The 72,089-nt window shown below is 44.5% G+C and overlaps 3 protein-coding genes and 1 pseudogene across 3 annotated transcripts; all 4 read left to right on the top strand.

The window, feature by feature from the left end:
• Nucleotides 1-10: 10 nt before the first annotated feature.
• On the top strand, nucleotides 11-1,976 carry LOC147958349 (uncharacterized). The gene is made up of 3 exons (XM_087536463.1): nucleotides 11-807; nucleotides 882-1,246; nucleotides 1,326-1,976. The coding sequence occupies exons 1-3, from the start codon at nucleotides 45-47 to the stop codon at nucleotides 1,782-1,784; spliced, it is 1,587 nt and encodes a 528-aa protein (XP_087392589.1). The 5' UTR covers nucleotides 11-44; the 3' UTR covers nucleotides 1,785-1,976.
• A 33,589-nt stretch (nucleotides 1,977-35,565) lies between these two features.
• Nucleotides 35,566-37,957, top strand: LOC125528230 (COBRA-like protein 10). The gene is made up of 2 exons (XM_048692726.2): nucleotides 35,566-36,314; nucleotides 36,421-37,957. The coding sequence occupies exons 1-2, from the start codon at nucleotides 35,720-35,722 to the stop codon at nucleotides 37,848-37,850; spliced, it is 2,025 nt and encodes a 674-aa protein (XP_048548683.2). The 5' UTR covers nucleotides 35,566-35,719; the 3' UTR covers nucleotides 37,851-37,957.
• A 5,526-nt stretch (nucleotides 37,958-43,483) lies between these two features.
• On the top strand, nucleotides 43,484-46,524 carry LOC147958348 (4-hydroxyphenylacetaldehyde oxime monooxygenase-like). Its single transcript, XM_087537225.1, has 3 exons — nucleotides 43,484-43,884; nucleotides 44,033-44,610; nucleotides 44,706-46,524. Exons 1-3 carry the CDS (start codon nucleotides 43,536-43,538, stop codon nucleotides 45,318-45,320), a joined length of 1,542 nt encoding a protein of 513 aa, XP_087393351.1. The 5' UTR covers nucleotides 43,484-43,535; the 3' UTR covers nucleotides 45,321-46,524.
• A 4,301-nt stretch (nucleotides 46,525-50,825) lies between these two features.
• On the top strand, nucleotides 50,826-69,318 carry LOC125528231 (4-hydroxyphenylacetaldehyde oxime monooxygenase-like; annotated as a pseudogene).
• Nucleotides 69,319-72,089: the final 2,771 nt, after the last annotated feature.

Here is a 72,089-nt window from a genome sequence, read left to right as displayed (position 1 = left end):
CGCAAGCAACACCGCTGGAGCCACACAGTAGAGAAACACCCGCCATGGCTTCCTCCTCAACCCCCAGCGACCCCCTCAATGGCGCCGCCGCTGCAGCCTCCGGCCCGAGTCCCGACGATGCCCAGGGCTTCGTCTCGGACCTGCGCGCGAAGGACAAGGTCGACGAGCTTCGAGCCAGGCACGGCGTCCCCAATGAGTACACCGCACTCCTCACCGATGACCTGCGCGCGAATTCGCCGCCGCCGGGAGGGTTCATCTGCGTGTATGAGGACGCGCTGGAGGGCAGGATGCGAATCCCGCTGGACACTTTCTTCTGCCAGGTACTTTCCCATTTCCGCATCGCGCCGTCCCAGCTCACGCCGAACTGCTGGCGCACGATGGCCGGGTTCTTCGCACTCTGCCACGAGGCCGGCGCGGAGCCATCGTTGGCCGTCTTCCTGCACTTCTTCTCCATTGTCGTTCATGGAAATGGATGGTACCTTTTTCGAGCGAAGAAGAACCTGCGCTTCACGGGATTTCCGCATTACATCAAGGATTGGAAGCGTGGCTTCTTTTTTCTCTTCTCGCCAACGTCGTGGCCTTGCCCTGTGGAGTGGGGTGAGCCCCCTCAGACCGCTCTTAAGGAACTAGCCCTCAATCCTGTGGAGAATGAATTGGCGGCGGAGTTGTTGCGTGCTCACAGTGTTACTCCTCTTGATCTCAATATTTATCTTTCTTACAACAAACTTACCACTGTTAAGATATCGAGTGCACCTCTACCATCGGCCATGACCATTCCTTCAGTGCCTACAACCACCCATTCTAAAGGTAAACACCAAAATCTCCTTTTGTTTTCATGGTTTGTTTGTTCAATGAAGAATATTTATCTTATTCTCTATCAGAGATGGATTCCTCCGTTCTCGACTTCATGTACACCATGGTGGCCGACACGGAAGTTGCTCAAGCCTCTGAGCAGGTAGAGAAGGGAAAATGTGTGCCAGCCAAGAAAAGGCGTCTGAACGAAGCCAGCAGCAAGGAGGTCGAGGGTCTGCATCCTACAGTGGTATTGAACACCTCGCATGCTGCCCATGGCTGCTCGTCGCCTGCCGGAATGTGTTCGGCACCGCCACTGCATTTCTCCAACAACAACATCGACTGGAAAGCTGCACAGGAGCTGCTGCAGGGTCTCACGGGGTCCCAAGAGCGCCTGTTCGCAGCCAAGGAGCCTTCAGATGTCGTTGCATCTGGCTTTGTGGCCACGCTCGAGGTACGCTGTGGAATGTTGCAACGAATCGTTCACACATAGGTGCATGTATTAGTAGAATGATCACACTGCTAATGTGCAGGCCTTGAATTACGTAACGTTCTCTTTGGGATATGCTGTGGATGTGGACAAGAAACTGGAGTCCGCGGAGCTTGACAACGCAGCATTGCGGGAACAGCTAGAGAAGACAAAGGCCGAGCTCGTGGAGTCGAAGCGTGAGGCAGAAGCGGACCGGGAGAAGGCAAAGGCCGAGCTCGTGGTGTGGAAACGGGCAGCAGAAGAAGACCGGGAGAAGGCAAAGGTCGAGCTCGCCACGGTCAAACGGTCGGCCGACGAGGAACTGCAGAAGGAGAAGGCACAGCTCGCCGCGGCGCAGGCAGAGCTGGAGAGCAGCAAGGCGGCGGAGCAGCGCCTGCGGTCCGAGGTGCGCATGCTATGGCGTGCAGAGCGCGCGCTGGAGGGTACACCGCAGGGAGGACTACATAGTGCGCGTGGCGCCTCGGAGACCAAGCCGCCCCAGGTCGTGCTGATTGATGATTAGTTCACTGGTTCGATTAATTGGATTTGGATCCGTTCCATCACGCGTTTCAGGTAAATCAGATTATCTTCATGTCCTGATGGCAAACAAAATCGCTTGCTTGCTTCAGAACTCGTAGTATCTTCAGTCTGTCTTCGTATGGGATTCATTTTGCTCCGCGCGAGAAAGGATGCCAAGTTGTAATCAATATTTATTTGCAAGACGAGATGTTTTTATTTTGCACTAGTAAGGAACATCACGCATGCCTATGGTTCAGGTTGATTCCCTCAAAAGTCATAGTACATGGACTAGGAAAGCAAAGACGCTAGCTGTTTACTCGTTTTTTTAGCAAAGACAGTGGGGAAGGCCCCCACTGTAACTCTCATTTTCATTTATAAAAAGGGATAATTACATATGGATGTACATGGTAGATAAAAAGAGGGAAAATAAAGTAGATAGTCTACAAATGATCTAGCCAACTTTGCATGCCATCCTTCAACCTAGATTTTGCTTTCTTTATGATCATGCTGAAGTGTTCCTTGAAAGTAGCTATACAATATGCCATGTTCTTGATTTTGTGGTCAAAGATGATGCTATTTCTGTGCTTCCATAAACTCCAGCATCCAGCAATCAGACACTCTTTAAAACAACCATAAGTATTTTGATTCCTACCCTCCAGGAGCATCTCTATAAGGTTATAATCAGTGTCCCATTGGTACCCAATGTTCATCCAGAAATTTTGGCTGAAATCACAACTAAAAAAGAGGTGCATTAGATGTTCATTAGGTTCATCATCACATAACACACACTTACTTGTCTCAATGTAGAAATTCTTCCTGTTAAGTAGGACTCTGGTGTTTAATCTATCTTGTAACAGAAGCCAGAAGAAGAATTTCTGCTTGGGGAGTGAACATGATTTCCATATCCATTGGTAAGGTTTAGGGGCATCAGCAGGGTTTCCCATAAGTTCAAGATATATTCTCTTATTAGAGCGCTTAGTGCCACCCCAATAAAATTTCCATGAGTCTGGCATTTGATGGTTATCTCTGCTGTTGATCAGCTCTCTGAGATTGTTACTTTGTTGAACTGCAATGGAAGACATAGGTAGGTGAAACAAATCATAAAAGTCATTGTCCTCCATGTTGCTGGTAGATGCAAGGGTGATGTCAACATTTTTTGCATAGGAGTATAGTTGAGGCATTGTTTGGGTAAGTGTATGGGAGCACCATTTATCTAACCATAGCTTAATTGTATTACCATTCCCAGGATAGCATATAGTCATGTCTTTGAAGTCCTGCAAGATAGAACAACAGTCTCTCCACCAAAAGGATCCCACCTTGGTAGGGAAACTAGGTATCTCATCATTGCCATAGTAATTGTTTCAGATAAGGTTAACCCAAGGAATATCATGCTTATTAAAAAACTTGAAAAGGAATTTAGTAAGCAGAGTTTTGTTTTGTGTTCTCAGATCTAGCACTCCTAGGCCCCCTGCTTTTTTGGCAGACATACATTATCCCATTTAACAAGACAATTTCCTTTTTTATTGATATCTTTGCCATACCAAAGAAAATTTCTACCAGATTTTTCAAAGTGGTCCAGTATGGTGAAAGGTATTCGGATGTAGCACATGACAAAGATTGGAAGAGCAGCAACTATGGACTTGAGATGAACAAGTCTCCCAGAGTATGACATCATGGAAGCAATGCCAGATAGCATGTGATCAAGCCTTGATACCATGGGCATCAAATCAGATACTTTAGGCCTAGTTGATCCCATAGGTAAACCAAGATATGTGAAAGGCATGACTTTTTTTTACAGCTAAAGGCATTAGCCAGTTCCTGAGCTTTATCACCAGGGATATTGATTGGCACCATAGAGGATTTCCTGTAGTTTACTACAAGCCCTGTGATTTTGGAAAAATTGTCAAGGATCTCAATAAAATTCCTAATTTGTTCCTCATCAGCAGGCAGGATAACTAAGGTATCATCAGCATACTGTATGATGGGGTAGCATTTAGTATAGTTGGTCTCAATAGGCAAAGACAGTGTTCCATTCCTCCATGCTTCATTAACCATGATTTGCAATAATTCTCCAACCATAACATACAGTAAGGGGGAAAATGGATCTCCTTGCCTGACACCACATTTGCATTGAATGCACTTACCTGGAACTCCATTTAGGATAACAGAGGTAGTGGCAGTAGACAAGATAGATGTGACCCATCTAATCCATTTGTTGCTGAAACCTAGATGCTTCATCATAAATAAGATGCCCTTGTGGTTAACCTTATCAAATGCCTTAACAAAATCAATCTTGAAAATAATGATTTCTTTCTTGGATTTGTGGCACATATGTATGTATTCAAAACTCCATGCAAGACAGTCTTGAATATTCCTTGTCTTAATAAAGCCATAGTGATTTTTGCTAACTCTGGATATGATGATCTGTTGTGCTCTGTTAGCAAGAAGTTTAGTAAGTATTTTGATATGCATACTTAAAAGAGATATGGGCCTATAATCATCAGGAGTTTCAGGGTTATCATTCTTAGGTATCAGAGTTATGTAGGCAGTGTTAATAGGAGCTAGAGAAACAATTTCATTGTGGAAATAATTGATGAACTTGTAGAAATAATGCTTGATGATGTGCCAACATTTCTTCATAAATACGCCATTGAAACCATTAGGTCCAGGTGATTTGTCATTGGGCATTTTATTGATGATATCATCAATCTTCATTGGAGAAAGGCCTGTCTAGATCATATAGATCATCATCCATTGCAAGATGGGATATATCAAAATTTTGTGTGCAGTTTGCTACAGGCCCAATCCTATCCTTGAAAGCTGCCCAGATTAAAGCAGCTTGTGGTCATGATCAAATACTTGTTGTCCATCCATTGTCATAAGATAAGTGATGTAGTTGTGCCTAAATACATAAGTAGCAATGGCATGAAAGAACTTGGTATTTTCATCACCAAGGTTTGCCCATCTGATGTTTGCCCTAATTCTCCAATATATTCTCTTTGCCTCCAGTAATTTGTTTGTATGATTGATAAAACCCTAAAATTCCTTTCCACCCTAGATAGTGGTCTTTGTTCCTCAAGGCCATCAATTAATTTCACATAGAAAGAACAGTTGTCGATGGTTTTGTTGAGTTGGGAGTATTGTTTGCTCCATGTTTTCAGACCTCTTCTAATGGCTTTAAACTTGGAATTTAAATTTTTAGCAGAGACAGAAAAATGAGTTGAATTCAACCAGTGTTTCTCCATAGTATCAATGAATCCACTAAATTCAGTCCAATATTCTTCAAATCTGAATATCTGACTTTTTGGGATGTTGTTGTCAATTTGTATTTTGATAGGAACATGGTCAGATGCAATTTTTGCCAATGGGATAGCCATAGTAGATGGATGAGCAGTAGTCCAATGAGAGCTAGTAAATATCCAATCTGACTTTTCCAATAGTGGCTGGTCTTGTTTATTGCTCCATGTGAAGGATCTTCCTTTGAGTGGGATTTCAACCAGATCCAAATTGACAATGATATTGTTGAAAGTCATCATACTAGCAGGATCACCACCTGGTTTGTTCCTATTGTCAGGGCTTCTTATAAAATTAAATTCACCAAGTATCATCCATAGCTTAGACTGGTTCATATTTAGACTCATAGGCCAGTCAGTGAATTCCAATTTACCTTCAGTGTTGTTAGGCCCATAGACATTAGTGAGATACCAGAAACTATTATCCAAATTAGATGTAAACTCAATGGTGATCTGATAGTAATTTTGAGATATTACTCTGCCCTTCACTATGCTACCATTCCAAATAGTAATCAAACCTCCAGAGCTACCATTTGATGGTGAGTAACAAAATTGATTGAACCTCTAGGGACAAAAATTCTTGATGTATGCATTGTCAAATATTTCTCTCTTGGTTTCTTGAAAAGTCATAATGCAGCATGCACTTTCATCAATTTTTCTTCTAATATCATTCCATCTAGTTGTGGAGTTTATACCTCTTACATTACAATTTAAGATATTCCAACTTCTATTCATGGCAATTATATAGATGGGTGCATTGAGACATATTATGAAGAGCATAATATGTACTGCCAGTGGGTCTGCTATTACTACTGCTACAGCAGGTGCCATAATCATAACAAGTGCCACTGTATAATAAGAGGAGGTACATTGACAGATAAGAGATAACCAAACTGACCAGGCTCATATAGCAGCATAGGGTTCTGATAGGTTGACCATAATAACAGAGGTAGCACAAAGTATAATTATTACACACCATACTGATAACTGATGCACACAGGCATCCACATGACAAAATAAAGCAAGCAAAGTGCAAGGAAAACATAACTAGATGGCCATTAGGGGAGCCATCTAAGCCCACAGGATAGCAGCAGATCCTAATCATCAGAGTTGTCATAGTGCAGGGCACTAGATGACACTTCATGAGGTGCCATCTTACATGGGCCAGTGCCAATGGCCTGCAGGGTCTTCATAGGTATTTCTAGTGGAGGAGGAGCCTACTTATTAATAATCACAGCATCAAACTAAGGCCCCAAATTGGCAGCAACAACTTTCTTCAGTTTCTTTGAACACTGTTGAGTACTGTGGTCAACCCTCACATAATTAGTGTTGGTTGTTATTGCAGCAGCCTGATCCTTGAAGCCCTTGGTGAGCTTAGCAATCCTGTTGCTCCTCCGGCAGAAAGAGTCATCTATGATTTTCTTCTTTTTCTGCCTGTTGGATGGTTTCTGAACTTCAGAGAATTCCTGGCCAGTGATCTCCTCAATGCTGACAGAACTGGCATTTTTAGGTTGCTCATTCTGGACAGTCTGTATCTGCAGATAGCATCTTTTATTAGTACCATTTGAGCCCACAGCATCCACCACATTGCAAGATGCATTGACAATCTTGCTGCCACCAAGTTTGGGAATGATGTCTTGAGCATTTGTCACAAGGTTTCCAATAAGTTCCTGAAGAACATTAATATGCTCTGGTACACCTTCAACCGAAATGTTACATGTTTGCACAGGATGGGTACTGCTAGAAGATGGAATGTCATTGTAATTCATGTTGCAGTTTTTAGGCATAAACTCAAGGCTAGGAGCTTTCTGTGAGCTAGGCTGAGAAGGCGTAGGATTAATTGGGATATAATCAGGCCCAAGTGTCTCATGAGGAGCAACATAGTGTGTGTTAGTGTGTATCTGGATTGGTGCCTGTGTTTCCTCCATGGCAGGTGCCTCCACATCACCAACAACACTAGGTTCAGCAGCAGCAGCCATCTGTTCAGTAGCATGATTCACATTGTCATTATGGACATCATGAACATCTTCATAAGGTGCACCAAGATTGTCATTGTGGGGGTTAATAACAACCTGGTCCATAGGTATATTTCCCAAAACCTCATCATGCCAAAAACCTCCATGGACATGAGGGAGAGGGTGAGGATTTCCACCATCAGATGGCAGTGGATCCTCATCACCCCCTTGCTGACCAATCAGCTCCCGAGACAGAATATAGATTGGGCAGGTCCATGAGTCACCATAGCCCACATCATCATGGTTTCTCAACACAACTAAACTAATGGGTATAGTGTCCACATTCATAACCCTGAGCTTAACAATAACCCTCGACTTGTCCCTTGGATCTTTGTTCTAGATCAGAAAGCGGCCATAAGGAGAAACAACGCGGCTTATAACCCCAACATCCCAACATTCAAGTGGATAGTTCATGAGTAAGATCCAAATATCGTGCGTGAATGTAATGTGCAGTAGTTAATACCTCTGTCATGTCTGCTAATTCTAAGAACAGAGTCCCCAATCTGAAACGGAGTAAGATTGACAACAGTATCACGCGAGCAGGCAGTAGTAAACTGAATTAAAGCAGTGCACATACCACAGCGAGAGGTGTAGTTGATGATCCATCCACGCCCCTCCAAGAAGTTGGTGATCAGAGCAATGGCGCCATGAAACTCCTCAGCAGATACCTCGGGGATGAGCGTGGCGATTGCCCACTCGTCACACACACCATCGGAAGCTCACCTCCAAGAACCACATATCCACGGCGAGCACGAAGGGGGCCAGGAGGGATGATTGCAGTTCCGGGGGGAAGGTGGGGGAGTGGGTTGCAAGGGAAGCAGGCCATCTCGGTGTTTGCAGCAGTAGCAGGTGGAGCAGGGGATGAAAGGCAGGGGAGAAGCCGAGGGGACTAAGCGGGCTTCAGTTATAGCAGGTCGAGCTTTCAGGTTTTGTTTGACCTGATAAGTATTAACTCTGATTTTCTTGTTGTAACAGAATCTAGCGATATGATTATATCTGTAACAAACACGGCATCTGATTTTATTGTTTCATTGAGAACGCGCGTGCCCAATACCAAGGCATTTTTGCAAGTAAAAAATTGGATATTCCAGGGGAAAATAACCCTATCGATACGCCTTCCGTGTTGTTGGGCTGGTCCAAGTACGATGGCCTGTTGGGCCCAACATAGTCCTCCTGGGCCGACTGGTTCAAAACCTTCCCCGGTTCTTGCAACGGCCGATCCGCTATGCATGTGGGTGGTTGTATCCACCGGCATCGTGCGAAGATCACGATCAACTTGACTTGATGGGCCATGCATCATAGATCCCAGGGGTGTTGCACTCGCACCCGAAAGCAGATAATTACCATGAGTAGCATCTTTCGAGCGCATAGGTGGAAGGTGGCCAAGGATTCTACGGTAAACTTGATTGATAGGTATGGGATGTGTGCATTTACCTTTGTGACGTCGAGTGACAATAGCCCATTCAGAATCTTGTTCTTTATACCACTTCTTCTCTTCGTAAATCCAATTTGGGCCTCCACCACTCCATAGATGGAAGTAGCATTTGAATAATTCACAGTTGAAATAACACTTACGTACCAAGAAGAAACCCACGGCCTTGGAACATACTTTGAACATGAAAATATTGCCCTTGATATGAGATACCTCAAATGATTCATAAGATCCTCCCGTGTGTGAAGATAGTGCCAAACTCACATTGAGAGTGTTCAGATGGAAAGCAAATCTTGCAAAAGAGATCACTAGGGAGAATCCATGGGAGGAGGAGATAGGGTTTACCGAAGATTGGAAATACTTACGGATCTCACCTCTAAAGTGATGTCCAAATGAAAAAAATCCAATTGATGAGAGATGGAGTGTGGATCATTGAAAGGATCCATCAGCTTGAAAAAGTATTTTGGTGGAGGAATCAAAACAGATCACGGCCGGCGCCATGGTCGCCTAGGGTGGGGTGGGAGGAGAGGTGAGAGAGTCGCCATCCGGTTAGTCCATAGCTGTTTACTCGTTGATGAATTTCTTTTTTAGAAAAGACACCGAAGAGTATTTATCACAGAAAACTTTACTACTAGCCGGTATAAACTACTGCTAGTAAAAATAAAATTGCACTAAAAATCATATTTGTCATCTTCTTCACCAATAATATGCCGCCCACCGGAGATTGAAAATTACATTGAGTCGACAACAAAGCAAAGAGAAAGAGCACCTGCAAAAAAAGAGAAAAGAAAGGAAAAGGACACCTGCAAATGTTCTCAACCAGGCATTAAAACCTGCAGTAGCCCCTTGCCGCATGAAACGAGATGCATAAATTATCGAATAAACATTAGTTGAAGCATCACACTATGCAATACATGCTTCCAATTGCTCACCACAGATGAAAAGGGTTGGAGAAATTGGACCATGTCAACAAACAAATCGAAAAATGCCCAAATCGCCACAGCAAGAAAAAAATTTAGAACAAAGACGCCAGATGCCTCCGGCTTTAATTTAATAAAGCCCACAAAAGGCAGCGTGCCAATTCTTAAGACTTACAGCACCAAAAGCCATCCAGGCCAAAGAAACGATGGGACGTCCGAGGTTCATAGCCGGAGAGGCCGCGAGAAATTTTACAAGGCCGGAGGCCCTACAGAGCGCGCAGGCTCACGAGAGAAACAAAAGTGACCACTCCACTAGGTCGTGGTCGTCGGCTCCCTACCCATCACGTAAACTTGCAGCAAACGGTCCTGGGCATGCTTCATCAGCTCAGCATCCTTGCACCTCCCCAACAGAATCCACTGATGTAGAAACAAGTTGCATTTGTAAATGATATTATCCAGGTGAGATGGGAAACATCCCTCAATGGTAAGCTTGTTCCTAGTTAACCAAAATGCCCCTAGGAGTGCCCCTGCACAACTCCACATCACATGTTTGCCGCGGCCCTGGACCGAGTCTAGCAAGTTAACAAGTTCATTCAAAGACCTTGGGTCCCACTGCACGCCCGCCGCGGTACGCACCGTGCTCCACGCAAACATCGCGAGTGGGCACCGGAAGAAAATGTGGTTAGCGTCTTCGGGTGCACCACATAACGCACATGGGTCAGTGGCCGGGCCGTTACGTTTGGCTACGTTCAGGGAGGTAGAAAGTTTGTTGCGGAATAATTACCATAAAAAGGTTTGATTTTTAGAGGAAACCACGCTGAAAGTGCAACTATCCCTAGGTGGTTTTGGTAATTCATAACAACATATAGCTCATTGAGCTAATGCTATTCCAAGATGATTATTTCAGGAAAGCTCAATGATTGGCATGGCATGGATGTGAAAGTGGAACCCTCAAAATGCTAAGGACAAAGGATTGGCTCAAGCTCAAAAGCTCAAGACTCTTCATTTTATATTTTAGTGATCCAAGATCACATTGAGTCTTTAGGAAAAGCCAATACTATCAAGGAGGGATGAGGTGTTGCTTAATGAGCCTCTTACTTCATGTGCTTAGTGATATGCTCCAAAAACTCTCAACTACTTTCCCATATCCACATATGACCAAAACCCTAAGCCAAACCCGGTCCTACCGATTCTTCCTATCCGGCGCCACCGAGTTTCACTTGTCATAAGCCACTGCCAAACCCTAGCAATTCGGTTCTACCGATAGGGATCTCGGTCTCATCGAGATGGGATTGCAAACTCTCTGTTTCCCTTCCGTAACTTTTCGGTCTCACCGAAAGAGAGGATCGGTCCCACCGAGATTGCAATGTAAATTCAGTGTTTCCTTTTTGTAACTTTTCGGTCTCACCGAAAGAGCAAATCGGTCCCACCGAGTTTGCCTGACCAACTCTCTGGTTAGCTAATTACCAAATTCGGTCTCACCGAGTTTGTGTAATCGGTCTCACCGAGATTATGTTATGCCCAAACCCTAACCATATCGGTCCTACCGAGTTGCATGTCAGTCCCACCGAAAATCTCTAACGGTCACTAGGTTTACATTTTCGGTCCAACCGAGTTTGTTGATTCGGTCCCACCGAGATTGGAAAACTGTGTGTAACGGTTGGATTTTGTGTGGAGGCTATATATACCCCTCCACCTCCTCTTCATTCATAGAGAGAGCCATCAGAACACATACACAATTCCAACTCATATGTTCTGAGAGAGAACCACCTACTCATGTGTTGAGACCAAGATATTCCATTCCTACCATATGAATCTTGATCTCTAGCCTTCCCAAGTTGCTTTCCACTCAAATCTTCTTTCCACAAGATCCAAATCCTATGAGAGAGAGTTGAGTGTTGGGGAGACTATCATTTGAAGCACAAGAGCAAGGAGTTCATTACCTACACACCATTTGTTACTTCTTGGAGAGTGGTGTCTCCTAGATTGGCTAGGTGTCACTTGGGAGCCTCCGACAAGATTGTGGAGTTGAACCAAGGAGTTTGTAATGGCAAGGAGATCGCCTACTTCGTGAAGATCTACCGCTAGTGAGGCAAGTCCTGTGTGGGCGATGGCCATGGTGGGATAGACAAGGTTGCTTCTTCGTGGACCCTTTGTGGGTGGTTGCTTCTTCGTGGACCCTTCATGGGTGGAGCCCTTTTTGGACTCGCGCAACCGTTACCCTTTGTGGGTGGAGCCCTCCGTGGACTCTCGCAACCGTTACCCTTTGTGGGTTGAAGTCTCCATCAACGTGGATGTAGGATAGCACCACCTATCCGAACCACGGGAAAAACATCCGTGTCTCCAATTGCGTTTGAATTCTCCAAACCCTTCCCTTTACATTCTTGCAAGTTGCATGCTTTACTTTCCGCTGCCAATATACTCTTTGCATGCTTGCTTGAATTGTATGATGATTGCTTGACTTGTCCTACAATAGCTAAAATCTGCCAAGAACTAAAATTGGGAAAAGGTTAAGTTTTTATTTGGTCAAGTAGTCTAATCACCCCCCCTCTAGACATACTTTCGATCCTACAAGTGGTATCAGAGCTTTGGTCTCCATTTGCTTTGATCTCCATAGCTTTTGGTGGTCATAGCCTTGGTTTCACAACCTAGGAGAGTATGGCGTCTAGCGAGGGAAATTATCACCGTAGAGGTCCTTACTTTGATGGTACTAATTTTGCTAGTTGGAAGCATAAAATGAAAATGCATATTCTTGGACATAACCTCGCCGTTTGGGCTATTGTGTGTGTTGGTTTGCAAGGTGACTTCTTTGATGGGAAAGAACCAAACCGTGAAGCTACCGCGGATGAGTTGAAGATGTTGCAATACAATGCTCAAGCTTGTGATATTCTCTTCAACGGATTATGCCCCAAAGAATTCAACAAAATCAGCCGTCTTGAGAATGCAAAGGAAATTTGGGACACTTTGATTGATATGCACGAAGGTACCGACTCCGTCAAGGAATCCAAGTTGGATTTGCTTCAAAGTCAACTTGACAAGTTCAAAATGAAGGATGGTGAAGGTGTCGCTGAAATGTACTCTAGGCTTGCTCTCATCACAAATGAGATTGCCGGCTTAGGAAGTGAAGAGATGACCGATAGATTCATCATCAAGAAGATTCTAAGAGCCTTGGATGGAAAATATGATACCGTGTGCACATTGATCCAAATGATGCCCAATTACAAAGATCTCAAGCCAACGGAGGTGATTGGAAGAATTGTTGCTCATGAGATGTCACTTAAGGATAAAGAGGAACTTCACAACAAATCAAGTGGTGCCTACAAAGCCTCATGTGAAGCCCCTACATCATCAAGTGAGAAACAAAACTTCAATGAAGAACTAAGCTTAATGGTGAAGAACTTCAACAAGTTCTACAAGAGTAGAAGCAAAGATAGAAGCTTCAAGTCAAGGTCCTACAATGACAAAAGATCTTCTAGTCGAGAGCGAAACTGCTACAGTTGTGGAAGACCCGGACACTATTCCAATGAGTGTACGGCTCCCTACAAGAGAAGAGAAGATTCTCCAAAAAGAAGAAGCAAAGAATCACCACCAAGAGAGAGAAGGAGTAGAGATGATCGTTATGAACGAAGATACTCACGGAGAAGCAAGGATTCGGAAAGGAAGGAAAAATCATCAAGGAGCTACACAAAACAAAGACATCAAGCTCATGTTGGTGAATGGGTATCCGGCTCCGACTCCGACAGCCACTCCGAGAGAAGTTATCACTCCGACTCCGAAGATACTCAAGATGAAGGTGTTGCCGGTCTAGCACTTGTGTCAACCAACTCCTAGGACATATTTGACTCACCAAATGAAGGAATTGGAAGATGCTTCATGGCCAAAGGTCCTAAGGTAACACACCCCGAGTATGTTGATTTCAATAGTGATGAAGATGACTTGTTAGGTGATGATTTGCTTGTTGACAACTCTAGTGATGAATACTATGATGAAACGTCAATTAATCATGCTAATCAAGATAAAACGAATGACAATGATAAGGAGAAGATTGAGGCTCTAACTAAAGAACTAAACACTCTTAAGTTAGCTCATGAACTATCTTCGAAGATCATCGAGAACTTTTAAGAGCTCATGAGAAATTACGCTTTGAAAAGCTCAATCTTGAGCAAGAGCATGAGTTCTTAAAAGCAATAAATGATGATCTCCGCAAGAAAAGTTCTTCTTACATTGCCAAGCGTTTACTCTTATCCACTTACATGCCTCAAGTCAAGTCTAGTAACAAGAACAAGAAAGATTCTTCCTCTGGCAGTAACAATGATCATGCTAAATCCAATATTGTTGCTTCTAGTAGTTCTCTTGATTCCACTAATGATTCTCTTAGCCAAGTTACACTTGAGCAAGAAAATAGCTTATTGAAGGGAATTATAGAGAAAGGAGTGTACAAAAGCCTTGCCGGGAGTAAGCAATTCGAGGAAATTGTGCGCAAGCAAGGAATGCACCGGAAGAATCAAGGTGTTGGCTTTGAACGAAAGTTCAATGCCAATGGAGTTGAGTGGGAAGAAGATCAATACCCCAAGACAAAGTTTGTTCCTCAACAAGAGAAGTATGATACTTCTTTCAAGGGGACACAAGCTCAAGATGATCTTCCACCACGAGACTACAAGCAAAAAAGGCAAGGACAAGCTTCAAGAGGAAATTGACGCATTTGAAGAAGCTCCTAAGACCTTAGTCAAGTGGATTCCCAAGAGTACTTCAAGTTCCACTTCATCAAGTACGACTACAACTCCAAGGATTCCCATCAAGATGATGTGGATCCAAAAGAAGAAGAACTAGAGAGTTCTTGAGGGTGACTCCGCCAACATACTTCACTCTTATCATTTTGGCAAGAACAAGTGCAACCAACTTCCACATCTTGCACTAGTTCAAGGAGTCACAAACCCTCTTGTTGGTAAGACAAGGGACAAGGTAACCTAAAAGTTTTCATGGACATCATCTTGTGTGTGCATCACTCTATGTCTATGGATATCCTTGTTTGTTCCTTGTGGGACTAACCCATGTAGGTATTGAAAGTGCAATTCACTCAAATGGATAGCTCCAAGTGATCTACATCAACATTGAGCATCCACATCTTCAACATCTACATGAAGTCATCATCGACAAAATCCGAGGTTAGTTCATCCCTCTAAGGGGGGATATCACATCTAGGGGGAGCTTTACTCTAAGACTTGAGCTAAAGCAACTCTAAAGATGTGAACACAACAATGCTTTATGTAAAAGTGGTAACCCCACTTGAGCTTAAATGATGAGTATGACCTATGATCAAGTGTTCTCACTTGACTCCTAAGTCAATATACTCATATATAGATGACCTTGTCATCGCAAATTGCTTGATAGATGCTAGAATTGGTTATGCATGCCTTGTCACATATTTCATTTGCCATCTTATTGTGTGAGCATGCTGGTTGCATATTTTACTCATTCGAGGACATCCACTTGTTGCTTTGATTGTTTGGTTTTATTTCCTTTTGCCAAGTGGATGGACAAGAATGCCTAAGAACCTCCTCTAGCTATCTATGCTTTTCTCGTCTCAAACTCTATTCATGCTGCATCACAAAATTTGATCAAGTCAGATTTGAACCACTCTGTGTGAGGAGCGCTCGGAGTCCCTGATTCGTCATAGACTTAAACTTCCAAAACCTCTTTATGATTCTCGGTCTGACCGATACCCCACTTTCGGTCCTACCGAGATCATTAAGTTGATCTAGGTTTTCGATCTCGGTGCAACCGATTTGAACCTTTCGGTCACACCGAGTTTCAGTAACTGCTTGCAGTTATGAATCTCGGTGCCACCGAGTTGTTCCACTCGGTCACACCGACAGGGTCGGGCTATATATAGTCACGGGCAAAATTTTGGAAATTTCTCCGAGCCCCTTCGCCCGCGCAATAGCCTGCTCTGCCAACGTGGTCTCCGGATCGTCTCCTCGCCGCCAGCCGCCTCCAGTCGCTGGTCTCCGTCGCCGTCAACGGGAATTCTACCCCACCGTTGCCGCCGTAGCGAGTCTCCGCCGAACTAGGGTATGGACTCGATCTTTGTGCTATTCTCCAATCTGATTCTTAGCACATTGTGATCATCATGATTCTTGCCACGATTGAAACACTCCTATCCAGTCAATGCGCTCATAGATTAGGTTTGATTCGAAAATTTTAGGGTTAGGTTTCCGCCAAAACCATCTCGGACCCACCGAGTTGAAAAACTCGGTCCCACCGATTTGGCTTATGCCATTGCACAAGTGAGACTCGGTCTGACCGAGAATTACTTATCGGTGTGACCAATTTTGGAACTCTATGAAACCCTAGCAGTCTCGGTGCCACCGAACTGTGACTCGGTCTGACCGAGTTCACTAGTTTAGGTGCCAAAACTGCTTCGGTATCACCGAGTTAAAAATCGGTAGATCCGAGATGATTTCAGTGGGAAACTAAAACTAAGTTTTTGGATCATTCTTTTTGCAAAAATCTCTGCATTTTGTGATGCTCATCCACTCTACCTCATCTATAAACTATTCACAGGGTCAGCAGTCAGCTTGTTCATCATGTCAGACCAGAGTGACAGCCAGAATGTGTCAGAGCAGCAAGTGCAGATGAGTGAGGGCACTAGTCCCTCCAGCTCTTTAGATGATGGCAGCAGAAGTACTCCTAGCAATTTACCAAAAGCTGCCACCAGACAGAGGAAGAAGAGAACTTCAGATTCTGAAGATGAAGATTATGTGGCAGAGGGAGAGGCCACATCAAAGAGAGTTGAGCCAGCACAGGGCACAAAGCCAGGCCTAAAGATCAAAAGGCCAGCAGGCAGGCAGCCTATGTCAAAGGCCAGAGCTTCAACTGAGAAGCCCACTCCCAAAGAGCCAGTTGCTGCTGAAAGCAAGAAAAGGAAGGAAAGGGTCAAGAAGACCGTAGCCAGAGTGCTTGGAAAGGCTTCCATCATGGAAGAAGAGGAAGAAGAAGAGGTTGCTGCACCAGCACCTAAGGCACCCAAGCTAATGGGTGATGCTATCAAATCAGGGGCTACTGCATCTAAGCCCAAGGCTGCATCAAAAGTCAAGACAGCACCAAAGAGAAATACAAGAAGCATCCCAGCTGCTGAGAAGAACAAGGCCCCAGTGCCTGAAGCTGCTGAAGAAGAGGATGAAGAGCAAGTACTCAGAAAACTCAAGCCCAAGATCCCAGACCACAACGATGCTCATCCTGTGGCTGAGGATATGAAGCTCAGGAGAGACTCAGGGCTGAGGAAGTGGAGAGAAGCAGATCCGTATGCTTCAAGGAGAAGGACTGTTGTGGATTACAGATTTCACACCAAGGAACAGCAAGATTTCTATGAGACAGTTTTGCTTGATAAGAAGCCCATTGTTTGTGACATGAGATGGGTCGACTGGACCTACATGAAAGAAAATGAGGAACACTACCCTGGAGTGTATGACAGCTTTAGTGCTTGTGGAGTTACAGACTTTGTTGGGCAGAAACTCACCAAGTGGAACGAGGAACTGATCATGCAATTCTACTCCACAGCACACTTTTACCCAGATGGAAAGATCACATGGATGTCAGAGGGTACGAGGTACCAATCCACAGTTGCTGAGTGGGCACAGCTCATTAATGCCCCAGAGGAGCAAGCAGATGATTTGGACATTTATGCCAAGAAGAAGATGGACCACAACTCTATGTCCAATATGTACAAGGAGATTCCCAATGAAGCACTTGACACTTTCAAATTTGGCTCAGTGCATTATCTTCTGTCAGGGCTGCCAACCATTAATTGGATTTTGAGGCACACTCTCTTGCCCAAGTCTGGAGATCACAAGATGATCAGAGGCCATGCAATCAATTTGCTACATGTATTTGATGTGCCACAGAAGTTCAAGGTGATGAGCCTCATAGTAGAAACAATCAAGAGGACTGCAGCAGACCAGAAGAGGAGCTGTGGATATGCCCCACAAATTCAGGAGCTCATTAACTCCAAGATGGGCACGGGCATATACTTGTTGGACAAGGAACACTTGCCCATCCGTCCAGATTTTGAGGACAATCAAGTTGTGATGACTGAGAATGAGCCATCATCTGCCCAAGCACAAGCCAAGAAGGAGAAGGCAAGGAAGGAGAAAGCTGCCAAGATGCCAACCCAAGAGGAGGCATCTGAGTATTTCTTGAAAACCAAACAAGAGCAGCTTGGTTACCTGATTTCATCCACCCTGCGGATTGAGAAAGGACTAGCCACCCTAACTCAAAACCAGGCAAGCTTAGAGAGGATCATGGAACAAAAATTCTATGACTTGGATGTCAAGGTGACAGAGATTCAGACTGCCGTGGAGCAGCTCCAGGATGACATGCAGGAGAGGAGAGGGAAGACAACAACTGATGCCTTTGCCAGAGTGCCACGAGGTCCGAGGTCGTCTGCAGTGCCAATTGCTGACACCAGAGCCACCACTTCTGCACCAGCTACAGCCTCAGTTCCACCAGCTCCAGCATCACTTCAGCTCCAACTCCAGCGTCTACTTCAGCGTCTACAGAAGCCTTCGTCCTTGGAGTGATCCGGACTCCACCACCACCTGAAGATCAAGCCTGAGTGTCGATCTAGCACTATGCATTTTCTAGGAACTTTTTGGTAACTTGTTGCCAAAGGGGGAGAAAAATGTATAGATCATAGGCTTCGAGAGAGAGAGAGTGTTGCTTTTTTCTCTCTTGCTTTATTTGGTGTTTTTTCGAATTTGTTTGCTTTTGAGTGCTTGAGATACTATGTCATTGCTCGTGAGACATTGATGATCATGTGTTTGATCATAAGCTACACTTAATGCTTGCTTAATGCTATTATCTTATCTATCTTATGTGATCATTCACTATTCTTGGTGATGGCATGGTTTGATTTTTAGAGGAAACCACGCTGAAAGTGCAACTATCCCTAGGTGGTTTTGGTAATTCATAACAACATATAGCTCATTGAGCTAATGCTATTCCAAGATGATTATTTCAGGAAAGCTCAATGATTGGCATGGCATGGATGTGAAAGTGGAACCCTCAAAATGCTAAGGACAAAGGATTGGCTCAAGCTCAAAAGCTCAAGACTCTTCATTTTATATTTTAGTGATCCAAGATCACATTGAGTCTTTAGGAAAAGCCAATACTATCAAGGAGGGATGAGGTGTTGCTTAATGAGCCTCTTGCTTCATGTGCTTAGTGATATGCTCCAAAAACCCTCAACTACTTTCCCATATCCACATATGACCAAAACCCTAAGCCAAACTCGGTCCTACCGATTCTTCCTATCCGGCGCCACCGAGTTTCACTTGTCATAAGCCACTGCCAAACCCTAGCAATTCGGTTCTACCGATAGGGATCTCGGTCTCACCGAGATGGGATTGCAAACTCTCTGTTTCCCTTTCGTAACTTTTCGGTCTCACCGAAAGAGCGGATCGGTCCCACCGAGATTGCAATGTAAATTCAGTGTTTCCTTTTTGTAACTTTTCGGTCTCACCGAAAGAGCAAATCGGTCCCACCGAGTTTGCCTGACCAACTCTCTGGTTAGCTAATTACCAAATTCGGTCTCACCGAGTTTGTGTAATCGGTCTCACCGAGATTACGTTATGCCCAAACCCTAACCATATCGGTCCTACCGAGTTGCATGTCAGTCCCACCGAAAATCTCTAACGGTCACTAGGTTTACATTTTCGGTCCAACCGAGTTTGTTGATTCGGTCCCACCGAGATTGGAAAACTGTGTGTAACGGTTGGATTTTGTGTGGAGGCTATATATACCCCTCCACCTCCTCTTCATTCATAGAGAGAGCCATCAGAACACATACACAATTCCAACTCATATGTTCTGAGAGAGAACCACCTACTCATGTGTTGAGACCAAGATATTCCATTCCTACCATATGAATCTTGATCTCTAGCCTTCCCAAGTTGCTTTCCACTCAAATCTTCTTTCCACAAGATCCAAATCCTATGAGAGAGAGTTGAGTGTTGGGGAGACTATCATTTGAAGCACAAGAGCAAGGAGTTCATTACCTACACACCATTTGTTACTTCTTGGAGAGTGGTGTCTCCTAGATTGGCTAGGTGTCACTTGGGAGCCTCCGACAAGATTGTGGAGTTGAACCAAGGAGTTTGTAAGGGCAAGGAGATCGCCTACTTCGTGAAGATCTACCACTAGTGAGGCAAGTCCTGTGTGGGCGATGGCCATGGTGGGATAGACAAGGTTACTTCTTCGTGGACCTTTTGTGGGTGGTTGCTTCTTCGTGGACCCTTCGTGGGTGGAGCCCTTTGTGGACTCGTGCAACCGTTACCCTTTGTGGGTGGAGCCCTCCGTGGACTCTCGCAACCGTTACCCTTTGTGGGTTGAAGTCTCCATCAACGTGGATGTAGGATAGCACCACCTATCCGAACCACGGGAAAAACATCCGTGTCTCCAATTGCGTTTGAATTCTCCAAACCCTTCCCTTTACATTCTTGCAAGTTGCATGCTTTACTTTCCGCTGCCAATATACTCTTTGCATGCTTGCTTGAATTGTATGATGATTGCTTGACTTGTCCTACAATAGCTAAAATCTGCCAAGAACTAAAATTGGGAAAAGGTTAAGTTTTTATTTGGTCAAGTAGTCTAATCACCCCCCCCCCCTCTAGACATACTTTCGATCCTAGACACGCCTTCCACAAACCCTTACCACCAGCTGTGCCGGCCCTTGACAAAGCTTGTGGTAGAGTGATTTTACCGTAAACTTGCCCGACCCAGTGAGCTCCCAAGTCATTGTATCGGGGGAGTCGGTTAAGAGGGTCAATCCGATCAAGCCAAGCAAGGCCGAGAGGCTCTCATGCTCTTGGACGTTGAGTTCACGCAAGAAGTGGATTGTTGGAGGGGTCGAGGCCAGCGCTTCTGCAACAGACATTGCTGGGTCAATAGCAATTGTATATAGATCTTGGAACTCAGCCCAAATAGGTTGAGAACCCACCCAATGGGCTGTCGAGAAACGAGCGGAGTGGCCATTCCCTATAGCGAACTTTGCCCCCATTGCAAAAGCTGGATTAATGGCCTGTAGGTCATTCCAGAAGGGAGAACCCTGCTGCATCCCTTCGAAAATATTCCCTTTTGGAAAATATTTCGCCCGCAGTAGGTCCACCCACAAGCTCATGGACCCCTTGGATATTTTCCAGATCCATTTGCACATGAGGGCAATGTTGAGGATCTGGGCATTGGTGATCCCGAGGCCCCCCAAGGCCTTGGGTCTACACACCATCTCCTATTTGACCATGTGGTATTTACGATTCGGGCCCATTCCTTCCCAAAACAATCTGGATCGGGGCGTGTCCATCTTGGCATGCACTCCCTCCGCAAGCAGGAAGAGGCCCATCGCAAACATGGGGAGGGAGGTGAAGCTCGAGTTCGTGGGGACAAGACGAGCCGCTTTCGAGAGAAACTTCCCCCTACAGGGGCAAACCCTACCCACAACAAGATATAACTGACTGTTTTCCTTGACTGGCACAAAATATGAAGAGAGCCAACATATATGGCAACACCTACCCTCATAGGCCCTTCTTTGGTGTCGGATCAGACGTTGTCAAGGTAGGGAAAGTCTTGAGAGAGCTGATTACAACGCGACATCATTTCTGCCACATCGCCATGCCACCAAAATCAATACCTAGAGGAAACAAGCACATACTAGAATAAAAAATGAAAGGGACTCCGATGAGGGCATCGTCGACGCGGCTGCGAGAAGGGAGAGGGGAGGGCAACCGAGGTGGCGACTTGAGGAGGCTTGGGTCTACTCGTTGATGAACTTTGTTGTTGTTGGAGGTAACACCAGATTGGAATCCAAACGATGGCACGCGAACCCAATGTCATCATCGATCGAACTGCCATCTTCCACCACTCGCGTGGTCGATGTTGAACTGACAATGCCACCTTGCCGGCTCGTCCTACCCAAGCCACTTCCTTCATCGGCCTGTCACCGCCTCTAGTCATCCCTCTAAGCCCCCTCTTTTTCTGTCTTTAGTAACCCTGTACCACACTCGAACCGTCAAACCCCTGACTTTGTTCCGCCTATGATGTCGCACCAAGATGCAGAGTACCCATCTCCAACAAGCTTCGGACGAGGCTTGCCAAGGGTGTCGCAGCCAACCTGTTATCCTCGGAGCACCGCGCCTCACCGTCTTCTTCTCCTAAGGATTTGAATGGTGCATGCACCATTTTCAGGCGACGTACAAATAGAAAACACAAATTTCTATTATGTTTGGCGTCCTATGTGCAAATTTAGTGCATTGTTGGTTAAAAAATTTACACCTTGTTTAAATGGTACATCATGGTGACTTTAGCTCCAGCTCCGCCCATGTCTACATCGTTGCAATTCCCTCATGGATGAATAAAGATAGATAAGCATGAAGTATATCTTTCCCCATTCAGGGGCTTGAACGTGGGTAAAACCACTACATCACCTTCGTTGCCATCAGGTCCCTTAGGGCACCACCATTCTCTCTAGTGTCTTCTAGGACCTCGAGTAGATCATTAAATCCAAGCTGCATTAACCATCGACAAGAAATCTCTATTTTTTGATTTTCTTTAGCAAGCCATCCAACTTTAGTTAGCCATAGTAAACCATGTTGAATAAATTAAAACACATTGAAACAATAAAGATCCATGATACAAAAAAATAAATAAATGACATTTATCGTCATCTTTGGCACCACCTCTTGCACATAGATGTCCTCCAAAACTCTAATAAAAACTACAGAAGCCCAAACTTACACGAACTAAACTAATCTTGTAGATTTTGTAGAGTCATTTGTACTCATTACATAGGTGAGAATCTTAGACCACCCAAGGCGATATGATTCGGAACACATCCTTGGTGAGACGGGCGCATGAACCTCCAATTTTTTATCATGTTCTCACTATCTTTCTTCAAATACTTGTGCTTCTACACTTCTCATGCAACTTTAATCTCCATTTCTCTTGCGTTTGTACCGTGTGTGAAAATATGTAATTGACTTTTTGTGATTGATATCTTGTTTTCAGGAAGAAAACTAACCATATTTTATGTCTTGGTGAAAGAAAAGAGATGGTTAAAATAAAGAAAATCAGAAAAAAAATTAATGATCATATAGACAATCCACACAATCAATTACCTTTTTGAAAGCATTGATCGGGTATGCTCGTACTTGTTCTTCAAGGTGAAACCCTAGAATCTAGCTTCTTATAGTTGGATCTGGTGATGACGATGCTTGAGCGTCATTCCCTTCCTGAAGGCGTTGCTATTGAACAATACCGTTGTCCTTGTGATGTTAGAGGTGGTTGGGTCGATATGATCACTGTTGTATTTTGTCGAGCGCTATGTTGATCGCTTTGGAGATTTTTCAGTTTCACCGGTTAGGCATAACTTTGGCATTGTATGACTTTGCCCTTTGTCAACGTGTTTTTTTGTGTGTGTTGGTGTTAATTGTGTTCATCCTACCTATCCAGAGACTCAGTGTGTCATCATTGTGTTCGTATCCACTTAGAGCATCTACATGCAGTCGGGCTCCCCCCTCCCCCTACGTCTAGACGGACGGTCCAGTCAGTGACCAATCATAAAACTGTGACCTAGCCGGGCACCTCAAACTGACCCTGTATGTTCGTCCCGACCGGCACTCCTCATATCCAACCCAAATTTGGGACGAATATGAGGAGGCCCGACCGCATCCACCGCGTCATCCAACAGACATGACCCACCCGAAATTAAACCAAATTGATCAAGTCCCACCAAATCCACCGCCATAGTCCCGCGTCCGTCTACCATTTACCGTGCCCTAGCCATCGCTGTCCCCATCCTTGCTGCCATCCCTACCCGCCACTCCAGATGTCGTCATCGGGTACCCCGTCCCCTATTGATGCAACGGATGTTGCCTCGTCGTCGGTTGTGGGACTCTTGTCCATGGCACTGAGTTGCAAGACAGAGAATTTGATGATAATGTTGGCTGACACAAGCCTCATGGATAGCCAAGCAAGGAAGTGGCTTCAGATGAAGGAGATCAACGAATGTAGAGAGTACGAGGCCGTGAGAGCTGCAATGGCAGTCGCGGACGCGGAACAGAAGGCGGCATGGATGGCACCGGACAAGTCCATCACGTTGGGCTGTCATGGCCCGGACTTGAATTTCATTTTGACATGTCCGAATTGTTGAACTGTGATTTATTTTGCTTTGTTGCATAGTTGAATTGTGACGAATTTGTGCTATATGATCCACATGTATGGATTGCATTGATTTGAGGGTTTATATTTGAGGAGTGTGGCTGCCCGGCAGGACATACGAGGGGACGTATGACCACTATCTGCAGACGCGTCCGGGTGCGTCCACGGACGTTTAGGGAGGGGAGGGGATTTGACCAGTCTGGTGGTAGATGCTCTTATGCTTTATTCGAGTCAATAAAAATCCACCCTTTATCTAAAAGACATTCCATGTAATTACCAAGCTTTGTGCCTAACTTCAGAATGGCGTTTGTTGTAAGACGGATGGGGATACTCTTATTCGAAAAATATTCTTGACATATTTCGTTTTATGTTACATGTCTCATATTTTTCTGGTCTAATTATTACTGAAACTTGAAATTTGGAATATGTCATATGATTTATTTTGCAAATGAGTGAATTAACTCACAAAAATACTAGTGGGAAGTTCTGCAGCTATACCATCTCATCCGTCCCCAATGGACATGAAGGGTACCCCGTCAAATCCGTTGGTTCATGGATGCAAAATCCCAAAACACCATCCCTTTCCAATCGTCCTAAGAGCAACTTCAAAGGGCCAACTCATTTCGTTTTTCTGCGTCCATTTGAATCGGCGCGGATAAAGTGGCGGCCCAACGCGCCGACCCAAACTCAAATCACATTCGTGTCGCGTCCGCGCCGACGTATTTGCGGTCCAAATTTGCGCCCTAAATGGGTCGACGCGGACGCCGAACGGACGCTTCGCACACCTTTTTCCTGTCCGCCGCGTCCTCACATGGCGGCCGTCCAACTACCCGTTGCCCACGCGGTCAGCTTAATTTATGACCACGGATCCACGCATCAGCGACAGTGCCCGTCCTTTTTTAAGCCGACCGTGCGGCAGGGCCGTCCTCATCCAAACTCGCCATCCACATCTGCCAACCTTTGCTCCCTCGTCACCGGCAAACCCTAGCCACCACAACCACAGCGAGACGGGCCTCTTCTCCGGCGCCAGCGGTAGCAAGGCCAAGGGCAAGGCCCCCGCCACCCCTTTCCCCGGCAGAGGCAGCGCGTGAACGTGCCAGTGCACCAGGCGGTGGCACTGGCAGCACCGCCAGCCTCTGCCGTATCCCGACGTGACGCTGTCGCACGACTGGCATCTGGATCCAGATAGGATCCCAGTGCCGGCGGCGCCGCGGACGGCTCGGGCTCACGCGGAGGAGGTACGGCGCCGGCGGGCGCTGCTGACGCTGGAGCAGCGCCGCGAGGCCACCTACGCATCCGACTCGCCCAACTGGGCGAGGTGGTTCGCCTTCGAGCACGAGTAAGCGAGGCGACGGGGCGTGTGCGAGGTCGACCGGAGCTCGTCGCCACCGGCGCTCGTCATCCACGAGGAGGACCAGGCGACAGAGGACGCCTACCAGGCGGCCCTTGCGGCCGTCTACCGGGAGAGCGAGGAGGACGAGCGGCGCAGGGCGAAGACGGCAGAGGCGGAAGAGGAGGCTCGGTACGAGGCGACAATGGCGCAGGCACTTGCCCTCTCTGCGACGGGCGACAGCGTGGTGCCGCCGGTGGCCCCCGCCGTCCCCTATCAAGCCGGAGCCGGAGCGGGAGTCGTCCCCCATCGAGCGCTTCTCCTGAACGGGAGTAGTGCGCGAGTGGGTACGCGTGCCGCCAGTCTAGATGGGAGCGACGCCGGCGCAGGAGGCGGCGTACCTCGAGCACTAGCGCCAGATCAGGGTGGCCGAGGAGCGCCGCGACAGCGAGTACCTCGAGATGCTCGAGCGCGACCTCGAGGAGGAGGAGCGCGAGGCCGAGGAGGAGGCGTGCCAGGCCGCGGCTGCACAGGCGGCCACCACCCCCCCCCCCCCCCCCCCCGTGTCGGCACTGCCTGCGCCGGCACAACCCGACATGACGGTGCTCTGGAACACGGCGTTCGCCTGGGCCGGGCCGGCGCCGGCGCTCATCGACCTCACGGACCCCGAGAACAATGACGACGACGACGCCTAAGACAGCACACCGCCTTGTAGTTTATACTGTTTTTTTAATGCAAATGTGGACGCGCGGACTCTCGCCGACCTTCGTGGCCGGCTTTAATGTTTAATTAATGTTGTTTCTCTTTTTTAATATGCATGCATTATTTTTTTTCTAGCGCCCTTAAAATAGGTTCAGGTCAGCGTTGGACACACGTGTCGACCCAAATACGAAAGCGGACCTGGCCGACCCGTTTGGATCGCCAGTTGGAATTGCTCTAATTTCCTACTGGATATTTACCGAGTAGCAGCGTGCAACGCTAGGCCATGCACGGTCGCAGTGGAACATTAAGATGTACCCAGAATAATAAAGGTTTCCCCGGCCGGCCGGGCCGATATGACTCAGTCTAGGCCTAGTCGTGTTCTTCCTCGCGGGCGCACAACATCTGACAAACCCCGCCTCGTCCCAAAACACCAGCCAGGCTCCCCTGCTTATTCCTGCCGCGCGCCAGGAGCTAGCTTCGCTTGGAAGGCAGCTCGACCATGCTGCTACTGACGCGTCAAGTCACACAGCGACCCACAGCATCCGTCGCATCTAGTATACATAAGAAGTTCATCTTCACTAACTTATTTATCTTGACATGCAACATATCCACCTCATCACACATGTCCCACACATGCCACACCAGCACATGCAGCCACATCATCATTTTTATTTTAGTGTTTAACCACCAAAAAAATTCTTATTTTTTAGGTAACAACATCGGTTTACTGAAACGCATATGCATGTACTCCCCCATTAATTCAGCAAAACGAATACTAGCAGCTTGATTCCTCATTAATAGTTCGGTTTCCAACCATAGGAGCCGAGCAGCCCCTCTCCCCCATTAATTCTTCTGTTTCCAAGCATAAGATCCTAAAAGCCATTCTCCTTGAGAACAAAGAGCCCTGCACCTCTATCTCCCACGCAAGAAAAGGTCAGGGTTTACCCACGCAACGAAGTAGGGGTTTGGGAAAATATCTGCTCCGATGGCAGATGTAGACCAAAGCGCGATTTCAGGAATCTTTGGGAGTTTTCGGCAAAAGCGTGCAACCTTTACCACTGACCGATGATGACCATTGGATCAAAGATTCAACGGCCGAGAATCTCTTGAGCATGGGAGCATGTAATATCCCGTATCACCTCATACTTTTTTTTGCGGCGAGATGACAGCTCGTAGGAAATAGATAAATCGTGGAAATGATATTTCATTGCATGTTTATAATTCCATACAAATGAAATGATGTGGTGCAATGATATTTCATCCGGATAGAATGTTTTCGGGACTCTCCTAACGATACTTTTCGGACTATTTTGGGCTTATTGAGCACACCCCAAATACGTAGCCTCATATATGACGAAAAAAGTATATGATGTGTATGGTGGCGTGCCCAGAGAGAGGGAGAAGGGCTACACCTCGTGACGCCTATCCATCAGCGCAATGGTGCCTTCGCAGGTGCTCGAATGGTGCAGGATGCCGCGAGTGGGTGACGGGGACGACACTTGGGGGTGGCAACGATGATGTAGTGGTTGACAGTGAAGGTCTGGTGGCCGGCAACAAGAGATAACGCCCCTAGCTAGGAAAAGAGATTTCAATGATGCTCACATGAATTACAAGAATTGAAGCACAAAGAGAGCATCATAAAAGACGTGACAAACACATCTAAGTCTAATATAATTCCTATGCATAGGCATCTTATAGGCAACCAAATTATCAAGGCAAACAAAAACTAGCATATGCAAGGAAGCGGAAAGAAATAATAGCAATCTCAACATAACGAGAGGTAATTTAGTAACATGAAAATTTCTACAACCATATTTTTCTCTCTCATAATAATTACATGTAGGATCATAAGCAAATTCAACAATATAGCTATCACAAAACATATTCTTAACGCGATCCACATGTATGCAAAGTTGATACTCTTCCAAAATAGTGGGATTAACATTAACTAAAGTCATGACCTCTCCAAACCCATTTTTATCAAAAATTTCATAGGATTGAACATTCTACAAATATGTGGAATCTAAAGTTGACACTCTTCCAAACCGACTTTCAATAATATTGCAAAAACTATTATCAATCTCATATTCATCATGGGGCTTAAACAAATTTGCAAGATCAAAAGAAGAATCACCACAATCATGATCATTGCAACAAATAGTAGTTATAACAAAACTAGCATCCCCAAGCTTAGGGTTTTGCATATTATTAGCACAATTGACGTTAATAGAATTAATAACAACATCATTGCAATCATGCTTTTCATCAAAGGAACTATCAAGTATGGGTGCAATAGCAACGATCTCATGTTTAACATAAGGAACTATAGCAAATTCATCTTCATAAATATTGGCATCATGGCCACAAGAATAGCAAGCATCATGTTCATCAAGGGATATTTCAACCAAATCATCAGAATCATAATTATCTATAGATTCATGCATAGCATTAGTTTCTTCCGAAGCAACGGTCATTCTTTCAATAAATTCTTTGACATAGACATTATGAGCATAGTTTTCATAGCAATATTTAAGTATGTCAAAATTTTCAGATTCGTGGACAGTAATATCATACTTTTCAATCAAAGAAGTAACTTCATAAGCACCCTTAAAACTTCAATTTGTTTGATATCGTAGTAACTATAAACACCCTTTGCATAAGAAGATAAGATTTCATTGTCATTAGACTCACATAGGTAGGGGAGGTAATTTTTAGGGTTCTTAGAGCAACAAGTAAAATCATAAATTTCACAAAGATTCCAAGCATAACACAGTAATCTGTTTATTTGATCCCATAAGAGTCTCCTTTTTTCAGACAAATGGTGACGCACAAAATGAGCATGCTCATCTAAAGATTTCCCATCAACTAGGCTAGTTGGGGTTTCAACACGAGCGCATAAGGGTCGAAGATGATCCAAGTAGAACACTTTAAGTGGATTCATATCAATAGATTTTTAGCAAGCAAAGATGCAAGCAAATAGAAGGCACATGGAAACACAAACAAAGATACATACGGGAAGAAAGCGAAGAAAAGGCAAAGGTGAAGTGGGGGAGAGGAAAACGAGAGGCTAATGGCAAATAATGTAATGCGAGGGATAAGAGTTTATGATGGGTACTTGGTATGTCTAGACTTGTGCATAGATCTCCCCGGCAACGACGCCAAAATTCCTTCTTGCTACCACTTGAGCATGCGTTGGTTTTCCCTTAAAGAAGAAAGGGTGATGCAGCACAGTAGTGTAAGTATTTTCCTCAGTTTTTGAGAACCAAGGTATCAATCTAGTAGGAGGCAACACACAAGTCACCTAGTACCTGCACAAACAAACAAGAACCTCGCAACCAACGCGATAAAGGGGTTGTCAATCCCTTCACGACCACTTACGAAAGTGAGATCTGATAGAGATAATAAGATAAATATTTTTGGTATTTTTATGATATAGATTGGAAAAGAAAGATTGCAAAATAAACGGTAATAGAAATAGCAAATTGATGTGAAAATAATATGATGGAAGATAGACCCGGGGGCCATAGGTTTCACTAGTGGCTTCTCTCAAGATAGCAAATTCTACGGTGGGTGAACAAATTACTGTCAAGCAATTGATAGAAAAGTGAATACTTATGAGAATATCTAGGCATGATCATGTATATAGGCATCACGTCCGCGACAAGTAAGACCGAAACGATTATGCATCTACTACTATTACTCCACACATCGACCGCTATCCAGCATGCATTTAGAGTATTAAGTTCATAAGAACAGAGTAACGCATTAGGCAAGATGACATGATGTAGAGGGATAAACTCAAGCAATATGATATAAATCCCATCTTTTTATCCTCGATGGCAACAATATAATACGTGCATTGTTGCCCCTGCTATCACTGGGAAAGGACACCGCAAGATTGAACCCAAAGCTAAGCACTTCTCCCATTGCAAGAACGATCAATCCAGTAGGCCAAACCAAACTGATAATTCGAAGAGACTTGAAAAGATATTTAAATCATGCATAAAATATTTCAGAGAAGAATCAAATATTGTTCATAGATAATCTTGATCATAAACCCACAATTCATCGGATCTCGACAAACACACCGCAAAAAGAATTACATCGAATAGATCTCCAAGAGAATCGAGGAGAACTTTGTATTGAGATCCAAAGAGAGAGAAGAAGCCATCTAGATAATAACTATGGACCCGAAGGTCTGTGGTAAACTACTCACACATCATCAGAAAGGCTATGGTGTTGATGTAGAAGCCCTCCGTGATCGATTCCCCCTCCAGCAAAGCGCCGGAAAAGGCCCGAAGATGGGATCTCACGGGTACAGAAGGTTGCGGTGGTGGAAATAGGGTTTCGTGGTGCTCCTGAATGTTTTCGGGGTATATGTATATATATATAGGAGGAAGAAGTACGTTTGTGGAGCTGCGAGGGGCCCATGAGGGTGGCGGCGCGCCTCCTTGCCTCGTGGCCTCCCCGCTTCTTTCTTAATGCCCACTCCAAGTCTCCTGGATCACGTTTGTTCCAAAAATAACTCTCCCAAAGGTTTTATTTCGTTTGATATTCCTTTTCTGTGAAACACCGAAATAGGCAAAAAATAGCAATTTGCACTGGGCCTTTGGTTAGTAGGTTAGTCCTAAAAAATAATATAAAAAGGTAAATTAAAGCTCATTAAACATCCAAAACACATAATATAATAGCATGGAACAAACAAAAATTATAGATACGTTGGAGACGTATCAGGGAGCAGGACATCACAACATGAATCTGCTAATTTGTCGTTTGTGGTAAATAGACAGCAAAGGCCTGAAAACAGACGGCAAAGAATTTGATAATAGGAAAGTCTGGCGGCAAAGAGTTGTTTTGCCGTCAATAATTCATCGCAGTTCCGACAAAGACTTTGCCGTCAGCCAATCTCCGCCTTTGTCATCAACCAAATAACAACAGACGTCAAAGAAAAGCATCTTTGTCATCAGCCGGACTACGTTTTGCCTTCAGACAGACTACCTTACAGATGGCAAAGATTTTCACCAACAGAGCGCAGGTGAGGGTGAGATAGCAAATATCGCACGGGACGGTCGATGCGGTCAAGGAAATCCATGAGCAGGCGCGGTTGGAGGACGGACTCAACATGCAGAGGCACAACTCCTCTCGATGTGGATGCATGCGAGTCGTTCACGGGACCTCGCGGGTTCCAGTTGATGCGGGCGGCAGCAGACGCGGACGTCCCGGCTCTACCGGCGTCGGGCGCGGAGTTGCTCTAGGGCGGCGCTCCATTGGCTTTCCGGGGAGAGAAAGCTCCATTGATGAGAGATCCGACTAGTTGCCGCCGTCGGCATAGAGCCTGCGAGGTCAGGGCCGGGCGGCTCCCTGCATGGCCGGTGGAGAGAGAAAGTTCTGGTGGCTCCCTGCGAGGGCGGGCGGTTCCTTGCGGGGCCAGCGAAGAAAGAGAGCTTAGAGTGTGAGAGAAGTAGAGAAGGAGAAGGATGAGGAGAGAGGAACACAGGTGACCATGGGGGCTTCGGGAGATAATTAGGGAGAGAGAGAGAGAAAGGAGAAGGAGAGGTGGGTGGGGGCTAGTACGACAGGCGTGGTGGGTAAGGGTGTGTGGTGCGCGTACGTCATGGGGTTGTGTGGTGTGCGTGTGTCAAGATCTTGCCACATCATCGATCCGTCGGTGGTGTGCTTTCTAAGATGACAAAGAGCCCCGACGAAAGGCTAACGGCAAAGACCCCTCACATACGACAAATTAGTTGATTCCTGTAATGCAGGTGAGATGGGATAAAATGTGTTTTTAGCTTTTTTTTTGAGACAAAAATGTGTTTTTAGCTGACAACATGGGGAGCTATTCGAGACTTCCTGTGCTAACCCAGATACGGAGTTGGGCCCCACGCACCCAGGGCCCATGCCGGGATGTGGTTTTTTCCAGCCTGTTACTTGTATACATTTCATTTTAGGCCCAAGGTTCAAATTTGAGCCTAGGAGTAGCCCTGGCAATTTAAAGCCCGAACCCCAGGCTGGCTCGCACGCACGCAGCATGGTATGTTGCTCACGCGTAGAATCTCTATTTGTCGCTCGTTGTGGCAAGTTGTCAGGGCTAAGCACAGGGAGATTGAAGATCACTCGGGATGGGCCGACCCGTTAAACATTTGAGCGATATACGGGTTTTGGAACCTTCTAGGTGGTTCGCAGTTGGTTTTTTCCGGTTTTGGAACTTTCTCGGAGGTTCCCAATCCGTCCCCCCCCCCCCCCCCATGTTTTTCCTCTTTCTTATTCGTTTTATCTTTATCTTTTTTCTAGTTTCTTTTTCTTTCATTTTTCTCCTTTTTCGTTTTTTTCTTTCATTTCTCATTTTTATTATTGACTATATTTTGCTTTTCGAGAAATGTTCACAAATTTTAAAAATGTTTGCAATTGTCAAAAATTGTTCATTTTCCAAAAGATGTTTCTGTTTTCAAATTTTGTTCAAAAATTTCAAAAACGTTTAGTATTCCCGAATTTGTTCACTTATTTTCAGAAAATGTTCTAAAATTCAAAGAAATTTAAAATATTCAAAAAATCCTTTTTTGTTTTGTTCACAAATTAAAAAATGTTCACGAATTACAGAAAGTTTTCCTGTTTCCGAATTTAGTTCACAAGTTCGAAAATGTTCATGTTTTCAAAATTTGTTCACAGATTCAAACAACTTTGGGTAATTTCATAAAATATTTGCATTTTCCAAAAAATGTTCCTGTTTTTTAAATTTGTTCACAAATTCTAAATGGTTTATGTCTCCCAATTTTATTTGCAAATTTAAAAAATGTTTGGGAAATTTCATAAAATGTTCATGCTTTTCAAAAAAAACGTTCATGTTCTCAAATTCAAAAATGTAATGTTTTCATAATTTTTTAACAAATTAAAAAAATGTTTGGGGAATTTCATAAAATGTTTGCTTTTCCCATTTTTGTTCTTGTTTTGGGGAAATTGTTCGCATTTTCAAAAGTTTATTCATAGTCTCGAAAATGTAATCATTTTCAATTTCGTTCCTTTTTTCAAAAAAAATGTTTGAGTCTTTACAAATTTTTATTCAATTTTCAAAAAGTATTGACTTATGTGAAAAATAAAAATTCTGTTCGAAATTTTTTAAAAAAAGATTCAATCTTTCGCTGCCTATAGTTTATATAAACTGAGTTGCCAAATTTAGACAACAAAATTTATGTATTGCAATGGGCAGGGACGTGGTTCACTCACGTTAGATCGTGTGTTAGATCCTACTCACGCTCACTTTTTTGTTTAGGTTTTGTCGCTGCTGTTTGTTTCTTTAAAGGTCACGCAGTTAAATTTGCATGAAAGTAGCCGTGTCGCACTAGCTAGCAGCTTTAGCGTGCCTGCTGTAGGTCATCAGCTAATCGTCGAGTGTATTCAAACACAAGAATCGCTCGCACGGCCCATTAAGCCCGCCAGCTAGGTTCCCTGTGCGAAACCCCATCAACCTGACGCAGAACGCGTCACATAGCAGCAGCCCTAGCAAATTAAAGCCCGAACCACAGGTTGGCTCGCACGAACTCAACACGGTATGTCACTCGTGTGGCCCCCGCCTCTCGCGTTTTCGCATCCTGTCTCCGCTACGCCCCCCCCCCCCCCCCCCCCCCCCCCCCCCCCGAAAACCGAAAAGAGCCTTTTAGTGTTTCTGTGAGCTAGCGGCGAAGCATTCGCCGTCCGCCCGTGCCACGGTTCGTGCGGTTTCGAGGCCACATCTCATGTATATTAGCGTATTCCCAAATAGTTTTTCATATTCAACATTATGTCACATCAGATGGCGGGCCCATGTTAGTAATAAAGTAGTACTTGATGCATGTCTGATCCATTCTCTCTTTTCTTTCACGTGAAGGTGCATTAGCATGCGAGATTACATCCTATCCTTTATTCTCTCTTTGGCAATTTCATTCATTCATGTCTTTCAAGATATAATTTCATTTTAAAAATATTTATGGATTTGAACTCCTGGCGCCGAGACCTTTAGAACAAGATCAATCTTGAATACATTCAAACATGTTTAGATTTCAATGTTTCAAATGACTGAAATAAGCAAAATAAGTTCTTTGAATTAAGTGAAATCAATTTTTTGAAATGAGTAATTTGTTTTTCATGCATACTAAACATAATTCAGTGTGCAATATGTGAAATTTGTTATTTCAAATTTGTGAAAGTAGTTATTAAAAAATGAGAAACTGATTATTTCATAAAAAAAGAGTGAAAATCTAGTTTTGAAACTGGTGAAATTGATTTTCTAAATGATGTTTTCTGGAAATAAGTGAAAACAGTTATCTGAAAACTAAAATTTGTAAATGGGTGAAATCTTTGTTTCATATACATGACACATATTTTGGTGTGAAATACATGAAACTTTTTATTTGAAAATTTTGAAACTAGTTAATTCAGACATGTGAAACTGGTTATTTGAAAATTTTATTTAAAATGAGCAATTCTTTTAATGAAACGAGTGAAATTAGCTATGAAAATAATTGAAGCATGCCTTTCAAATGAAACTAGTGGAATTCGTCTTTTGAAACGAGTGAAACTAGTCTTTTAAATTGAAATATGATTTGTTTCACTCCATTTTTTAGTGTGTTTATTTTGAAGTTGCTTCGTTCGCTCCTTTCAATTTTAGTTATATTTCACATATCCCTCTTCTTGAAACCAATAGATTTTTTTCAAATGGGTGAAATTAGCTTTTGAAAATAATTGAAATATGTGTCTTTCTTTCAATTGGAACGAGTGAAATCAGTTGTTTGAAATGAGTGAAATCAGTTTGCAACATGAGTCAAATATGTTTTTTTAATGAGTGAAGTTTATTTTTGAAATGAGTGAAATACATTTTTGAATTGTGTGAAATATGTTTTTTATATAATGAGTGAAATTTGTTTTATGAAATCAGTAAAAGTAAAACTAGTTCAACATCCATAATTGATCTTGTTCTGACGATCTCTTCACTACGAATTCCAATATATAAAATGTTTCAAAAATGAAGATTTAGTTCGAAATATAACGATCATTCAAAATATGACTACAAAATAAAGTACCCATCTTTTACATGGAGAGAGAGGCATGCAATTGTCCTTCTGTCCACTCTCTCGACTCTCTCCTGTTGAAGCGGACACAAGCTGACACATGCATTTGTATTCCTCTCTTCAACATTACTTATTACATAGGAAAAGTTATCTCATGTTATACCTATAAAGCTAGCACAAATGGGATGCAACTATTCTAATCCTGAGCTCATATGAGCTCGGGTGAACAGTAACCTAAAGAAAAAATAGAAACAAATACAAAAAAATTCTAATTTTTTTTGTGTGTGAAACATTGACAAAATGCTTGTTAGCTTGCAAAATTACATCGCCATATGACATTCGTGGAAATCGTGGCAAGGAAACAAACAAATCAATTCTCCAAAATGTTCTTTTCAAACACATTTTGGAGCACCGATTTTTTTTTGCCGCATTTTTCATGAATGTCATTTCATGCTGTAATTTTGCGAGCTAGGAAAATATTTGAAAGCTAGGAGTACAATTTATTCAACTAGTGAAATAGAATTGAAAGTAATTCATGCATTTGATCAATGTCTGTACTCAAATTGATTCATTTTTGTGTCAATTTTTTTTTTAGGTTATGGAACTGGGAACGTTATAATGTGTTCCGTGTTTTCGGATAGTTATCGTAGGTGCCAAAGTATTTTGGCCCGGGTTTATTTGAATCCTGGCTCCGCCACTGCCAACCCCGGCGTCCAATTCCGGCCATTTGACATGGTCTCCCATCTTCCTCTGAACAAACGACCCAAAACGACCGCAGCCATCAACGCAGTCCCGCCTCCGGCCTCCTAAATTCTGCATGCCTAATTATACCCTCTTTCCACCTCCTCCTCCGTTGGAACGCGTTTGCTTCCCACCATTCCTGGCCTTACCCCTCGAGCGAGCGAGCTAGGCCTTCTTGTCTCGATCGCTCCCACGCTAGCCAGCTCGATCGGGCGACGGCGCGTGGCATTAGTCCTGGATCGATCGAGCTAAATAAAATGACCAAGGCAGCGCCTATGGCGCCTCGGCGGCGGCGATGGCCGGGGTACTTGCTCGCCGCCGCGGTCGTCCTTGCCGTCGTCACCGCCGCGCGGGCGCAGGATTACAATAACGGCGATGATGAGGAGGAGAAGCCTAAGCCGCAGCTCAAGGCGCAGGAGGCGTGCAACGGCGCGTTCCTGTCGTACACGTTCATTGAGCGCGCCAAGGAGTTCCCGCACCTCAAGAACGCGACGGCGCAGGCGTACGCGTTCAAGGCGCAGGCGACCGTGCTCAACACCATGACGACGGACCTCAAGGCGTGGCAGATGTTCGTCGGGTTCCAGCAGAAGGAGATCCTTGTGTCAGTCAGCGGCGCCGTGCTCCTCGACGGCACTGACTTCCCCGCAAACGTCTCCGGTGGCGTTACATTTGCGGGATACCCGATGGCCGACCTCCTCAACTCCATCGACACCGCCGGCGACCTGACGCAGATACAGGTCCAGATGGACATCACCGGCACGCAGTTCGGCGTCAAGCCCCCCGGAAAGCCCATGCCCAAGACCATCAAGCTCACCAATCCCGGCTACCGATGCCCCGCGCCCACCCACAAAGGTGGAGTACCTTGTTCGCCGCCCTCACGACATGTTTCTGCATGCATACATGCATTTCTTGCTTGCTCTGTCAGAAAAAGTTGATCAAGGTTGGAATGTGCGTGCAGATAGCGTGATGTACGTGTGCTGCGTTAAAGATCCCAAGTTCAAGGTGAAGAAGGCCAACAGCACGCGGTACCTGCCGCGGCAGAAGGCCGACCTGACCATGGCCTACGACGTGCTCACGTCGTACGGCAACAAGTACATCGCGCAGGTGACCATCGACAACTGGAGCCCCATGAGCCGGCTGGACAACTGGAACCTCACCTGGGAGTGGAAGCGCGGCGAGTTCATCGAGAAGATGCGCGGCGCCTACACGCTGCTCAAGGAGGGCCCGGCCTGCGTCTACAGCCCGGCGGCGAGCTACTACAAGGACTTCGACTTCACGCCCGTGTACAACTGCGAGAAGAGGCCGGTCATCGTCGACCTCCCGCCGGACCGGGAGAAGGACAACGACGTGGGCAACCTGCCCTTCTGCTGCAAGAACGGCACGCTGCTGCCGCCCATCATGGACGAGTCCAAGTCGCGGGCCATCTTCCAGCTCACCGTCTACAAGATGCCGCCGGACCTCAACCGGACGGCGCTCTACCCGCCGTCCAACTGGAAGATCACCGGGAAGCTCAACCCGCACTACGTGTGCCGGCAGCCGATCCGGGTGAGCCCCATGGAGTTCCCCGACGGGTCGGGGCTCATGTCGACCACCCCCGCCGTGGCGTCGTGGCAGGTGGCCTGCAACATCACCCGCCCCAAGAAGCGCGCCTCCAAATGCTGCGTCTCCTTCTCGGCCTACTACAACGACTCCACGGTGCCATGCAACACCTGCGCATGCGGCTGCGGCAACGACACCGCCACGTGCGACCCGGACGCCCACCCAGTCCTGCTGCCGGCGGAGGCCATGCTCGTGCCCTTCGACAACCGCACCGCCAAGGCCCGGGCGTGGGCCAAGATCAAGCACTGGCGCGTGCCCAACCCCATGCCCTGCGGCGACAACTGCGGCGTCAGCATCAACTGGCACGTCATGAACAACTACAAGTCCGGCTGGTCGGTGCGCATCACCATCTTCAACTGGCAGGACTACACCTTCAAGAACTGGTTCGCCGCCGTCAAAATGGGCGAGCACTACAGCGGCTACGAGAACGTCTACTCCTTCAACGGTACCCGGTTGGACGCGCCCTTCAACAACACCATATTCATGCAGGCCCTGCCGGGGCTCGAATACCTGGACCCCATCACCGACGGCAGAACGTCGGCGTACCCGAGGCTGCCCGGGAAGCAGCAGTCCGTCATCTCGTTCAAGAAGAAGGACGTGCCAAACATCAATATCCCCAAAGGAGGAGGCTTCCCCAAGCGGGTCTACTTCGACGGCGAGGAGTGCGCGCTCCCCCACAAGTTACCGTCGAGTGCACGCCGGCGGGCAGGGGCTCCCAGTCTCTTGCAGGCTGTCACCGGGGTGGTTCTTGTGATGATTGTTGCTCTTGTGGACTCCTCGTGCTTATGATCTGTGAAAATCTCTCGGGATTGTATCATTGTATAGAGATTTGTGTTAGGGTGCTACATTTGCTGAACATTTTTATTTGGTGGTTGGGGTATATGTCTTCGCTTCAATTCAGATGTTACAGTGACCCCCAAACGAAGGAATTGCTCTCGAGCAACTACAGGCTTATACTTTAGATATACTTCAGGTGACTGAAAAAATTATTATGGTCAGTCGATTTTGTTTTCCAAAGTGTGCACACACACGTACACTACCGATAATGCTCCATCTACGAACAGCTAGCCTACGCAAAGTAACGTAATCTTTCTAACTATAATCCTCTCCCCCCTGATTTCAAGTGGGGTGGGCCCCAGCCACTAATCTTCATCCAATTACCTACCTCCACATCAACTTTTACTTAAAAACTTCACGTAAGTTTACCTGGGTCTAGCATTGCTCATACACTACTGCATGCATGCGGCATAGCTAGTCCGTACACGCAGCCATTGAGAGCATTAATGGTGCATGCATGTTTGTGGAGAGTAATTAAGATCAACCCAACGACCTCAGTTTAGTTTGAATTTAGCAACATCTTTTTATGAATTTTGTCTATCGTGTGCAACGTGCAAGTCCAAATGTTTTCTATGTCTTTTCTTTGTGTCTCCTTTATTTTTTGTCTTTTCCTTTTCATTTTTAAATGTGTGTGCGCACAGGCGTGCGTGTGTGGGTCTGTTGTGTCGCGCGGGCGTGTGGGTGTGTTGTGTCAACGTTAAGGTCAACTTTTTTTAATATTATAAAAAGACGTTACACACTTATTTTTGCACATTACGAAAAGATGCAATTCTATGTAAATTGTACGTAATTTTTATCATTATCTGTTTTAGTTTTTGTTTTCATTTTTAAGGGTAATACTAACGCCACTAATTCATCCTACTTAGAAAACTTCATTATTTTGATTCATTCTTCGTCTGAAATTTTATTATTTTGATTTTGTTTCAATTTTTTTTCATTTTGTTTCTTAACTTCTATGCAAATTTTGTCACTATTTGTTTTAACTTTTTTTATTTTCTTTTGCCTTAAAGTGTAATACCAATGCCACTAATTCATTCCCTCATAAAACCTCATTATAATTATTTTATTATTCTTCTCCGAAAAACTTTATCATTTTGATTTTGTTCCAATATTTATTGCATTTTCATTCTTCTTAAAGGGTAATACCAATACCACTGATTCATTCTTTCTTAGCAAACTTCGTTATTTTGAATTTGTTTTGGTTTTTCTCTCCTTTTCATTTAGGGGTAATACCAATGCCACCAATTCATTACTTCTTAGGAAACTTTGTTTTGCGAAAATTTTACTATTACGTGCTTATTCTTGCACATTCTACAAAGATGCTAATTATGTGTAAATTGTATGCAAATTTTGTCATTATTTGATTTAGTTTTATTTTTTTATTTTCTTTGTTCTTAAAGGGTAATATTAATGCCACTAATTCATTCTGAAAGACTTCTTTATTTTCATTTTGATTTTAGTTCTTATTTAATTTTATTTCCTCTTTAAGGGTAGTACTAATGCCACCAATTAATAACTTCTTACAAAATTTTATTCTGCAGAAATTCCACTACTACGTGTTTATCCTTGCATATTATAAGAAGACGTAATTTCTGTGTAAATTGTATGCAAATTTGTAATTGTTTTTTAATTTTTCAGTTTCTTTCTTTTGGAAGGGTAATATCAATGCCATTAATTCAGTCTTCCTTAGAAAACTTCATTATTTTGATTTTTGTTTTCATTTTCTATCTTCTGGAAAGATAATACCATTGCCACTAATTCATTCTTTCTTAGAAAACTTCATTATTTTGATTTACTTTTAGTTTTATTTCATTTTGTATCTTATTCAAGGGTAATACAAATGCCACTAATTTTCTTTCGTCTTATAAAACTTCTTTTTTGCGGAAATTCTATATGCTTATAATCTTATTCTTGCATATTGTAAAAAGTACATTTTCCTAGTAAGTTGTGTGCAAATTTTGCCATTATTTTTATTAATATTTTTTTAATACTCAATGGGTACATACCTATGCCATTAACTCATTCTTTCTCAAAAAAAAACTTCATTATTTTGATTTATTTCTAGTTTACATTTCATTTTGCTTCATTTTTAAGGGTAATACCAATGCCACTAATTCATTCATTCTTAGAGAACATTCTTTTGAAAGTACCACTATTACATGCTTATTCGTGCATATTATAAAAAAAGCACATTCTTTGTGTAAATTATGTGAAAATTTCATCGTTATGTTTTTTTTCTTCTTTTATGGTAATACCAATGTAACTAATTGATTCTGTCTTTAAAAAATTCATTTTTTATTTCTTATTTTAATTTTAGTGTATTAGTATGGGGGGTATAAGAAGGCTCGATAAAGTAGAAGGTTTTATGTTATAGTTGAGTAATATTATTTTCCTTTAAAATTTTGTAATTTTTTTCTTCAAGGTTAATGTAGTTCCATGATTCATTTTCCTTTACAAAGAAATGTTGTCTTCTTCGTTTAAGTTGAACTGCCAAAATGTCTTCTATTTAGGAACAGAGGAAGTATCAGATATCTATCGGACATTTGAAGCAAAAGAAGAAGAACAAAAATAATCTCCACTGATTACCCGGTCGAAATTATACTTAATTATATAGGCGCATATACATGCATAGTTAGTACATCATGCACACACTTGTACTACATGCATCATTGGCCCACAAACCGGCGCAGAAAAGCAGCGGACGTGCATGCTAGTCAAAACGCGCACATGCATGCAGATGGGCCGGTCCCTCGTAGGGCAATAGACAAAATCGACTGAACAAGAATTTGGGTAAGTCATTTTTCGTTGTAGATGAATGTTCTTTGTCCATCTGATCTAAAATAAACGGCAGATCAAAATGTGACTTGTCAAAATTCTAAATTCAGCCGCCTAACGTCTAGCCGGTCCCCAGACTTAATAGCAAAGTGCGCGTCTGTTGCAATGGATCCAAATGGACTACATATGCATGTTTACCAACTTGAAAAAAAAAATCACCCTATTTTTTTATTGGAATACATTCCTCTTAGCAAAAATAAATAAGTACTAGTAGGCGGATGCGCGGCGGCATGTCGCGCCCGTGCTTGAACTTGTTGTTGATTTTTTTGGTTAATGTTTTTGTTTGAAAACTTGAGTAAAGCTAGCAAAGAATAAGAAGGGTGAAGGAGGTGGTGTGTGGAATCTGTGAAGACTGTGGTGAAAAAGTGGTGGATTATATTGTCTGGTTGGAAGGTACATAGCTGCAAATAGTGGGAAAATGGTTTTGGTACATGTAATACAATAACATGAAACTGATCATCAGTTAGCGTGAACTAAAAATAACATAATCATCCGAACTGTAATCTTATTTTGCGGTGCGTTTGTTGAGATCCGGTGAATTATGGATTTATGATCAACCTTATCTATGAATATTATTTGAGTCTTCTCTGAACTCTTTTATGAATGATTAAGATAGCTTTGTATTTATCTCCGATCTATTGATTTGATTAAGAAATTGCCCTACTCATGGTTTAAGTTTATGGATGATCATAATTTTTTTTATTGGATTGAATTTTGCATCTAGAAATCTTTTAGATTCTACCGCGGGAGTTACTTTTATGGAAATTACATTAGAAGAAGCTATTAAACTCCTAGATAATATTATGGCTAATTACTCTCAGTGGCATACCGAAAGATTTTCTATTAGTAAAAAAATGCATGTGATTGAAAAAAATTAATATTTTGAGTGAAAATTTTAATATTTGATGCGAGGTGGTGCTCAGGCTGCGCTGAATTCGTCTCGCTGCCCCTCTTCCGCAAAAAATACCCTCTTCCTTCTCTCCCCCGAAAACACAGAGGCGAGGAGATGTCTGCGCGGCAAGCCGAGGAAGATGCGGGCAACGACGCCCGCGTCCCCTCTACTGCCGGACCTCAATCTCCCCGCCCCTTCCATTCTCTCTCCGAGCTCCCCTTCCGCCGCGTCGAAGCTGCACACGGGGCTCCCCCGCCGTCGCACGCTGCATCGCCTCCACCTCGGCCTCTGCATCTTCACCCGCGACGCTCTCCCTGGCGGCCGCCATGCGGCGTGGTGGAAGGGAATGCCAGCGGAGAACCGGCACCCACTCTTCCTTGCGCAGTGGTCGCTGGTCCTGGTAGTGAGGGGCAGATGTTCGACGAAATGCTGGACAGATGGAGCGGCACTTCTGGACGCTGGTTGTGTTCGATGAAAGGCCCAGCAGAGGAGAAGCTTACTGAAGCACTCGAGGAATCAATGCAAAGTCTTGGCCATTAGTGATTCGGGAGACGATGCTGAGCTCAGCTCGACGGCATGCTTGACAGGAGGCGCGCATGTACAGCCGGATGGTTCGAGCTGCAGACATGTACTTCAGAACGGAGGGAGTATGTATCCAGTGGCATAGGACTGAATCAATGCAAGGGCTTCATGTATGTATCCAGTGACATAGGACTGAATGCTTGACAAAAGGCGTGCATGTACAGTCGGGTAGCCGGTCGCACATGGAGCCTGCCTTGCCGCCATGGAGTGAAGGAGTGCTGGGCTCCTTTTGGTGGCTCGAGAGCGTTGCATTCGGTGAAGATGTTTAGTGCTGCAGAGTGCAGACATGTGTATCCAGTGGCTGTTTTACATGGACTGGTAGCAACTGGAGACACAGTTGAATCGGTTGGTCGACACAAGCAGCTACATTTGGAAGTTGGGCCACCACCTCTCCTAAAGTCAGTGTTCGTCTTCTATCAGTCAGGCAAGTTGTCAAGAGAGATTATTATAGAAACAGGAAGGGGGGCGTCTCTTTTTTAGATCAATGCAATTCCAAAGTTTGTCATCCAATCATGATTTGGAATTGAATCCTAAGATTCTATGAGAAACAACGGAATTCGTATTTAGACCCATTTCAGTTTTCTTGGTGAGTTGTATTCCAGCCCAATGCTCTCCAGTTCATACATCCAGACAGAGCCCAAGTTTCAACTCAAGATATATAAGCCTGATTGTTTTTTTTTCAATGTTCACAGTTTTGTTTTTCAAAACCTAGAATGTGGGTTCGGGCGCGCACCATTGTAAATATGCTTATTGACCTAGAAAGTAGCATGTTTATATTCAACATGCTATCATATTATCGACTGTGAGAACGAATCAGTGAAAGGCTACATGTATCTATTGATGCGGAGGCCGGGTTTTTACACTCTTTTAAACTGTGCTCCTGATACTTGTATCTTCCGCCAGCGGTAGGAACCGAGATGGGTCAGTTGCAGTTCTCCGACCACTAATTACCGACGAGTTCCCTTCTAATAGTTTACCCATCTAGCTAGCCAGCGAGTCTTCTATCTGCTCTGAATTATTTCCTTGTGATTTGTCCATACAAAGGATTCCAAATTGAGTATTAATATTTTGTGCACGTGCACTGTTTCTCAAAGTCCAATGCGTGATAGGCGTGATCGAGACTGAAAGATATTGCAGACAAGTTTCTGCGTTGGCTGAGTCCCATGGTGATCACGACCTGCCAAACTCTCCACAGGCACCTCAATCATTCACCCGCACTGCACAGCCCAATCAGTGAAGACGGGAACTAACTCAATCTCTCATCTCTCTCTGTGTATATATCCAGCTGCCCAGCGTGCTCCACTGTCTTCTCCAAGAGCGCAACAACAATGGCGCCTGATCTTAACCCCTCTCCAGAACTCAAGCATGCCCTCCTGTGGTCTGTACCACTACTCATCATAGCTCCCACGGTGATCTTCTTGTACATGCAAGCTGTTGGCAAGAAGAAGAACGCCATCCGTCTTCCTCCGAGTCCCCTGAGGCTGCCAATCATAGGGCATCTGCACCTGATGGTGCACGAGCCCCACCGGTCGCTGCAGAGGCTGGCCCGCAGCCTCGGCCCGGTCGTCCACCTGCAGCTCGGCGGCGTTGCGGCCATCGTGGTTTCGTCGCCTGAGGCTGCCAAGGAGGTGCTCAAGACGCACGATGTCCATTGCTGCAGCCGACCCTCATCACCAGGCAAGTTCAGAAACATTTAGAAAAATAATGAAGATTCTGTAAACATCAACAATTGTTTGAAAATATATTCGTAAGTAAATAAAGTTGCATACTAACTCATTGTTGTTTGTGCTGGAATGGAATATCATCATCTATTTGAATCTTTCAGGTGCAAAATTAATTACATACGGCCAACAAGACATCGCGTTCTCACCGTACAACGCAAGCTGGCGCGAGAGGCGCAAGCTGTTCGTCTCAGAGCTTGTAAGCAGCAAACGCGTCCAGTCCTTTGCTCACGCACTAGAAGCTCAGGTCGGCGAGCTGATCCAATCACTCTCACTACGGTCTCCGCCGACGGAGCCCGTCAACCTCAACGAGACCCTCTTCACGCTCATCGACGGCTTCATCGGCACGGTGGCGTTCGGGAGCATGAACGGCGCCAAGCTCATGAAGTACGCCAAGTTCCAGCAGGTGTTCAGCGAGGCCATGATCGCCCTTTCCGCCTTCTCCGCGCAGGACTTCTTCCCGGCGTCACCGATGAGCCGGTGGTTCGATAAGCTCGTCGGGCTGGAGGCGCGATACCAAAGGATATTCCTAGAGCTGGACTCGTACTTCGAGATGGTGCTCAGCCAGCATATGGATCCTGGGAGGGTGAAGCCTGACAAAGATGACCTTGTGGATGTGTTGATCAGTCTATGGAAGGGGCAAGGGAAGGTCACAAAGGACCACCTCAAGGCTCTTCTAATGGTACTAAACCTGTTCTTCTCTGAAGCTAACACTGCATATACATTTTCTTATACTTTTTTAGTAATGATAGTGTGGTTACATATTCTTTTGATTAGGATACATTTGTCGGTGGCACGACGACGAGCTCGGTGACATTGTTGTGGGCTATGTCTGAGCTAATCAAGAACCCGACGGTGATGCAGAAGGCACAAAGAGAGGTAAGGAGTTTGGTTGGCGGCAAACAGAGACTAGTGCAGGTTGACGACCTCTCTAAACTCAACTACCTGAAGATGGTCGTCAAAGAGACATTGCGCCTCCACCCGCCCGCGCCGCTGCTCGTCCCTAGGGAAACCATGGACCATGTGAAGGTCCTTGGGTACGACATCCCCGCGAAGACAAGGATCTTCGTGAACGTGTGGGCCATGGGGAGGGACCCTGCCTGCTGGGAGAAACCTGAGGAGTTTTACCCGGAGAGGTTTGACGGCATGGACACTGATTTCTATGGATTGCACTACGAGCTCCTTCCGTTTGGCGCCGGGCGGCGGATCTGCCCTGCTATCCCCATGGGCGCCACAATCGTCGAGTTCACGCTTGCTAGCTTGCTGCATTCGTTCGACTGGGAGTTGCCTGACGGCATGAGGAAAGAAGACGTGAGCATGGAAGGGACTGGCAGACAGGTTTTCTGTAGGAAGACTCCTCTGTGTCTTGTTCCATCTGTTAATACTGGCTAAAGCATGAATTTAGACTATGAAACCACATCTTGTATTTTCTAAAGGAGATAGCAGTATTTCTCGCTCTTCCCTTTAGTATTTAAAATCTGAAAAAAAAGTTGTCACATGCATGTTTCACTAATGAAAATACTATCTTTATGACTTAATAATCTGTTTAATTACTTTGTCAACTCTAGCACATATGTAAAATCTGAACATAAAGCTTAAACTATAAAACACCCTCCAACTTATTTGCTTGCAATAATGTGCTTTTGCTTTCTGATACAACTTCTAATAGTCTATTATTGCACATGGTGCTGATGCATGCTTCTCAATAATGTAATTGGGTTCTTCAGCTGGTAGCTTACAGCTGTAGTATGGAGGAAACTTTGGAAATTACACTTCTAAAATGTTGCTTAGGCTAGTTAGTATTCGAAGCTAACAGCTTTTCGCCACCGTTACCGCCTCTTCCTCTTCCCCAAGGTGAGTTTCCCCATTTTCTAACCCTAGAATGCATGGATGTGTGTGGTATAGATAAAGAAATGGATGGATGGATTTATGCTTGCTCATGTTAGATAAAGAAGGGCATGTTAGAGAAATGAATGGGTAAATGCATTGGATATGCATATAAAGTATTAGGGCTTAGATGAGTTGATGGATCAAATCTGAGATGACTGCTTAGATGAATACTGAGATGGATTTCGTTTAACAATGAATTCATGGATGTTATTTTGCACTCGATTCACAACTCTAATGATAAGGATGCTTATCATCTATTGATATACTCCCTCTGTTCCTTTATATAAGGTGTATTTGTTTTTTCAGAAGTCAAACTAGGCCATGTTTGACCGAGATTTTGGAAAAATATATCCATATCCATAATACAAAATTTATATCATTTGAACCATCATGAAAAGTGGTTTCATATTTCATCGATTTGGTATTCCATATGTTGTTGGTTTATTTCTCTAATCATGGTCAAACATTCAAATGGTTGACTTGCACGAAAAATAGTACACCTTACATTCTGGAACAGAGAGAGTAGATAGCAAGCATCTTGAGGCCTCAAGTTACAATCTACTCAGAAGGGGTCCAAGGGGATCAAGATCTATCCATATCTACTTGACTTTCTATTCCTTGTGTCTCTGCTTCTCAGTGTATGGCTATATGTCGGAAAGTCAAGAATCAAGAATTCAAGATGGCTATATGAATTAGAGTATAGTAACATCTCAGCATTTTTTTAATGTGTGCAAGAAATTGTAGGAAAAGGTTAGAAAAGGATGGAATTATGTCCATTCACCTAGTTCGTAAATAGACATTTTCCAAGGATCAATGATTCCACTTAGCATAATAGTAGTTGATATAGTAAAGTGCATAAAAGATAGGCTGGACGGTGTACTAGCTTGGTTTGGCTGGCAAATTTATTAAACAATATACTCCTTCCGTCCCATAATATAAGAACGTTTTTGACACTATTATTTAGCCATGTCAGATAGTTGTATATTTTTGGTTAAAAATAGTTACCTATTCTGGAGTAGCAAAATTTAAATAAGGTACTTCCTCCAATCCATATTACTTGTCGCTCAAATGGATGCATCGGGCAACCATAAACTAAAAGGTCAGAGATATAAATATACGAGAGAAACTATCCTATATACACAATGGTCTGTCCTTCATAGCATGTATAGCTGCATAAAAACAATCATTTCTATTCAAAAACATAAATCAAAGTTCATGTCATAAATTGAACGTAAGAGGAATTAACTATTCATACTGATGATCAAAGGTGCATGGCAATAAGTAGTCATACAAAAGAAAAAAGAAAAAAAAGTTGCAATATTATACTCCCTCCGTTTCCAAATATAAGTCTTTCTACTGATTTCAACAAATGACTACATACGGAGCAAAATGAGTGAATCTACGCTCTAAAATATGTCTACGTACATCCGTATGTTGTGATCCATTTGAAATGTTTAAAAAGACTTATATTTAGAAACGGAGGGAGTAGTATTGTGGCATCTCACAGTGACAGCTGCACATCTCTATCGACGGTGCTTTGAATGTCAAGATTAGGGACCTGGTCATTGCTTCTTTGCGTATGGGAAGTACCAATTCCTTTCTATGAACCATATACTGATTGGTTGGAGTAGTAGAGGTGTCAGTGGTATTCATTTCCCTCATTGGTTGGACCAACGACTAGAAGTGCCACATGAAGAATTTGGCAGCCACATGCACAGGAATGAGCCCACGGTTTGGAGGATTTGTATAGGAATAAGGATTTCGGAGGTAAATTTCCTATAAATGCATTTAGTTGGTAGGAAATGCGTGCAAGAATTTTGTAGGAATACTATTTATTTTCTGTATTTTTAAAGAAACCTACATATTCATTCAAATCTTTTTTTATGTAGGAACGAGGCAAGACAAATCCTTAGGATGGCAAGTGCCAATCCTATCAACTTTAGATACTGTTTCTAAACCCTACCTTTTAGATTCCCCCAAACTGAATGAGGCCTAAGACTTTGTTGGCCAAGAAGGAGACTCTTTTGGATCGGGCATTGCCGCTCTTGCACATGCAGACCAATTATGGATGATTTTATCTACAATGTACCACATCATCATTAGACTTAATTGGTGATGCCACACATCACAGCCTATCAATTTGAATGTTAACTTCTCGAGAAAAAGTTGCATGTTAAACTTATTCATACTATTACCGTCGCTCTTACCACAGTGTATTGCCATATAAAACGCTAGGAATAAAGAAAATGATTTGTCTAAACGTGCCACAGACTGACATTTTTTGGGGCGGCTATTTAGTTGTTTGCCAAAGTCTTCGCTGTGAAAAGGACCAGCGTCATGTGGTGTGATTCTTTGTAGGGGTAAAAGAGGGCCTTAGACGGGTGAAAATGACCGCGTGGGATAATCTGTCGCCCGCGTGGGCGATGCTACCATTATTTTTATTTTATTTTTGCAAAAAGATCAAATTTATTGTAGAGATTCATCGAAAATACAAAACACCTCAAACATAATACTCCCTCCGTTCCTTAATATAGAGTGTATAGTTTTTGGCACGGAAATTAAAGAACGCATGTCGAGGAAAAATTTCCTAAGTTTTGGGCGAGATTACACCTGACTAATTGACATGAGAAAATAGAGGAGCTTGCCTAATATAAGGAAATGCAGTCAAATCTCTAAAAACATTATCCAGACGAGTGGTGCAACGCAATACACCTTATATTTCGGACTTTTTCTCAAAAATCTATGCACCTTATATCAAGGAATAGAGGGAGTAAAAATTACATCGAGGTCCATGGACCATCAAACGATCATTGCCGTCGCCAGAACGAGCCGCCGACGCGTTGATATCGCCGCTTCTATACCGGAGCCGGCCTGACCTTGCCCATAACAACCAAAAAGCCTTCGTACACGTGTCCCAAAGCACGATGTCTGAGCACATTTCTTAGTCATTGTATATACATGTTTTTTTACTATCTACTGTAGGGCAAGAACCCTGCAGTCAGGAGTCAGAACTCAGGACTTGGGGTGCTACTAAGGGCAACTCTAACATGCCGACGTAAATAGATGATGTTTTGTCTGCATTTTGTTCGTTTGAGTCGGCTGGAGGCGCATTGTTCGTCCACGTCCGCCAAAACCTGGCCGGTGCGTCCAACTACCCGACGCATTTCGTCCACGTGTTTGATTTTTTGGCAACTTAATTTAATTTAAATTTAGGGCCAAGGGCTATAGTTCATGTCAGCGGCCATAGTTCATGTCGGCATGCTTGCCAGGGGCTAAAAATACGCCACAGTTCATGCTGGCATGCTTGCCAGCACACAAAAGGGTCATAGTTTATGCTGGCACGCTTGCCAGAACACAAAAGGGTCATAGTTCATGCATCTTAGACATGCCGGCGCATACGCCGGCATACAAAAATGATGGCACTCTTGGCCATAGACCATTCATTTAGCTCGAGCATCACCTTTTGCTTCTTCTCAAACCAAACCTTTCTCCTCGGCGACACTTTGCTCAAGTCCACCTTCATGATCTCCTCCTCCTTCGCTATGAAAGTTAGTGCCAGCTCTTTTGCTTGGGTTTTGGCATTGATCGCCTCAATCTCGAGCTTCTTCATTTGGACGTTCTCCTCGATCTCGAGTTTCTTCTTTTGCATCTCGTCGTAGGCCTTCATTTGCTTCTCTTTTTCTTGGCGCTTCGTCTCCTCCCATGCATCCTTTTGGGTCATCATGCTTTGCCAAGTTTCTTGCAAGGCGAATGTCTCCGCATCACGCTTGCAAAAACATTTTATATTATGGGATGGAGTGAGTATTTGATAAACTGTTAAGGAAGTAGCAGTTAAGCTATGTACGTCAATCAATCTACCAACATCACGATCACTTCATCTTTTGGGCGGCCGACGCCGCATGATTAGAGGAGGATTGGGATTTTGTAGGGCTTGGAGGAGGATTAGGTAGGGGCGGCTGGCGACTACCGCGTGTTTGTGATACTTTCCGGTGGTATTAATGAGTAATCTCTTCATTTTAAAGTTTATCTAAGCTAAGGGTCCGATGTTTTTCATTATCAAGAGATTTTTTATCCTATTCTTTTGTTCGGTTAGCCCATCGACTACTTTTTCAATATATAATAGATAGATCACGGGATATACCCATTAGCACACGGTGACTAAAAAACTTTTGAAATTAACGGGTGAATTTAATGAAAACAATGTATAGCAATATATAAATAAATATTGGTGCCCTATAATCTGTGAGGGCCACCATGCTAGTTTAGAACAAATAATAATAATGCTTTTGGGTTTTTTTTCTCCTCGCCCACACATAGCTTTGGTCTTGTATGACTTCGCTACGTGTCGGTGTGTTTTTGTGTGTGTCGGTATTGACTGTGTGCACCCTAACTATGCAAAGGTCGGGTGTGTGCTCACAGTGTTTGTATCCTCTTGATGCTTCATTTTGAACTAATAAAATCCACCCTTTGTCGAAAAAATAATAGGGTGTGGCTAGGTCTCAGTCGACTGAGATTTAACCAAGTCTAAGTCAAATGACATAACATGCAAGAGAGAGAAAAAAACCTGAAAAGAAAATTTTGCACTAATCTCAATGTAAAATCTCATAGATATAGCATCGACTAAGACTTCGTTAAGTCTTAGTTGAGTATTGAGACTTAGCAAGACTGATAATAATACCATAACAATACCTTCCGGCCTACTGTCCTCTTTTGCTAAAAACGAAGAGAATGACGACACGCAGTAGGGTCCTTCCCTATTGTCTTGTAGGTGAGCGAGGGAAGAAACCGCGAAGCTGGGGTTGACGAAGCATTTTTTGCTAACAGAAAAATGAGTATGACAACACAATCACGAATTGTCAATCCTCCATGGTCATCTCAAATATTCACATGCATTGCACAGCCCAATCAGTGAAGACGCACACTCTCCCCATCTCTCCGTGTCTATATAACCATATATCCAGCTGCCTACTGTGCCCCATTGGCTTCTCCAAGAGCACAGCAGCAAGAATGGTGCCTGATCTTGTGAACCCCTCTCCAGAACTCAAGCATGTCCTCATGTGGTCAGTACCACTACTCATCATAGCTCCTACGGTAATCTTCTGGTACCTGCAAGCTGCTGGCAACAAGAAGAACCCCATCCGTCTTCCCCCGAGCCCCCTGCGACTACCCATCATAGGGCATCTGCACCTCATGGTGCACGATCCCCACCGGTCACTGCAAAGGCTGGCTCGCAGCCTAGGCCCCGTCATCTACCTGCAGCTCGGCGGCGTCGCCACTGTCCTGCTTTCGTCGCCGGAGGCGGCCAAGGAGGTGCTCAAGACGCACGATGTCCATTGCTGCAGCCGGCCCCCCTCGCCACGCAAGTCCTTTCGCTGGCTACCAACTCCTTTTCATATGTTCACCCCTGTCTGAGTACAGGTGGTTTTCACTTTCAGCGAGATTTTGATGAAATTCACTGAATTTCAGTAATTTCGGTAGACAATGAAATATTTACCTTATGGCCAAAATATTTCAGTAGTACACAGGAATTCAAATATATTCAAAATTAATTTCAAGAAATTCAAATAGTTAATTGAATTCAAGTGAATATTTCTACCTTTTGGCTGAAATTTAAACCGAAATCACTAAAATTTACTGAATTTCGGTGATTTCGATTGGTGCTGAAATTTTTCTGAAACTGAAAACCTAAAGCTAGTAGTATTGAATTCCAGGCGCGAAATTGATGACCTACGGGCAACAAGACATCGCCTTCTCTCCGTACAACGTGAGCTGGCGCGAGTTGCGCAAGCTGTTCGTCTCAGAGCTCGTGGGGCGAGTTGATCCAATCCCTCTCACCGATGACGGAGCCCGTCAACCTCAACGAGATCCTGTTCACGCTCATCGACAGCTTCATCGGCACGGTGGCGTTCGGGAGCATGAAAGGCGCCAAGCTCATGAAGTACGCCAAGTTCCAGCGGGTGTTCAGCGAGGCCACGGTGGCCCTCTCCGCCTTCTCCGCACAGGACTTCTTCCCGGCGTCGCCCATGAGCCGGTGGTTCGACAAGCTCGTCGGGCTGGAGAGGCGGTATCTTAGGACATTCCTGGAGATAGACTCCTACTTGGAGACGGTGCTCAGCCAACATATGGATGCTGGGAAGGTGAAGCCCGACAAAGATGACCTTGTGGATGTGTTGATCAATCTTTGGAAGGGGCAAGGGAAGATCACAAAGGACCACGTCAAGGCTCTTCTAGGGGTACTAACTAAACTGTGAAGCTTCTCAACTGCATTTACATTTTCTTATACTTTCTTCATTCCAAAATAAGTATGGTTGATTTCGTACAGTTTTATACTTCCTCCGAAAAGAAATATAAGAGTGTTTCTTTACGGAAGGAGTACTGAATTTATACTAAATCGGTGACAATTATTTTGGGACTGAGGGAATGTTTTTAAATAGGGAATCCTAATTAATGTGGTTTCATATGCTTTTGATGGATGCATTTATCGGCGGCACGGCGACGAGCTCGGTGACATTGTTGTGGGCTATGTCCGAGCTCATCAAGAATCCGACGGTGATGAAGAAGGCACGGGCAGATATAAGAAGTTTGGTCGGCGGCAAACAGAGACTAGTGAAGGCGGACGACCTCTCTAAACTCAAGTACATCAAGATGGTCGTCAAGGAGACGCTGCGACCACTAGTAGAAAAAGGGTCAAACGTGAAGCACATTAGTGCCGGTTTGTATTTGAGCCGGCACTAATGTATACATTAGTACCGGTTCCAACGGCTAGCCGGGCCGCTTTCATTAGTACCGGTTCGTGGCGAACCTTTAGCACCGGTTTGTGCCACGAACCGGTACTAATGAGAGTGGTGGCAGGATGTTGTCAGACAGGTGCCCCTCCAGCCCCTTTAGTACCGGTTCTTGGCACGAACCGGTACTAAAGGTCGTCCTACATAAACCCTTCGTCCACCCGAGCTCGCTCTGTTCTTCCCCTTTCCCCTCTCCTCTCTGTTCTTTCCCTCTTCCTCTCGAGCTCATCACACATTTTGCCCAAAATTTGTCAAGATTTGAAGGCCCCCATCCATTCAAATGATCACAAAGGTTAGCAACTTTGTCCTTTCATCTCTCATTGCTAGATTAGCTCTTGCAATGCTTTATATAGTGATTAATTTGTGAGTTTAGTAATTTGGGAGGATATATATATATATATGTGCTAGTATTTGATTTATATGCAATTTGAGGTCAAAAATAACACTTAGTTTGCATATGTAGGTATGGTTTACTTAGTGCCTTCTAAATCTCCATCGTAGCCACCGTCGATCGCCCGCACCGTCCCGTCGCCGGCACCACCTTGTGGTGAGCCTCTAGTTCATGAAATTTTATATAAAAATTGATGTTTGTGTGATTTGGATATATAGTTACTCGTATAATTATCTTACCCGTACGTTGTTTGTTATACATATAGTGCCATGGTTTTGATATCCGTCCCCGTCGGCCCTAGTCTTTGTTATGATTCGGATGTGATATGTATATTCTTTTTTAAAACTAGTTGCATTTCGTGTTTATGACAAATTATGCCCATCAAGTTGACATAGAAATTTTTTCTAGGAGGTATGTGAACCGGAAATTCCAACCGACGCTATTGCCGAGAGGTTAAATTTAGTTGAAAGAGAAAACGAGTACTTGAAAGAAAAATTGAAAAGAATTGAGGGGGAGAAGATGGAATTGGAGTTGCATGTTGCCGATGTCGTCGATGATCACAAGATGAAGATGGAGAAAATGCGCTTGAAGATTAGAAAGATTAGAAAATATGCCATCGATAGTGAGGCTTGGTATCATTATGCTGTTGGATCCATTGTTACCTTAGTTGCGATCTTGATCGTATTTGTTGTTGCATTTAAATGCTTTAGCTAGAGAGTTATTTGTTTGTTGCATTTAAGTGTTGTATGAACTTTATGTATGAACTTGTATTAATTTGGTCTATTCGGTGTTGTGTAATGAAGATGAGCCGGCAATGGATGTACGATGACCGATGCTCTCCCCAGTTCGTTGAGGGCGTGCATATTTTTCTTCTTGCGGCTGAGGCAAACAAGCAGGCGGATGGTTTTATGCCTTGTCCATGTGCTCGCTGTAAGAATGGTCACAATTACTCTACGTCAAGAACCATTCACGTCCACCTGTTTAAGTCCGGTTTCATGCCCCATTATAATGTTTGGACCAAGCACGGAGAAAGAGGGGTTATGATGGAAGACAATGAAGAAGAAGAGGACGACGACAGCTATCCTGGCCATGGGTTCCCTGAATACGATGATACAACAATGGAGGAAGAAGCTGAGCCGGTAATGCGGGAAGAAGCTGAGCCGGCAATGCGGGAAGAAGCTGAAGAAGAGGCATCAGATGAGCCCGTTGATGATCTAGGTCGGGCCATTGCCGATGCAAAGAGAAACTGCGCAAGTGATTTGGAGAAGAAGAAGTTGCAGCGCATGTTAGAGGATCACAAAAAATTGTTGTACCCGAATTGTGTAGGTGACAAGAAAAGGCTGGGCACCACACTGGAATTGCTGCAATGGAAGGCAGAGAATGGTGTATCTGACAAGGGATTTGGAAAGTTGCTGGTAATGATAAAGGATATGCTTCCAAAGGACAACGAATTGCCTGAGAGTACGTACGAAGCAAAGAAGGTTGTCTGCCCTCTAGGGTTAGAGGTGCAGAAGATACATGCATGCCCTAATGATTGCATCCTCTACCGCAGTGAGTACGAGGATTTGAACGCTTGCCCGGTATGTGGTGCATTGCGCTATAAGATCAGCCGCGATGACCCTGGTGATGTCGAGGACCGGCGCCCCAGGAAGAAGATTCCTGCCAAGGTGATGTGGTATGCTCCTATAATACCACGGTTGAAACGTTTGTTCCAAAACAAAGAGCATGCCAAGGCGATGCGATGGCACAGAGAAGACCGTAAGAAAGACAGAAAGTTGAGAGTACCCGCTGACGGGTCGCAGTGGAGAAAAATCGAAAGAAAGTACGGGAAGGAGTTTGCAGATGACGCAAGGAGCGTATGGTTTGGTCTAAGTGAAGGAAATATGCCCTAGAGGCAATAATAAAGTTATTATTTATTTCCTTATATCATGATAAATGTTTATTATTCATGCTAGAATTGTATTAACCGGAAACATAATACATGTGTGAATACATAGACAAACTTAGTGTCACTAGTATGCCTCTACTTGACTAGCTCGTTGATCAAAGATGGTTACGTTTCCTAACCATGAACAAAGTGTTGTTATTTGATTAACGAGGTCACATCATTAGTTGAATTATCTGATTGACATGACCCATTCCATTATCTTAGCACCCGATCGTTTAGTATGTTGCTATTGCTTTCTTCATGACTTATACATGTTCCTATGACTATGAGATTATGCAACTCCCGTTTGCCGGAGGAACACTTTGTGTGCTACCAAACGTCACAACGTAACTGGGTGATTATAAAGGAGCTCTACAGGTGTCTCCAATGGTAGATGTTGGGTTGGCGTATTTCGAGAATAGGATTTGTCACTCCGATTGTCGGAGAGGTATCTCTGGGCCCTCTCGGTAATGCACATCACATAAGCCTTGCAAGCATTGCAACTAATGAGTTAGTTGCAGGATGATGTATTACGGAACGAGTAAAGAGACTTGCCGGTAACGATATTGAACTAGGTATTGGATACCGATGATCGAATCTCGGGCAAGTAACATACCGATGACAAAGGGAACAACGTATGTTGTTATGCGGTCTGACCGATAAAGATCTTCGTAGAATATGTAGGAGCCAATATGGGCATCCAGGTCCCGCTATTGGTTATTGACCGGAGACGTGTCTCGGTCATGTCTACATTGTTCTCGAACCGTAGGGTCCGCACGCTTAACGTTACGATGACAGTTATTATGAGTTTATGCATTTTGATGTAGCGAAGATTGTTCGGAGTCCCGGATGTGATAATGGACATGACGAGGAGTCTCGAAATGGTCGAGACATAAAGATTGATATATTGGAAGCCTATGTTTGGATATCGGAAGTGTTCCGGGTGAAATCGGGATTTTACCGGAGTACCGGGAGGTTACCGGAACCCCCCGGGAGCTTTATGGGCCTTAGTGGAAAGGAGAAAGGGGCAGCCCAAGGTGGGCCGCGCGCCTCCCCCCTCCCCTAGTCCTATTAGGACAAGGAGAGGTGGTCGGCCCCCTCTCTCTTTCCCCCCTCGAGGAATCCTATTCCAACTAGGATTGGGGGGGGGGGGGAATCCTACTCCCAGAGGGAGTAGGACTCCCTTGGCGCGCCCTCCTTGGCCGGCCTCCCCCTCCCCCTTGGCTCCTTTATATACGGAGGCAGGGGCACCCTAGGACACACAAGTTGATCCTTGAGATCGTTCCTTAGCCGTGTGCGGTGCCCCCTGCCACCATATTCCACCTCGGTCATATTGTAGCGGTGCTTAGGCGAAGCCCTGCGACGGTAGAACATCAAGATCGTCACCACGCCGTCGTGCTAACGGAACTCCTCCCCGGCGCTTTGCTGGATCGGAGCCCGGGGATTGTCATCGAGCTGTACGTGTGCTAAGAACTCGGAGGTGCCGGAGTAACGGTGCTTGGATCGGTCGGATTGGGAAGATGTACGACTACTTCCTCTACGTTGCGTCAACGCTTCCGTAGTCGGTCTGCGTGGGTACGTAGACAACACTCTCCCCTCTCGTTGCTATGCATCACCATGATCTTGCGTGTGCGTAGGAAATTTTTTGAAATTAGTGCGTTCCCCAACAGTGGCATCCGAGCCAGGTTTTATATGTTGATGTTATATGCACGAGTAGAACACAAGTGAGTTGTGGGCGATATAAGTCATACTGCCTACCAGCATGTCATACTTTGGTTCAGCGGTATTGTTGGATGAGACGACCCGGACCAACATTACGCGTACGCTTACGCGAGACCGGTTCCCCCGACGTGCTTTGCACATAGGTGGCTTGCGGGTGACTGTCTCTCCAACTTTAGTTGAACCGAGTATGGCTACGCCCGGTCCTTGCGAAGGTTAAAACGGAGTCAAATTGACAAACTATCGTTGTGGTTTTGATGCGTAGGTGAGATTGGTTCTTGCTTAAGCCCGTAGCAGCCACGTAAAACATGCAACAACAAAGTAGAGGACGTCTAACTTGTTTTTGCAGGGCATGTTGTGATGTGATATGGTCAAGGCATGATGATGAATTTTATTGTATGAGATGATCATGTTTTGTAACCGAGTTATCGGCAACTGGCAGGAGCCATATGGTTGTCGCTTTATTGTATGCAATGCAATCGCGATGTAATGCTTTACTTTATCACTAAGCGGTAGCGATAGTCGTGGAAGCATAAGATTGGCGAGACGACAACGATGCTACGATGGAGATCAAGGTGTCGCGCCGGTGACGATGGTGATCATGACGGTGCTTCGGAGATGGAGATCACAAGCACAAGATGATGATGGCCATATCATATCACTTATATTGATTGCATGTGATGTTTATCTTTTTATGCATCTTATCTTGCTTTGATTGACGGTAGCATTATAAGATGATCTCTCACTAAATTATCAAGAAGTGTTCTCCCTGAGTATGCACCGTTGCCAAAGTTCGTCGTGCCCAGACACCACGTGATGATCGGGTGTGATAAGCTCTACGTCCATCTACAACGGGTGCAAGCCAGTTTTTGCACACGCAGAATACTCAGGTTAAACTTGACGAGCCTAGCATATGCAGATATGGCCTCGGAACACGGAGACCGAAAGGTCGAGCGTGAATCATATAGTAGATATGATCAACATAACGATGTTCACCATTGAAAACTACTCCATCTCACGTGATGATCGGTTATGGTTTAGTTGATTTGGATCACGTGATCACTTAGAGGATTAGAGGGATGTCTATCTAAGTGGGAGTTCTTAAGTAATCTGATTAATTGAACTTAAACTTATCATGAACTTAGTACCTGATAGTATCTTGCTTGTTTATGTTAATTGTAGATAGATGGCTCGTGCTGTTGTTCCATTGAATTTTAATGCGTTCCTTGAGAAAGCAAAGTTGAAAGATGATGGTAGCAATTACACGGACTGGGTCCGTAACTTGAGGATTATCCTCATTGCTGCTCAGAAGAATTATGTCCTGGAAGCACCGCTAGGTGCCAGGCCTGCTGCTGGAGCAACACCAGATGTTATGAACGTCTGGCAGAGCAAAGCTGATGACTACTCGATAGTTCAGTGTGCCATGCTTTACGGCTTAGAATCGGGACTTCAACGACGTTTTGAACGTCATGGAGCATATGAGATGTTCCAGGAGTTGAAGTTAATATTTCAAGCAAATGCCCGAATTGAGAGATATGAAGTCTCCAATAAGTTCTATAGCTGCAAGATGGAGGAGAACAGTTCTGTCAGTGAGCATATACTCAAAATGTCTGGGTATAATAATCACTTGATTCAGATGGGAGTTAATCTTCCAGATGATTGCGTCATTGACAGAATTCTCCAATCACTGCCACCGAGCTACAAGAGCTTCGTGATGAACTATAATATGCAAGGGATGAACAAGACTATTCCCGAGCTCTTCGCAATGCTGAAAGCTGCGGAGATAGAAATCAAGAAGGAGCATCAAGTGTTGATGGTTAACAAGACCACTAGTTTCAAGAAAAAGGGCAAAGGGAAGAAGAAGGGGAACTTCAAGAAGAACAGCAAGCAAGTTGCTGCTCAGGAGAAGAAACCCAAGTCTGGACCTAAGCCTGAAACTGAGTGCTTCTACTGCAAGCAGACTGGTCACTGGAAGCGGAACTGCCCCAAGTATTTGGCGGATAAGAAGGATGGCAAGGTGAACAAAGGTATATGTGATATACATGTTATTGATGTGTACCTTACTAGAGCTCGTAGTAGCACCTAGGTATTTGATACTGGTTCAGTTGCTAATATTTGCAACTCGAAACAGGGACTACGGATTAAGCGAAAACTGGCAAAGGACGAGGTGACGATGCGCGTGGGAAACGGTTCCAAAGTCGATGTGATCGCGGTCGGCACACTACCTCTACATCTACCTTCGGGATTAATATTAGACCTAAATAATTGTTATTTGGTGCCAACGTTGAGCATGAACATTATATCTGGATCTTGTTTGATGCGAGACGGTTATTCATTTAAATCAGAGAATAATGGTTGTTCTATTTATATGAGTAATATCTTTTATGGTCATGCACCTTTGAAGAGTGGTCTATTTTTGATGAATCTCGATAGTAGTAACACACATATTCATAATGTTGAAGCCAAAAGATGCAGAGTTGATAATGATAGTGCAACTTATTTGTGGCACTGCCGTTTAGGTCATATCGGTATAAAGCGCATGAAGAAACTCCATACTGATGGACTTTTGAAACCACTTGATTATGAATCACTTGGTACTTGCGAACCGTGCCTCATGGGCAAGATGACTAAAACGCCGTTCTCCGGTACTATGGAGAGAGCAACAGATTTATTGGAAATCATACATACCGATGTATGTGGTCCGATGAATATTGAGGCTCGTGGCGGATATCGTTATTTTCTCACCTTCACAGATGACTTAAGCAGATATGGGTATATCTACTTAATGAAACACAAGTCTGAAACATTTGAAAAGTTCAAAGAATTTCAAAGTGAAGTTGAAAATCATCGTAACAAGAAAATAAAGTTTCTACGATCTGATCGTGGAGGAGAATATTTGAGTGACGAGTTTGGTGTACATTTGAAACAATGCGGAATAGTTTCGCAACTCACGCCACCCGGAACACCACAGCGTAATGGTGTGTCCGAACGTCGTAATCGTACTTTACTAGATATGGTGCGATCTATGATGTCTCTTACTAATTTACCGCTATCGTTTTGGGGTTATGCTTTAGAGACGGCCTCATTCACGTTAAATAGGGCACCATCAAAATCCGTTGAGACGACGCCTTATGAACTATGGTTTGGCAAGAAACCAAAGTTGTCATTTCTTAAAGTTTGGGGCTGCGATGCTTATGTGAAAAAGCTTCAACCTGATAAGCTCGAGCCCAAATCGGAGAAATGTGTCTTTATAGGACACCCAAAGGAGACTGTTGGGTACACCTTCTATCACAGATCCGAAGGCAAGACATTCGTTGCTAAGAATGGATCCTTTCTAGAGAAGGAGTTTCTCTCGAAAGAAGTGAGTGTGAGGAAAGTAGAACTTGATGAGGTAACTGTACCTGCTCCCTTATTGGAAAGTAGTACATCACAGAAAACTGTTTCTGCGACACCTATGCCAATTAGTGAGGAAGCTAATGATGATGATCATGAAACTTCAGGACAAGATACTACTGAACCTCGTAGATCAACCAGAGCGAGATCCGCACCAGAGTGGTACGGTAATCCTGTTCTGGAAATCATGCTGCTAGATCATGATGAACCTACGATCTATGAAGAAGCGATGGTGAGCCCAGATTCCGCAAAATGGCTTGAAGCCATGAAATCTGAGATGGGATCCATGTATAAGAACAAAGTATGGACTTTGGTTGACTTGCCCGATGATCGGCAAGCAATTGAGAATAAATGGATCTTCAAGAAGAAGACTGACGCTGATGGTAATGTTACTGTCTACAAAGCTCGACTTGTCGCAAAAGGTTTTCGACAAGTTCAAGGGGTTGACTACGATGAGACTTTCTCACCCGTAGCAATGCTTAAGTCTGTCCGAATCATGTTAGCGATTGCCGCATTTTATAATTATGAAATTTGGCAGATGGATGTCAAAACTGCATTCCTGAATGGATTTCTGGAAGAAGAGTTGTATATGATGCAACCGGAAGGTTTTGTCGATCCAAAGGGAGCTAACAAAGTGTGCAAGCTCCAGCGATCCATTTATGGACTGGTGCAAGCCTCTCGGAGTTGGAATAAATGCTTTGATAGTGTGATCAAAGCATTTGGTTTTATACAGACTTTCGGAGAAGCCTGTATTTACAAGAAAGTGAGTGGGAGCTCTGTAGCATTTCTGATATTATATGTGGATGACGTATTACTGATTGGAAATGATATAGAATTTCTGCATAGCATAAAGAGATACTTGAATAAGAGTTTTTCAATGAAAGACCTCGGTGAAGCTGCTTACATATTAGGCATAAAGATCTATAGAGATAGATCAAGACGCTTAATTGGACTTTCACAAAGCACATACCTTGACAAGATTTTGAAGAAGTTCAAAATGGATCAAGCAAAGAAAGGGTTCTTGCCTGTGTTACAAGGTGTGAAGTTGAGTCAGACTCAATGCCCGACCACTGCAGAAGATAGAGAGAAAATGAAATATGTTCCCTATGCTTCAGCAATAGGCTCTATCATGTATGCAATGCTGTGTACCAGACCTGATGTGTGCCTTGCTATAAGCTTAGCAGGGAGGTACCAAAGTAATCCAGGAGTGGATCACTGGACAGCGGTCAAGAACATCCTGAAATACCTGAAAAGGACAAAGGATATGTTTCTCGTATATGGAGGTGACAAAGAGCTCACCGTAAGAGGTTACGTTGATGCAAGCTTTGACACTGATCCGGACGATTCTAAATCGCAAACCGGATACGTGTTTACATTAAACGGTGGAGCTGTCAGTTGGTGCAGTTCTAAACAAAGCGTCGTAGCGGGATCTACATGTGAAGCAGAGTACATAGCTGCTTCGGAAGCAGCGAACGAAGGAGTCTGGATGAAGGAGTTCATATCCGATCTAGGTGTCATACCTAGTGCATCGGGTCCAATGAAAATCTTTTGTGACAATACTAGTGCAATTGCCTTGGCAAAGGAATCCAGATTTCACAAGAGGACCAAGCACATCAAGAGACGCTTCAATTCCATCCGGGATCTAGTCCAGGTGGGAGACATAGAAATTTGCAAGATACATACGGATCTGAATGTTGCAGACCCGTTGACTAAGCCTCTTCCACGAGCAAAACATGATCAGCACCAAGGCTCCATGGGTGTTAGAATCATTACTGTGTAATCTAGATTATTGACTCTAGTGCAAGTGGGAGACTGAAGGAAATATGCCCTAGAGGCAATAATAAAGTTATTATTTATTTCCTTATATCATGATAAATGTTTATTATTCATGCTAGAATTGTATTAACCGGAAACATAATACATGTGTGAATACATAGACAAACTTAGTGTCACTAGTATGCCTCTACTTGACTAGCTCGTTGATCAAAGATGGTTATGTTTCCTAACCATGAACAAAGTGTTGTTATTTGATTAACAAGGTCACATCATTAGTTGAATGATCTAATTTACATGACCCATTCCATTAGCTTAGCACCCGATCGTTTAGTATGTTGCTATTGCTTTCTTCATGACTTATACATGTTCCTATGACTATGAGATTATGCAACTCCCGTTTGCCGGAGGAACACTTTGTGTGCTACCAAACGTCACAACGTAACTGGGTGATTATAAAGGAGCTCTACAGGTGTCTCCAATGGTAGATGTTGGGTTGGCATATTTCGAGAATAGGATTTGTCACTCCGATTGTCGGAGAGGTATCTCTGGGCCCTCTCGGTAATGCACATCACATAAGCCTTGCAAGCATTGCAACTAATGAGTTAGTTGCGGGATGATGTATTACGGAACGAGTAAAGAGACTTGCCGGTAACGAGATTGAACTAGGTATTGGATACCGACGATCGAATCTCGGGCAAGTAACATACCGATGACAAAGGGAACAACGTATGTTGTTATGCGGTCTGACCGATAAAGATCTTCGTAGAATATGTAGGAGCCAATATGGGCATCCAGGTCCCGCTATTGGTTATTGACCGGAGACGTGTCTCGGTCATGTCTACATTGTTCTCGAACCGTAGGGTCCGCACGCTTAACGTTACGATGACAGTTATTATGAGTTTATGCATTTTGATGTAGCGAAGATTGTTCGGAGTCCCGGATGTGATAATGGACATGACGAGGAGTCTCGAAATGGTCGAGACATAAATATTGATATATTGGAAGCCTATGTTTGGATATCGGAAGTGTTCCGGGTGAAATCGGGATTTTACCGGAGTACCGGGAGGTTACCGGAACCCCCCGGGAGCTTTATGGGCCTTAGTGGGCTTTAGTGGAAAGGAGAAAGGGGCAGCCCAAGGTGGGCCGCGCGCCTCCCCCTCCCCTAGTCCTATTAGGACAAGGAGAGGTGGCCGCCCCCCTCTCTCTCTTTCCCCCCTCGAGGAATCCTATTCCAACTAGGATTGGGGGGGGGGAATCCTACTCCCAGAGGGAGTAGGACTCCCTTGGCGCGCCCTCCTTGGCCGGCCGCCCCCTCCCCCTTGGCTCCTTTATATACGGAGGCAGGGGCACCCTAGGACACACAAGTTGATCCTTGAGATCGTTCCTTAGCCGTGTGCGGTGCCCCCTGCCACCATATTCCACCTCGACCATATTGTAGCGGTGCTTAGGCGAAGTCCTGCGACGGTAGAACATCAAGATCGTCACCACGCCGTCGTGCTGACGGAACTCCTCCTCGACGCTTTGCTGGATCGGAGCCCGGGGATTGTCATCGAGCTGTACGTGTGCTAAGAACTCGGAGGTGCCGGAGTAACGGTGCTTGGATCGGTCGGATCGGGAAGACGTACGACTACTTCCTCTACGTTGCGTCAACGCTTCCGCAGTCGGTCTGCGTGGGTACGTAGACAACACTCTCCCCTCTCGTTGCTATGCATCACCATGATCTTGCATGTGCGTAGGAAATTTTTTGAAATTACTGCGTTCCCCAACACTAAGCGTAGATGGCATTAATCCTTTTGGGGAGCAGAGCAGCAACCATAGCACCTGGCCTGTGACCCTATGTTTGTATAACCTTCCTCCTTGGTTGTGCATGAAGCGGAAGTTCATTATGATGCCAGTGCTCATCCAAGGCCCTAAGCAACCCGGCAACGACATTGATGTGTACCTAAGGCCATTAGTTGAAGAACTCTTACAACTGTGGAATGGAACAGGTGTACGTGCGTGGGATGAGCACATGGGGGAAGAATTTGACCTAAAGGCATTGCTATTCGTGACCATCAATGATTGGCCTGCTCTCAGTAACCTTTCAGGACAGACAAACAAGGGATACCGCGCATGCACGCACTGTTTGGACGATACCGACAGTATATATTTGGCTAATAAGAATGTGTACCTGGGACATCGTCGATTTCTTCCGAGCAGGCATCCTTTAAGAAAGAAAGGCAAGCATTTCAAAGGTGAGGCGGATCACCGGACGAAGCCTCGCCACCGTACTGGTGCTGATGTACATGATATGGTCAAGGATTTGAAGGTGGTCTTTGGAAAGGGTCCTGGTGGACAACCTGTTCCGAATGACGCTGACGGACGCGCACCCATGTGGAAGAAGAAATCTATATTTTGGGACCTGCCCTATTGGAAAGACCTCGAGGTCCGCTCCGCAATCGACGTGATGCACGTGACGAAGAATCTTTGTGTGAACCTGCTTGGCTTCTTGGGCGTGTATGGGAAGACAAAAGATACACCTGAGGCACGGGAGGACCAGCAACGTATGCACGGAAAAGACGGCATACATCAGGGTCATGCAAGCTACGCTCTTACCAAAGAAGAGAAGGAAATCTTCTTTGAATGCCTGCTCAGTATTAAGGTACCGTCTGGCTTCTCGTCGAATATAAAGGGAATAATAAACATGGCAGAGAAAAAGTTCCAGAACCTAAAGTCTCATGACTGCCACGTGATTATGACGCAACTGCTTCCGGTTGCATTGAGGGGGCTTCTACCGGAAAATGTTCGATTAGCCATTGTGAAGCTATGTGCATTTCTCAATGCAATCTCTCAGAAGGTAATCGATCCAGAAATCATACCAAGGTTACAGAATGATTTGGTGCAATGTCTTGTCAGTTTCGAGTTGGTGTTCTCACCATCCTTCTTCAACATCATGACGCACGTCCTAGTTCACCTATGCGAAGAGATTAACGTTTTGGGTCCTGTATTTCTACACAATATGTTCCCCTTTGAGAGGTTCATGGGAGTCTTAAAGAAATATGTTCATAACCGTGCTAGGCCAGAAGGAAGCATCTCCAAGGGCCGTCAAAATGAGGAGGTCATTGAGTTTTGTATTGACTTTATTCCTGACCTTAAACCGATTGGTGTTCCTGAATCGCGGCATAAGGGCAGACTGGATGGAAAAGGCACGCTAGGAGGGGAACAAATAATATGTATGGACGAACATTTTCTCACTGAAGCACACTACACAGTTCTACAGAATTCCGCCTTGGTGGCTCCGTATATGGATGAACACAAGAATTTGCTATGCTCCAAACACCCGGAGCGGTCTGATGACTGGATTACACGTGAACAAACCAGGAGTTTCGCCAGCTGGTTGCAAGCACATACCATGCATGACACCTCTATTGAAGATGACATGTACTTGCTGTCCCAGTTACCATCTTCGAATATAATGACTTTCAAAGGGTACGAGATAAATGGTAATACATTTTACACGATCGCCCAAGATAAGAAGAGCACCAACCAAAACAGTGGTGTCCGCTTTGATGCAGAAACCAAGACGGGAAAGGAAACATATTATGGTTATATACAGGACATATGGGAACTTGACTATCGACGTGGTTTGAAGGTCCCTTTGTTTCGGTGCAAATGGGTCAATATGACACGAGGCGGGGTAACGGAAGACCCACAGTACGGAATGACAACAGTGGATCTCAACAATCTTGCGTATGTAGACGAACCATTCATCCTAGCCAATGATGTGGCACAGGTTTTCTATGTGAAGGACATGTCTACCAAGCCAAGAAAAAGAAAAGATAAGGAAGCGAATGCATCGTACGATGAGCCAAAGCGGCACATAGTTCTTTCTGGGAAGAGAAACATCGTGGGAGTGGATGACAAGACAGACAAGTCAGAAGATTATGAAAAGTTTGATGAAATTGCTCCATTCATAGTGAATATTGACCCGAGCATCCCGTTAAATGATGAAGATTTTCCATGGCTACGACGCAAAAGGACACACGCGAAGAAAAAGTTTCACACCCAAAGATCTGGGATGTGATCGGCTTAACTATCATCACTTTCTTCTGTGTTTCACACCCAGGAGGGAATCTCTGTAATAGTTAGGGTAGCTAGTTATGTGTTTTGGCATTTGAAACGCGAAGAAATTTTATGTGCAAGCAAATTCTTTCATGCATTTACTGATTTTTTTAGCTAAATGACCCTGAAATTGAAAAGCATTTCAAATGAACTCAGAAAAGGATGAAAGTTGGCATGGTATCATAATTTCACCCACATAGCATGTGCAAAAAAGTAGAGAGGGTTACCGCAAAAACCGGATGCACTTCGTGTACAAAATGGACAATCTGTTTCGAAGTATCAGGGTTTCGGACGAAAACTCATCCGTTACAAAGGCATTTATTTTTTAAATAACCTAAGCATTACCAAATTGAATATAATGATAAAACACACTAATATTAAACATAAGAAAAAAGAATCACTGAAAAATCTATTTTCAAAGTTAAGTTATTCACAAAAATAAATAAAGCAAAAAAATAAGAAAAAAAAGCCCACCTACTGGGCCACAACGGCCTGCATACGACTAGAAACCCAAATTCAAGTTGGGCCAGGATGCAGGCCCGCTAGCCCAGTAGGCCCAACAGGGCATCGTAGAAGAGGTACGCCCAGAAGGCCTGCTTAAGAGAGGAACTCGAGACAGCAGCGACGGCGGGGCTTATAAGCAGGTGCGAGTGCCCCTCGGCTAGCGAGGTGGGACTAAACTTTTGTGCCCCTCGCCTGGCAGCGCACACCCTTTAGTACTGGGTCGTGGCACCAACCGGTACTAAAGGGGGGGCCTTTAGTACCGGTTGGTTCCACGAACTGGTACTAAAGGGGGGTGCTTCCCGCCGCTTGGCCTGGCAAAAACAGGCCTTTAGTACCGGTTGGTGGTTCCAACCGGTACTAAAGGTGCCTTCTATATATACATCACTTTGAAAATTTTCATTCTCCCTCTGTTTCTTCCCGATCGATCGACGCCGTCGCCGCCCCTGTCATACGCCGCCCCCGTCGCGCGCCGTTGCCGTCGCCGCCCCCATCCTCGTCGTCGCCCTCATCCCCGTCGCCGCCCCTGTCCCCGTCGCCGCCCTCGTCTCCGTCCCCGCCCCAGGCCCGTCCCCGTCGCGCCGTCCCCGCGTCGCCGCCTCGTCACGCCCCGGCCCGTCGCCGCCCCGGCCCGTCGCCTCGCCGTCGCCGTCGCCCCGCTGTGAGCTCTCCCCCTCTAACCCCTCTCCGTCGCCCCCGGTGGCCACCATGGGCGCCGCCCCTCCCCGAGCCCATACACACACACAAGCATGATTAACACACACACACGCACATTTCCTTAAGTTAATTAGTATATACGTATTTTGTATGTTTAATTAGTTTAGATTTTTCAGATTTTTTTTTCACTAGTATATATGTATGAATGCATGTTAGATGGATATAATTAGTGTTTAATTAGTACGGAATTTTTTTATATAATGTTGTTTTTCTGTTTTTAATGGATGTATAGAAGTTGTTTTTTCTGTTTTTAGTGTTAGATGCTTAATTAGTATGAAATAGCATATAGAATTTTGACATATGCAATGATAGCATAATTAGTGTTACATTTGCATATAGTATTTGTTGTCGACGATGCCCGGCCCGCATCCTCGCCGTCGACCCGTTCGCGATGACGTCCTGCTTCAGAGGACCCATGTCCGGGACTGGGCTCCGCCGGGCTGGCACTGGGAGGTGCTACCTTCAGGGGCGCGATGCTTGGTGAGGAACCCGGCCCCGGGTCCCGTCGTCGACCCTCATCTCCTTTGGTGGCATTCGCGTGGGCCACTTTCGGTGCGGAGGGAGCCGGCCCCGCCGGAGGTGGTACGTCGCCATGCCAGGGAGGAGGACGAGCACGTCCATCGCTACATGGCTGCTATGGACGTCAGGTTCTCCAATACCTGGCAGGTTCTTTGGGGAGATCACCCGAGCTATGATCCAGTGATGGTTCCTTCACTTTGGTTGTCGACCGCCTAGATTACTCTCTAGTATTCGATCTTTATTAGCTAGCTAGCTAGCTAGTGATGTATTCGATATATAATATTCGAGATGATTTATTCGAGATTATATATATTATTTGAGACAATGTATTCGAGATTATATCTATTATTCAAGACGACGTATTCGAGATTAAATCTATTATTCGAGACGATGTATTCGAGATTATATCTATTATTCGAGACGATGTATTCGAGATTATACTAAATTGTTTTATATTTCTTTTGGCATAGTTAAATAAAAGCTATGGCGGACAATACCGACAGAGAGAGAGAACAGACCATGTTCGATATCATACGTGGGCCAGATGATGATCAGAATGAAGAAGATTTTGACGGCTCCGAATTTCTAAACAACACCGGAGAGGGTGATATGATATTCGATCGCGACGACCGAGAAACGGAGCGCGTAGAAGCACTTCAAGAGGAAATAGCAGGATTTTTGCTCGACCAGGTCATAAATCCGAAGGGAGAATACTATTACCCGCTACCGCCCCCATGAACCACTTCCAATTGTCATCGTGCTCCGAAGGCACCAATTAGGCTAATGCCACTGGCTCCGAAGGCAACATGCATATGTAGGAGAAATTGTATATAGCTATACATGTGTGTATGTGTGAATTAATATGGTTTGTGAGACATTGATGATATATATATGATTGGTTCTACTAGAAATTCTATTTATATATATATATGCATAACGTGTACAATGTGTAGTACCGTAAAATACAAGCAAACGAAAAAGAATTAAAATGGAAAACACAAAATTAAATGAAAAAGAAATCATAAAACCAAAAAAAACCCAAACATTTTAGTACCGGTTGGTGTTACCAACCGGTACTAAAGGGCTCCCGGCCCCCGGAGCTGGCTCATGCCACGTGGTTGCCCTTTAGCACCGGTTCATGCTGAACTGGTACTAAAGGGGGGGCCTTTAGTGCCGAAACGTTAGTGACGGTTCCTAAACCAGCACTAAAGGGCCTTACGAACCGGTGCTATTGCCCGGTTCTGCACTAGTGGACTGCATGCGCCGGTGCCGCTGCTCGTTCCTAGGGAGACCATGGACCATGTGAAGGTCCTCGGCTATGATATCCCCGCCAAGACAAGGATCTTCGTGAACGTGTGGGCTATGGGGAGGGACCCTGCCTCCTGGGACAAACCAGAGGAGTTTTACCCGGAGAGATTTGACGGAGTTGACACTGATTTTTATGGGTCAAACTATGAGCTCCTTCCGTTTGGCGCCGGGCGGCGGATCTGCCCTGCTATCCCCATGGGAGCCACCATGGTGGAGTTCACGCTTGCTAGCTTGCTGCATTCGTTTGACTGGGGGTTGCCCAAAGGCATGAATAAAGAAGACGTGAGCATGGAAGGGACTGGCAGACAACTGTTGTGTAGGAAGACTCCTCTGTATCTTGTTCCATCATTTTATACTGGCTAAGAGCATCTCCAACCAATGATGTACATGTATAAATAATCAAATTTTACATCACCAAGACCAAAAAATAATGCTCCAACATATAGATGCAAAATTTACTCCATATTTGCTTCACATGTAAAATAGCGCACTTGGTGATGCCCACGCCTGAGCAAAATGCAGGCGGTCACGTGCATACCCACAACTGTCGCGCGGATACTCCCGCCCGCCCGGCGGCCGCTGGTGACACCTCGGCCGTCCTCGCCATCGGAGTCGTGGTCCTTCCAGCAGCGGAAGGGTGCAAAGGGTCGTGGCAGAACTGATTGGCGCTCGCATGGCGCTTGCGGCACAGCCAGTCGGCTGCCTTCGCTGCTTGGCACGGGCACTCGGCTGTGTCGTCCTGGTGGCAATGGTTGGCCACGGACGCCGCCCCAGCTCGGCTGCCCTTGGCCATTCTCTTGCCGAGGGCACATGGGGCACGCTCGGACTAGGACAACCCTATTTTGAAGAGTTGGTCACTGATCCGGTCCTGGCATTGGGCGGAAATCTAGGCGGTGGTCCGGGTCCGGTCCTCGACCAAGGCCAACACGAGGTCGAGGTGTTGAAGACCGGTTTGAAAGGCAACTAATCCCTGAGTAGTTTTGGTAATTCTTAACAATATATAGCTCATTGGACTAATATTCTTTCAAGATAATCATTTCAGAAAGTTCAATGATTGGCATGGCATGGACTAAAGGATGTGGACCCCTCAAAATGCTAAGGACACATATTGGCAAAAGCTCGAGACTCTACATTTTGTGAACATCTGGCAGAGCAAAGCTGATGACTACTCGATAGTTCAGTGTGACATGCTTTATGGCTTAGAATCGGGACTTCAAAGACCTTTTGAACATCATGGAGCATATGAGATGTTCCAGGAGTTGAACTTAATATTTCAAGCAAATGCCCGAATTGAGAGATATGAAGTCTCCAATAAGTTCTATGGCTGCAAAATGGAGGAGAATAATTCTGTCGGTGAACATATACTCAGAATGTCTGGGTACCACAACAACTTGACTCAACTGAGAGTTAATCTTCTTGATGACAGTGTCATTGACAGAGTTCTTCAATCACTGCCACCAAGCAATAAAAGCTTCGTGATGAACTATAATATGCAAGGGATGGATTAGAAAATTCCCGAGCTCTTCGCGATGCTAAAGGCCGCGAAGGTAGAAATCAAGAAGGAGCATCAAGTGTTGATGGTTAACAAGACCACTAGTTTCAAGAAAAAGGGCAAAGGGAAGAAGAAGGGGAACTTCAAGAAGAACGGCAAGCAAGTTGCTGCTCAGGAGAAGAAACCCAAGTCTGGACCTAAGCCTGAAACTGAGTGCTTCTACTGCAAGCAGACTGGTCACTGGAAGCAGAACTGCCCCAAGTATTTGGCGGATAAGAAGGATGGCAAGGTGAACAAAGGTATATGTGATATACATGTTATTGATGTGTACCTTACTAATGCTCGTAGTAGCGCCTAGGTATTTGATACTGGTTCTGTTGCTAATATTTGCAACTCGAAATAGGGGCTATGGATTAAATGAAGATTGGCTAAGGACGAGGTGATGATGCGCGTGGGAAATGGTTCCAAAGTCGATGTGATCGCCGTCGGCACGCTACCTCTACATCTACCATCGGGATTAGTTTTAGACTTGAATAATTGTTATTTGGTGCCAGCGTTAAGCATGAACATTATATCTGGATCTTGTTTGATGCGAGACGGTTATTCATTTAAATCAGAGAATAATGGTTGTTTTATTTATATGAGTAATATCTTTTATGGTCATGCACCCTTGATGAGTGGTCTATTTTTGTTGAATCTCGATTGTAGTGATACACATATTCATAATATTAAAGCCAAAAGATGCAAGGTTAATAATGATATTGCAACTTATTTGTGGCACTATCGTTTAGGTCATATTGGTGTAAAGCACATGAAGAAACTCCATGTTGATCGGCTTTTGGAATCACTTGATGCTTGCGAACCATGCCTCGTGGGCAAGATGGCTAAGACTCTATTCTCTGGAACAATAGAGCGAGCAACTGACTTGTTGGAAATAATACATACTGATGTGTGTGGTCCGATGAGTGTTGACGCTCGCGGCGGATATCGTTATTTTCTGACCTTCACAGATGATTTGAGAAGATATGGGTATATCTACTTGGTGAAACATAAGTCTGAAACATTTGAAAAGTTTAAAGAAATTCAGAGTGAAGTGGAAAATCATCGTAACAAGAAAACAAAGTTTCTATGATCTGATCGTGGAGGTGAACATTTGAGTTATGAGTTTGATCTTCATTTGAAACAATATGGAATAGTTTCGCAACTCACGTCACCTGGAACACCACAGCGTAATGGTGTGTCCGAATGTCGTAACCGTACTTTATTGGATATGGTGCGATCTATGATGTCTCTTACTGATTTACCACTATCATTTTGGGGTATGCTTTAGAGACGGCTGCATTCACGTTAAATAGGGCACCATCTAAATTCGTTGAGACGACACCATATGAACTGTGGTTAGCAAGAAACCTAAGCTGCCGTTTCTTAAAGTTTGGGGCTGATGCTTATGTGAAAAAGCTTCAACCTGATAAGGTCGAACCCAAATCGGAGAAATGTGTCTTCATAGGATACCCAAAGGAGATTGTTGGGCACACCTTCTATCACAAATCTGAAGGCAATATATTCGTTGCTAAGAATGGATCCTTTCTAGAGAAGGAGTTTCTCTCGAAAGAAGTGAGTGGGGTAATTGTAACTTCTCCCG

The sequence above is a fragment of the Triticum urartu genome, chromosome 7A (genome assembly GCF_056163025.1).
Source record: "Triticum urartu cultivar PI428250 chromosome 7A, HENAU_Tu73, whole genome shotgun sequence".
NCBI classification, from domain to species: domain Eukaryota; kingdom Viridiplantae; phylum Streptophyta; class Magnoliopsida; order Poales; family Poaceae; genus Triticum; species Triticum urartu.
The sequence above is the reverse complement of the archived record's forward strand: the minus strand, read 5'-3'. Positions and strand labels throughout refer to the sequence as shown.

What these genes read in the sequence shown, in the direction of transcription:
- LOC147958349 (XM_087536463.1), top strand. Translation starts at nt 45, where the DNA reads ATGGCTTCCTCCTCAACCCCCAGCGACCCCCTCAATGGCGCCGCCGCT. An exon ending in TACAACCACCCATTCTAAAG is followed by an intron (nt 808 to 881) that starts GTAAACACCAAA and finishes ATTCTCTATCAG; the next exon opens with AGATGGATTCCTCCGTTCTC. An exon ending in GCTTTGTGGCCACGCTCGAG is followed by an intron (nt 1,247 to 1,325) that starts GTACGCTGTGGA and finishes GCTAATGTGCAG; the next exon opens with GCCTTGAATTACGTAACGTT.
- LOC125528230 (XM_048692726.2), top strand. Translation starts at nt 35,720, where the DNA reads ATGACCAAGGCAGCGCCTATGGCGCCTCGGCGGCGGCGATGGCCGGGG. An exon ending in CCCCGCGCCCACCCACAAAG is followed by an intron (nt 36,315 to 36,420) that starts GTGGAGTACCTT and finishes ATGTGCGTGCAG; the next exon opens with ATAGCGTGATGTACGTGTGC.
- LOC147958348 (XM_087537225.1), top strand. Translation starts at nt 43,536, where the DNA reads ATGGCGCCTGATCTTAACCCCTCTCCAGAACTCAAGCATGCCCTCCTG. An exon ending in CAGCCGACCCTCATCACCAG is followed by an intron (nt 43,885 to 44,032) that starts GCAAGTTCAGAA and finishes TGAATCTTTCAG; the next exon opens with GTGCAAAATTAATTACATAC. An exon ending in ACCTCAAGGCTCTTCTAATG is followed by an intron (nt 44,611 to 44,705) that starts GTACTAAACCTG and finishes TCTTTTGATTAG; the next exon opens with GATACATTTGTCGGTGGCAC.